A 62,309-nucleotide genomic window follows, 5' to 3' on the forward strand; every position below is an offset into this window, starting at 1 on the left:
GCTGGGACTGTCCTGGCACAGACAGGCCTGCATGGAGGGGAAACGGGTCGGTGTGGAGGACCTGCGGGCCTGTCTCCTGCAGCTCCACGCCCGAGGAATCTCCTCGCCCTCGCGCTCGGCCATCACCGCCAGCAGTGCTGGAGCTGTGCCAGTAGGGGCACTGTGCAACACGGACCCACACCTGGTCAGAGCAGTCACACTCCAGGTTAGGTGTGTGTGTGTGTGTGTGTGTGTGTGTGTGTGTGTGTGTGTGTGTGTGTGTTTAGAGAGGGTCTCTCTTTCAACCCAGCCCTACCTCCAAGTAAAGTTTCAGTTAAAGACACGTTGGGAACATGTTGAATTTAGTTTATTATATGTTGAAAAATTGTGTTTGTGCGTCTGATATACTGATAGTGCAGCAGATTAATGGCATATTTCAGGAGAATTGTTCAGATCTATATACAAGCATGAAATTTGGCACAGATACTCACCAAGGGTCACTTTTGGGGACAAAAGCGTTGGCCACCCAAAAATTCAACATGGCGGCCATTATTTCAAGATGGCCGCTATTTCTGTCAAATGCTCATTATGTCAATCGTTCAAACAGTGATTTAGGCATAACATTTTGTGAAAATACTCTCTTCAGAATGTTTTTTTGGAAAACGGTTCTTCTTCCTCAAAAATTCAAGATGGCAACCACTTTCCAAGATTGCCGCCATTTTTCTTGAATCCTTACATACATTTTTCAAATGGTGATGCTATCATCAAATTTGGTACAAATATTCTTCAAGGAACATTCTCATGAAAAAAGGTGTGTGCCACTCAAAAATTCAAGATGGCCACCATTTCTGTCAGAGCTCAACTTAATGTGTTAAGGAAGGTTTGGTTTAAAAGAGTGAACGTCATTGCAAAACCAGGGCACAATGGTGACTTCACTGCTGTGGAACTCAGGATGGGGTTCAGTATCAGCTGATCTAGTTTTACTTCACTGTAGTTCTTGACTAGTAGTAATAGTATAGCTACGTTTAGTGAGCCGAGCCAAGGATAAACAGGGCAATACATGACTTGTTCATGTATGCTTACCTGGAAGGTGTACAGATCACAAAGGACTAAAATGGCACTGGATGAAGAGCATTGAGCATTTTCCCATCCCTCCAGGATCTTGGTCTCCAGCAGCTGTGGGTTACATTTGGGCATGGTGTGATTCTACGGTGGATTCGTGTTCATGACCTGTACCATGTTATTAACATCAAAGGATAAGACCAAAGGCATTCTATTCTTTCACACCTTTATAGGTTCTAATACTGTATCAGCCTTTCGCAAAAAAGTCAGAAAGACTCCCGGAAGCCTCTCTCATCTTCAGCAAACTAAGTCAATACCCTCCTGTTCTGACTGATAGTGACCTGGAGATCCTTGAGAAGTTTGTGGTCCTGCTGTATGATTGATCAAGCACAGCTGTTAGTGTAGATGAGGCTAGACTTGACATGTTTGCCAGAAAGCAGAGGCCATATGAAGCCATTCCTCCAACAAGAGCAGCTCTGCTTCAAAACACAAAACGTGCTGCATATCAGGCAGGCTGCATATGGGGTCAAGCAACCCAGTGTCAGCCAGAAGTAGAGAGTCCTGCTGACTGGGGATGGAAAAAGCTTGGTGAACAATGGAGGGTCTTCTGGACAGCAAATGCACCAGTTGCACAAAGTTGTGAACAACTAGCCTAGTGTGGCTCAAAGTCAGAGTGCTGTGGGAGATGCAAATGTTTTAGATTGGGTTTCACTTGCACAGAACTTTGCAATTGCAAATGTCAATAAAAAAGTAAGTAGCCTTGCGATGGGCCGAGGGTCGTTTTCCTGATTCTGGACTGTGATGTATATGAACATCTTCCTGGATATGTTGCCCCAAATCCAACACTTGCTGACTGCAAAGCAGGGAGGAATTGGCTACCATTTTTAACAGTCTTTATTATGACTGGGCAGGGCACAACCTCTCAATCTCAGGTTGGACACTATAACCACAAGGTCTTTGAGCTGGTAAAAATGTGAATAGAACTTATTTTGTTTTTTTTTCAATCCTACCTTTAACTCAGTCCCAACAGAGTACACTATTAAAGCAACAACGACCTTGAAAAATGAATCTTGAATTTTTGCGATTGCCTTTTTCTAAAAGTGTGGCCGTTAGAGTATTTTTGCTAACATGCATTTGTGCATCAGTGTACATACTACCGAAATGTAGGCCATCTTGGAAAAGGTCTCCATCTTGAATTTTTACTGGCCATCCAATTTTTCAAAAAAGTTGCCTCGTGGCATATTTTCTGTTACACTATTTGGAACAGTGGCAATGGGCATAGTACAGGAAATGCAGCCATCTTCAAAAAATGGTTTCCATCCTGAATTTCTACTGGCCACTTCCTTTTTCCAACAGTGGCCCTTCCTCTCTGTGGACTGCACCTTGCCGTGTTGGAGAGGCTTGTGTACTCCAATGAACTTGAGATCTATGTTGGCGGGGATTTTATATCCCTGGCAAGTTTAACTAAGCCAGACAGGTCAAAGGAGAAGAGTTAGGCAAAGCACACATTATAACTATTTGACAGAAATGGTCGCCATCCTGAATTTTTGAGTGGCACATAAATTTTTCCAAAGGAGTGTTCCTTGAAGAGTATTTCTGCCTAATTTTATGCTTGCATCACCATTTTAACAATTTGAATAACAAGAAAATGCATTTCCTGCAGAAAATGCGGTGAGTGCTGTAGTACAAAGTGAAGAGATTAAGTGAAGAGATTTGAACAAAAGTTAAGTCTAAATGGAGTAAACAATGTTAACATGCACACCATTTAAGAAAATGTAAATGGTTGGAATCAAATAAAGTGACAGCTGAATGAAAGTGTGTGTGTGTGTGTGTGTGTGTGTGTCTCTTTAAGAGAATAGCGAGCCGGAGTGTGATTAAAAGTACCCCAATAGAGCAGGAAAACAGCCCACTCTGGCAACACTGCCTGCACGTCCTCCAAAAGTAGCCCAATCCAGCGCGAAAAAACGTCCAATCTGGCAACACTGCTGAACGTCTTCACGCTCCAGCGTCAACGTAAATCAATGAGACCAACTGAAAACGAAGCCGGTATGAAGCTAAAACTGTTATTTTGAATAAAGTTAAAATGATATCGAAGTTCCGTTTAGATGTTATTGAAGATACAAGTGTGTAGATTTGTTTACTGGTTTGAACGATGGTAAACGGGTGAAATTTAACCGAGTTACGATGTCTTAAGTAATTTAAGTGTCAGAATGGGCAGACGGCTTCAATGGGACCAACTGTAGAATATGATGGTTTGAAACTAAAACTGTGATTCTGAAGAAAGTTTAAATGATATCGAAATTCCGTTTATATATTATTGAAGATACAAGTGTGTAGATTTGTTAAATGGTTTGAACGAAGGTAAACCATTAAAAAAAGATAATATTTTAGAAGTAGAATATCTTAAAAAGTATAAAATATTTAAAAAATCTGAAAAGAAGCGCGCGATTCCAAGCTATTCTGAATATTTTAAAATTCGAATGGAGTCTCTAGGTGAAAAATTGAGGAAGGAGATAGGTCCCAAAGTTTGTAGAGAATGATAAAGAAAGAAAGAATAAAACTTATGAAGAACAATAGTTGAGCGCTGTATGCAGCAGTCACCTAATTAATAGACGACAGGAACGGTGGCCATCTGTAAAAATGGCGGCCATCTTGAATTTTTGAGGGACAAGCTTTTCTTTTCATTAACATCAGGTATCAAGTTTATTATAGCCATTTCAAAAATATAGAAAATACAGTTGATAGGAATGTGTTTTGGTATGCTCACATGTATCACACAGCAACAATGACAACACAACATAACAAGACAAAAAGCCAAAAACGGCACATAAATTACAAGGAGTACAACACTTAACATACATAAAAAACACACAATGCATGGTTTGCAGAGAATTGCAGCAGTAAAGTACAGTACAGTAGTGTAAAAACTGCAAAGTGAGGTAGACCATAAAGGCCGTAAAGTGCTTAGCGCTTGTTCAAGAACCTTTCAGTGTATAGCTTGTAGATAGGTACTATCCCTAAAGCGTGATGTTTTACTTGTGATGCTTCTGTACCTCTTTCCTGATGGTAAGAGTGTGAATAAGTGGTGTGCTGGATGAGAGGGGTCAGAGATGATCTTTCTAGCTTTCCTGGAAATTCTGGTGTCATAGTGCGAGTCTATGGTAGGCAGACTACAGACTACAATGATTTTAGAAGCCCTGCGTACTACCCTCTCAAGCTGTTGTTTGTCCTGGCTGGTAGCACTACCATACCAGACCAGGATGGAGAAGGTGAGCACGCTTTCGATGGCTGCATGATAAAAATGGGTCATGCCTGCCTGACTAACCCCAAATTTCCTCATCTGACGGAGGAAGTATAATCTCTGATGGGCTTTGGAAATAATAAGACTGATGTTCGGGTTTCATGATAGGGACTGGTGGATAGTGGTGCCTAAGAAACGGAAGGAGGAGACCCACTCCACAACTTGGCCATTAATGGAGATGGGAAGGTGCTGGCCTGCCTTTTTCCTATAGTCAACTATGACTTCTTTGGTTTTGGTTGTATTTAGGATTAGGTTATTGTCTTCACACCACTGCACCAGCTGTTCAACCTCACTCCGGTAGGTAGATTCCTCCCCATCAGATATGAGGCCTATGACAGTGGTGTCATCTGCAAACTTTAGCATTTTGACAGATGCAGAATTTGATGTACAATTGTTAGTGTAAAGAGAAAATAGTAGAGGTGACAAGACACACCCTTGTGGGGCGCCAGTGTTCAGAACCCTTGGTGATGACACATTATTCTGGATTTTAACACACTGTTTTCTACAGGACAGGAAGTTTAAGATCCACGGACAAAGTAGAGCATTAACTCCTGCGGCCAGGAGAAAGTTGTACAGTTTGACAGGAATGATGGTATTAAAAGCCGAGCTAAAATCAATGAACAGTACACGGGCTGGGTGGACTTAGTGTTCAGATGTTGCAGAATGAAATGTGTGCAAAGTGAAACTGCATCGTCCACTCACCTATTAGCCCTGTAGGCAAATTGGTGAGGGTCTAGCGTGATGTGCGTCAAGTACCTACGGACTAGGCGCTCAAGGACCTTCATAACAACAGAAGTAAGTGCAACAGGCCTATAATCATTAAGACAGGTTATGTTACTTTTCTTGGGCACTGGAATGATCATAGCTGATTTAAAACATGCAGGTACCGTTGCTGTGTTAAGAGACCAGTTGAAGATGTAAGTGAGTATGGAAGCAAGCTGGTCTGCGCAACTCTTTAGTGTAGCTGGTGTCACAGCATCAGGCCCTGCTGCTTTGTTGATGTTCTGATGCCGTAGCAGTCTACAGACATCATGCTCTGGGATGGAAAATGGAGAGTGCCCATCCCACAGCCGGTGCGGGAGAGCACTTGTCTGGGCACCATTGTTTTCAAAACGGCAGAAAAAGTCATTAAGTCGCTCTGGCAGGGACGAGTCACAGTCAAGAACGTGATGTTTTGTCTTGTAGTCAGTGATCGCCTGTAGGCCTTGCCAGAAACCCTTAATGTTGTGATCTTGGAGTTTGGTTTCAAGTTTGACTCTGTAGTTGGCTTTAGCTGTATTAACTGCTTTCCGGAGTTTGTATTTAAGAAGTATGTATTGCTCTTTGTCCCCACATTTGAAAGCGTCATTTTTCTCCTTACACAGGCGCTTAACTTCCTTGTTGAACCAAGGCTTGTTGTTGCTGTAGATCAGCATTACTCATTGCGCGGCTCGCAAGCCACATGCGGCTCGCCAAGCCGCTATTTGCGGCTCGCATGGCGGTAAAAATATACAGTGATATGATCATGCAGTGAATACAGATATTTAAAAAAACAATACAAACAATTATTTAAAAAATAAATCAACAGCGGCATTAAAAGGTGGAAATATAGCCTTGTCTAGAAAATATTTTTAAACTTGCTCGGCTCTACGCTGACAGCGGGGTTGCCAGATTGGCGGTTTTCCTGCATAACGAGAGAATGTGCTCTTTGGATGGACTTATTCTTATTAACTTATTCTTCAATAGCTTCCATGTTATGTGACCCAGTGTCTCCACATTATTCCAGAAAATAGCACACAGTCACACAAGTCTTAATTTTCCTATCAAAGTGCACCAGATTGATGCATTCCAGGTTAAAAGGTACCAAATTTTCTTCCGGGGGAGCATGCCCCCGGACCCCGCTAAGGATCGGGTTCCCTCCACAGTTTCACAAGATTCTGTGGGAAACACTGCTTCAGGGAGGACATATTATTAAGCAGGCATACTTATTTGTGACTGGATTTATAGCTTTTGATACTTTGCGGTAAAAATGGCTCTCCTGTTGACGTCGTCCTGTCGGCTCTCCTGAAAAAAATAGTGAATACCACTGCTGTAGATGGTTACAGTCCTGGTGGGGATGCACACAGACTCGCAGAAACAGATGTAGGACATTACGCAGTTAGTGAAAGTGTCTATATCGTCCTGATCCTCAGGTTTAAAAACATCCCAGTCAGCGATGTCAAAACAGTCTTGTAACATATCTATAGCCCCAGGAGAGCTCCTCTTGACCCACTTAGTCATTAGCTTAGATGTCTAAGTCTCTGTCTGTATTTAGGTACAAGAAATATGGTGTTGTGGTCAGACTCACCGATAGAGGATCTGACTAGAACCTGATACGCCTCCGGTATGGAGGAGTAGCACTGGTCTAATGTTTTGTCCAGCCTGGTGGGGACGTGAATCTGAGGCTTGTATCTGGGGAGAGTTTTCTGCATGGAGACGTGGTTGAAGTCACCAAGCACCAGGACGGTCGAGTCTGGGTTGGAGTTTTCCACGGTGTGACCGTGGTCGGCTAGTTGTTGAGTGGCTGAGGCTGCCGCTGCACTCGGTGGGATGTAGACCGCACACAGGATGATGGAGGAGATTTCCCTTGGCGAGTAGAAGGGATGCACTTCACTGCGAGATGCTCCAGATCAGGCGAGCAGCTGGACGATAGAGTTTTGGTGTCTGTACACCAATTCTGGTTGATGTAGACGCCAACATCGCCGCCGCGCTGCTTCAGCGAATCAATGGTGCGATCCGCCCGATGAAACGTAAAGCCGTTCTGTTGTAACGCCGAGTCCGGGATGTTTGTATGCAGCCAGGTTTCTGTCAGGCAAATGGCAGCACAGTCTCTAAAATCCCGTTGGGAGAGGATGAGGGAGGTGAGCTAGTCCTTCTTGTTTGCTAACGAGCGAACAGAATGAGGCTCGGCAGGGCTAGTCGGTGACCCCGCTTTCTTAGCCAAGCTAGTGCTCCACCTCTCTTGCCCCTCTTGCTCGGCTGGTGTGTTGGTCATCCTCGAGGGAAATAAGGTGGTAAATCCAGAACGAGAGACTGTGAGCCGGCAGGTTGTCCCGTATGTGAATGAGTTCTGCTCTGTCATACCGAATAAGCCCATTGCATGATTCCAGAAGTACACAAAACAGTATCTAAACAAAACAAACAAAGAGCAACACCGAGTTGCCATAGTACGGCGCCATCTTGCGTGACGTCACAAGTTGAGGTTACAGGCAGACACTAGGGTTCTGCTGTGTACATGTCCTTTGGAGAGTATTTTTATCAAATGTTAATTCTTGGATCACTGTTTATATAATAAGCATTGAATAGCAATGGCGGCCATCTTGAAAAATGGGCGGCATATTTAATTTTTTAGTTGCCAACGCCTTTTTCCAAAATAGTTTCCTTAGAGAGTATCTGTGCCAAATTTCATGCTTGTATACCAAAGTGAACGTTTTTTTTTACTAATCTGCTGCACGATGATGATGGTGAAATAGGATGAGGTTGATGCAAGAAGAACATGGACTCTTGTTTAGATTCTCTCTTCTCTCCGTTTCACCCACCCCTTCTCCCTCGGCGTCCAGGCCCCCTTCGTAGACGTTCTGGGGACAATGATGGATAGCAGCCGGCCTCTGACTGTGGAGGAGAGGGAGGAGTGGGGCGATCCCACCACAGACCCTCAGCACAGATTCGCCATCGCCTCCTACTGCCCCCTTCACAACATTGCCCCTCAGGTTCACACAATGATACTCGTGTGTGTGTGTGTGTGTGTGTGTGACATGGTTAATGTGTGTTGGGACAGTGTTACTCCTCCATGCTGCTGATGGCCTACAGTGAGGACGACTGTGTGTGTGTGTGTGTGTGTGTATAACATGGTTAATGTGTGTGTTGGGACAGTGTGTGTTTGTGTGTGTAACATGGTTAATGTGTGTGGGTAGTGTGTGTGTGAGTGGAACATGGTTAATGCGTGTGTTGGGACAATGTCTGTGTGTGTGTGTGTGTGTGTAACATGGTTAATGTGTGTGTGTAACATGGTGTGGGTGTGTGTAACATGGTTAGTGTGTGTGTGTGTTTGTGTAACATGGTTAATGTGTGTGTGTGTGTGTGCGTGTGTGTGTAACATGGTGTGTGTGTTTATGTAACATGGTTAATGTGTGTGTATGTGTGTGTAACATGTTGTGTGTGTGTGTGCGTGTATTTGTGTAACATGGTTAATGTGTGTGTTGGGACAGTGTTACCCCTCCATGCTGCTGACGGCCTACAGTGAGGACGGCCGCGTGTCCCTGGCGGGGGTCGTTCAGTACGCTGAGAGAGTGCAGCAAGCCGTCCACACACACTTCACTGCACTCCATGGGGCAGGCAAGTATGCAAAAATAAACACACTTGCACACCGACATCTACACCCATCTAGGCACAACCATGTTTGTAGAACAGGGCAAAGTGTGCATCTTGCCGTTCACAAGGTGAGCAAACAAAGCATTGCCGAACCTTTCAAATTTGTAATTGCAAGCAAGGCACCTTTTTTAAATGTAACAATGTTTTTTTTATTTTATTGTCTTTTGACAATTTCATTTCAGGTCTACTAAACAGACCAATAATAGATCAGTCTTCCCACAAGCCTGATAATTACAAATGCTTGTGTTTACGTGGTCCGCACGCACAAACCCTTGTTCTCCCGTGAGCATATCCAAATACAATTTGGTGTAATTTCACAGTAAGTCAAGAGTTTAATGTAAATGTGGAAGTCATCTCCCAAGTGTAGAGTTAGCTCTTGCGGTAGGCCGCTCTGTTGCTGGATTTCAAGATGTGTTATGTGTGTGTCAGCAAAACCCACAGACTTTTCCCCTGACCATTCTAGATGGTCTCTGTTTCCCTCTCACTTATAATCTCTTTCCAGCACATTGGCGCTCCCTCTTTCTACACCAGACTCTAATTCCCCGCCTTCCCGTTCCCAATTTAAATGCACATACACAATCTCTCGCTCGCCCTCCCTCCCTGGTAGACACACCGCCTGCCTAAATGTTTGTGCGTGTGTTGGTGCCTAATCTCTTAGCACTCTCTGGAGTCTTTGATAAAGTGCTGATGGCTTCTGTGTGAGACACACATACACATATACACACACACACACACACACACACACACACACACACACACACACACACACACACACACACACACACACACACACACACACACACACACACACACACACACACACCCGAGGGAGGGAGTGGGCTGATCCATTAGCATGGTAAAGAAAAAGTGTATCAGAGCAAGAGAGATTAGACGCCTCAGACTTGGAGCTGTCAAGGTCAAGACGGCAGTTGTGAAACAGGCTGTAGCAGAGAGGGAGGGAGGGGGAGCCGGTGAGAGGGAGGGGATGAGAACATGGTGGGCAATATCAGACGGGCGATTTGAGAGGAGAATGAAGATACGGTGGGAGTGAGTTCAGAATTGTGGTGGTTGGACGGAGAAAGGATATAGAGGGAGATAAGAGGAATTTCGGTAGGAAGTAAAAAGGATCGCAGCACTGAATCTATTCAAATCTCTCCCTCCCTGTTCCCCATCTCCTGCCTTCCAGAATGTGAACGAGCTCCGAGGGTGGTCCTAAACGTCCAGCCGGGAGCAGACCACTTTGGACCCAATCACTTTGACTTGGTGCTGGAGGAGGTAATTGACTCGCCCGCTTTAATGGCTTAAGGAGAAGAGTCATTGGGAAGCTTCAGTAATTGCTATTATTTGTGACCCCTGTCAGACTGGCAGGCGAAGTGGAGGCGCTCACACCAGAGAGGTAGTGGCTGAATCTAAGGCACTTGCACAGCTGAACCAAAGCTCTCTTTGGCACTACTGCCGTGTTTACATTCACGCACATAGGGACGTTAATGTAGCACACCTTGTGTTCACATATGGGCCTGTACATTGGGTGATGAAAATCATTGGATTGAACTCTACTTTACTTGTGAGCTCAGTGTTTCAGTACCTCCCAGCTGTCGGTTCCCATTGCTGTCAGCCAACCCGGCCATATTTAAAGTAGGCCTTAGAATAATCCTAGATGTACTGTATCTAGATGTTCATGTTACTCAGTGCTTCACATGATTAAGTCCTGATTTTGAAGTGGCTTCAGTAAGGTGCTTAAGAAGTGGAAAATGAAGTAGTCGAATACAGCCTTTCGTGGAAGCATACAAAAATCCTTCCTTTGAAGAAGCAGCATTACTGTTAAAAGGGGTCATTCTCGAAATAGCTTGTTGCTTGTCATGTTTTGTATGTTTTGTACCTTCTCTCCCCTTATAGAGTGCACTTCAGATGGCCTTCCTCTATACAGAGCTGGGCCTGGACTCACCAAGGAGGAGGAGATAGCCTGCATGGTCAGAGTGCTGTGGAAGAGACAGAGCTACTCAAAGATCCACAAGGCCACAAGGACTGTGCTTCCCTGATCCAGAGTAGCTTTTATTCACTAGAATGTAATGTGATGCCATTATCCAGTGGTAGCCTTTATTCTGTAGGTTGTACAATGACCTTTTTCTTTAAAGGTCCCATGACATGCCACCAGGTGTGGTGTGATTAGCTGTTACAAGCCGAAGAAGAAAATCTGTCTCTGTTGACATCACAGGTGGGCGTGTTCACCTAGATATGTGCTGGATCAGTCTACCAGCCTACCCATTGGACTATCTATTCGTTACACTAGGTACTCTAGGTAAACACGCCCACCTGTGATTTCATAAGAGACCGGTTTTTAAAACGGCATGTAACGGCTAATCACACCACACCTGCTGGCAGGTCATTGGACCTTTACCCTGAATTTTCAAACAGAAATGACTATTCTTTTTACATTCAAGTAATAAAAAAAACATTTTGAGTGCTTTTAATATGGGTCCAGTTAAGCATTACACGTGCCTCACATCTCTTCTATCCATTGACTATTGAACAATTATTCGCCGAAGGCGAAGTGAATAGTGGGGAATAGCTATCCCCCGCTATTCACGCAGCCTGAGGGGAAAAATTGTTTAAGTATATACTACACGTCACCACTCCAAAAATAATTAAGATACAACTTTTTTCCGGGATTTATTTGGGTTTTCTTAGCGGTTTATTTGTCTTATTAGCGTTGCAAAGCAGGACATTTTATTATAAAAACAATATCCCGAGTTTGAGATCTCAATCATGGGATATTGTCCATTATCCCGAGATAGCGAACCAATCAAATTGCGCCATCTTAGGAGGTTCACGTGTAGCATATACTAAGTCTAAGTAGCCCGCCGTTGCCATGGCATCTGGTGCTAGCATTTATAGAGCAGGTTGACGACCCCCAGGTAGCAGGCCTTCTCTGAGACGAAGCAGCGCGCGTCGGGCCGCGCATGGTAGCGCCGCCCACTGGAGTACTGCAGCACCAGGCCCTCCCCAGCCTCGCTCAGTAGGGAGGCCTTGGAAAGCCGCCCGTCACCGGCCCCGGGTGCCGTGCTCATGACCACCGTCAGCCAATCAGGGAGCTCGGCCACCGCCGACAGGTCTGTGACGGTGGCCTCTTTGCCAAAGTTGAGCAGGATGAGGAAGGCGCGGTCGAGGCCGTCAAGCTCCCGGAGGAAGGAGAAGACGTTGGTGTCAGCGTAGACGGGGCAGAACCAGCCGCGCTGCAGTGGGAGCTCCGACTGACGCAGGCGGCTCAGGAGGCGGTACTGAGCCAGGACCGAGCCGCTGTCTGCCTTCTGGGTCTGAGGAGTAGTTCAGGAACCCTCATTAACTATAGGGTTTATCTTCCTTCTGACAAATGGACTTATTTTCCTGCTAAATGTATATGTTCATTCATGCTATGGTAGTAGCTAATAGTAGCACACCCACAATTCATCGACTTCTGCCCTACATTGTTTGTGAAAATGTTTCAATAAAAAAGAAAATGTACAAGTGTGGCATGTCTGACACCAGGATGTAGGTCGATTTGCAGAAACTGGTTTATTGTAGAGTTTGTCGAACGTTGCAAGGAGAGCTGGGGTTCCCTACTGACATGATTGTCTTGTGATGGCCGGTTTAACCTGTGAGGCCTGATGAGTGACTGCACCGCAGGTGGGCAGCAACAACCAGCCCCACAGTCCAATCACCCAGACTCAAGATGAGGTTGCTTCAACCAGCCATCCACCACACGTGCCACAATATTTCATTGTATATCATGTATACAATGAAGCCTGTGTTTTGCTCTCACAGGCTTACCAAGTGTAAAATAAAGAATGATTTCTAGAAATGTGGCAGTGAGAAGTGTCAGTACCTCCACGTTGACGCTGCTGTAGTCAGGATGGACAGGCAGCCAGGTGGCGTTTGTGACATTGTTGAAGCCTGCGTTCATGTCCCCAGTCCACTGCATGGGGGACCGCTGGGGGTCTCGGCCAGCACTCTGTCACAGGAGACACTGGTCAGCCTGATCCATAGAACACTACAACTGACAACATGTAACGTTTAGACCGAATGATTATCATGTTTAGCTTTAATGATCGTAGTGTTAAGACTTAATGATCATCATGTATAGTCTTAATGATCATGTTTAGACTTAATGATCATCTCGTATAGTCTTTAGTATACCAAATTAAAATGTGTATCCGTATTTTATCCCAACAAACGTCCAACATTGGAAGGCTATTGATCTACATCATACAAGACAATACATAGATCAATACAGCCTATGATATACAGTCTACATTACAGCCTATTGATCTATAGTCTGGGTCAATTAACCATCTTCTCACAATCCTTAATAATGTCACTGTGTTCCCGAGTGTAGACTCCCTCTTATTACTGTTGACCTATCCACCAATAATGACACTATTGAGCGAATGTGTTGGTGTTTTTTCAGTGTGTGTGCTAAAGCCACTGACCGGGTTGTATTTGCCGGCCGGGTCCTGTATTTGGCTGTGTGGGATGTTAATGTTCTCCATGCCGATCTCCTCTCCGTAGTAGGTGGTGGGCGTGCCGGGCAGGGTGAGCATCAGCATGTTGATGACGCGCGTGTAACCCCGCCCAGCGCTGGAGGCGATGCGGCCGTTGTCGTGGTTCCCCACCTGGACACCGAGGAGGAGAGAGAGAGGGATTCATGGATTGTTACTGCAGATTATTCTGACATGATGCCTTAAGCCTTGCTGAAATTATATTTAGTTTTGGAATAATACTGTTTGGAGCCAATGCAAATTGAAGTACCGGTATTGGAAATGAAAAGTTCATGAGAAAGAATGGCCTGGTACTGCCAGAACTGCCACATGTGGCCATTAGGAGGGAGAAGGACCGCCCCTTCATTCTCTATGCATCACATATGATGTCCCACTGGTAGTGGATGAGGTGTCCCCCACACACACTCGCTATGGTGACACAAATTATCTCCCACTGGTAGTGGATGAGGTGTTCCCCACACACACTCACTATGGTAAATTCAGGTGTCTCGGAAAGCACTACATAAATGCATTTAGTGATTGGTTTTGTAATTTGTATTAAACAAACTAGCACTTGATGACCGATAGGATATACAAGTTCATCTTAATGCTCAATAAGGCTCATTTTAAAGCTGAGTCCTTTTTCATACCTTCCCAACAGTTGGCTGGGGTACACTAGGGTTAGGGCTGGGGTACACCAGGGTTAGGGCTGGGGTACACTAGGGTTAGGGTTAGGGCTGGGGTACACTAGGGTTAGGGCTGGGGTACACTAGGGTTAGGGCTGGGGTACACTAGGGCTAGGGCTGGGGCACACTAGGGTTAGGGCTGGGGTACACTAGGGTTAGGGTTAGGGCAGGGGTACACTTGGGTTAGGGCTGGGGTACACTAGGGTTAGGGCTGGGGTACACCAGGGTTAGGGCTGGGGTACACTAGGGTAAGGGCAACAAGGGTTAGGGCTGGGGTACACTAGGGTTAGGGCTGGGGTACACTAGGGTTAGGGTTAGGGCTGGGGTACACTTGGGTTAGGGCTGGGGTACACTAGGGTTAGGGCTGGGGTACACCAGGGTTAGGGCTGGGGTACACTAGGGTAAGGGCAACAAGGGTTAGGGCTGGGGTACACTAGGGTTAGGGCTAGGGTACACCAGGGTTAGGGCTGGGGTACACTAGGGTTAGGGCTGGGGTACACCAGGGTTAGGGCTGGGGTACACTAGGGTTAGGGTTAGGGCTGGGGTACACTAGGGTTAGGGCTGGGGTACACTAGGGTTAGGGCTGGGGTACACTAGGGCTAGGGCTGGGGCACACTAGGGTTAGGGCTGGGGTACACTAGGGTTAGGGTTAGGGCAGGGGTACACTTGGGTTAGGGCTGGGGTACACTAGGGTTAGGGCTGGGGTACACCAGGGTTAGGGCTGGGGTACACTAGGGTAAGGGCAACAAGGGTTAGGGCTGGGGTACACTAGGGTTAGGGCTGGGGTACACTAGGGTTAGGGTTAGGGCTGGGGTACACTTGGGTTAGGGCTGGGGTACACTAGGGTTAGGGCTGGGGTACACCAGGGTTAGGGCTGGGGTACACTAGGGTAAGGGCAACAAGGGTTAGGGCTGGGGTACACTAGGGTTAGGGCTAGGGTACACCAGGGTTAGGGCTGGGGTACACTAGGGTTAGGGCTGGGGTACACTAGGGTTAGGGCTGGGGTACACTAGGGTTAGGGCTGGGGTACACTAGGGTTAGGGCTGGGGTACACTAGGGTTAGGGTTAGGGCTGGGGTACACTTGGGTTAGGGCTGGGGTACACTAGGGTTAGGGCTGGGGTACACCAGGGTTAGGGCTGGGGTACACTAGGGTTAGGGCTGGGGCACACTAGGGTTCAGGCTGGGGTACACTAGGGTTAGGGCAACTAGGGTTAGGGCTGGGGCACACTAGGGTTAGAGCTGGGGTACACTAGGGTTAGGGCAACTAGGGTTAGGGCTGGGGTACACAAGGGTTAGGGCTGGGGCACACTAGGGTTAGGGCTGGGGTACACTAGGGTTAGGGCTGGGGTACACTAGGGTTAGGGTTAGGGCAACTAGGGTTAGGGCTGGGGTACACAAGGGTTAGGGCTGGGGTACACTAGGGTTAGGGCAACTAGGGTTAGGGCTGGGGTACACAAGGTTTAGGGCTGGGGTACACTAGGGTTAGGGCTGGGGTACACTAGGGTTAGGGTACACCAGGGTTAGTGCTGGGGTACACTAGGGTTAGGGTACACCAGGGTTAGGGCTGGGGTACAATAGGGTTAGGGTGAGAGTCTGGACCTACTCAATTGACCAACATTAATTCACTTGAAGGCGGGTGTCTGTTGAAGTTTAAAACTATTGGATCTGCCCAGTGCCACTCTGGATCTGCCATAACCAATCAGTAACGTTTGGCCAGGAATCAAGTTGCACGCAGGCTGTAAACAAACCAAACACCGTGCGTGAAGATGTCCGTCAACGAGAGCTGACTTTAAAGTCAATGTTCTCAGCCACTCCCTCAGTTCGCTGATTGGACACAGAAAATTTGGAAGGAGAAAACCAACTAACATACCGCATACCCAGACCTAGTACTTAGGCGGGCAGAGTCAGGCTAGTGGTACAGGTTGTGTGAAGGGAATTCACAGAACAAACTATTTAAAAGTGGAGCTGCTGGAGTAAGATGAGATTGTAGCATGTCTGACATTGTCTGGCACTTTATTTTGTATCTCTGGTACATGGGATTTTATCCTGTAAATAGACATTACTAGAACTAGTGAAAAATGTAATATAATTTTTTTATATTTTATTAATATTTTTAGACAAATAGTATGATGGCTTGATCTTATTATGGTCTTATATTATTATCATGTTTCCCATCTTCCCACTGGGAGAATAAGCTGTGTTGCCCACTTTCTTTCCCACTGTCCCACAGGCAAGGGTATTCTCTGCAGTAATGATTTTGGATGAAGGAGGCGCTGGCACTCGCTGCTCAGCCACTGCATGTGAATTCATCAATGTTGACCTCTTGCATATAAAGTTCACCAAAGGTCTTGATGATTTAGTGGTCCACCTAAAGTCAAAGGTTTGAACCACTGGTCTCGCCTACACTGCTGTGTGCCAATATGCAATTAGCCTAGAAGCCTTGCTGGGTCAAAATAATTTAGGCCCATATAATAATGAAATGATAGCAAATAAGCGCCCCTCCACATTGCTCTCTGATTATTGTGATTATTATTAGTGGTTGGGATGCAAGAAAAAACAATAACCTTGAATGGAAATCCCGGTCCAATCTCAGGAGTTCTTGTTTTTAAGCCTTTTTCTTCTACAATAAACACAAAGTGTGTTTAACATGTTGGAGCTATTCCGTTTACAAACAGAATGTGCAATTTTATAACCAAAACTCCTGTCGTCACATAGAAGACTACAGCGGTGTAATCAATGTATAAACGCTATTGTACAGCCTGATATTGGAGCGTTTAAATGCTGATCCCTTGTTAGGATGCCTCAGCAATATTTTACATTTGACTTCCCCATTCACACACTAATTCAACATTATTTTTGAATATCCTGTATTCAAATAAACCCTTATCGACATCATTTGGACCAGAGAATCTTGTCCCGGTTATGTTTTGTGCCTGTATCCCATCCCCTTCACTTCAAGGCTTACAGCGCATTCCCATTTTCCGATAACTTTGGAAAAATAAAGATACAGATATCAAATCCTATCTAGCTGTATTGCAATTTCAGTGAGAGATTGCCATTTCAAGAGGGGAATGTGTTTGTTTGTCTTTCTTTTGCCTATTATTGTAATGTCCTGGTCTGAGGCAAGCTTAGCCTTACCGGATCAAGTTCCTGATTGCGTCTGTCTATGACATCTTACCCAGACCATCCAACCTCTTCTGCTGGGGCAAGGTTGACGCACCATCATGTCCTTTGTGCCTCAGAAGAGGATCGCTAGAGCATATCCTCAGCTGTTGCCCAAAAGCCCTGGGAGAAGGACGCTACACTTGGCGCCACGACCAGGTGCTGAAGGCGATAGCAGAAACCATCTTCACCAGCATCACCCAGAACAAGCCTCTCCGACCAGCAAGACAGGCGATTGCTTTCATTTGAGCAGGGGAGAAGCCTCAGCCCAAGCCAAGGGTGGCAGCGGGACTCCTTGGAACCGCACCGGACTAGCAGATGAAGGCCGACCTGGGGAAGCAGCTCAGATTCCCAGAGCACATCGTGGAAACCACCCTGAGACCAGACATAGTTCTGTTCTCAGATTCAACAAAACAGGTGGTCCTACTGGAGCTGACAGTTCCCTTGGGGGAGCGCATGGAAGAGGCCAATGAGAGGTAGCGTGCCAAGTACGCCAACTTAGTGGAGGAGTGCCGCAGACGGGGGTGACGTGCCCGGTGAGTGCCAATAGAGGTGGGCTGTAGAGGCTTCGCAGCGCGATCTCTCTGCAAAGCATACAGCATGCTTGAATCACAGGTGCACGTCAGAGAAAGGCTCTAACCCAAGACCACCACAGAGGCAGCTGAGAAGGCCTCTAGATGGCTGTGGATCAAGAGGGGCAATCCGTGGGTACATGCTACTTAGACACAAGTTGGGACTTGAGCAATCCCGGCTGGGTCACCTGGGTGAGGGTGTATGATGCTGCGAGACCTGAAACACCCAATGACCCCAGGTTCCATCACTGATGATGTGTCTAAGTGCATCAATAGATGTATATTAAACTAAGACCGCTAAAGTTTTTTTGTAGTGGCATTCAAATATCACAGACTCCAAGGATATCATTTGAATGCAGAAATAAAAGACAGAATTGGCCCTCTAGTAAGCACATGACTTTTAAAGGATCTACTTAACTTATGGTTACATCTTTTGAATTGAATGGATTGATGGATGTTGAGGTTAACTAACCACCCAGTTGGGCCACCGTCCAGTAGGCATATTGCTCATCCAGAGCAGCACCAGATGCTGGACCCACAAGCCACTGGGGTTGCGGGGCAGGTCCAGGAGGTAGAAGTTAAAGGGGAAGTCGCTCTCTTTAACCAGCGGGCTGCCATAGTACATCATGGTCTTGTCCACCTCTTCGTTATCATACGACTCTGTCACCATGAACCTGATGAAACAACAAAACATTTCCTTTTTTAACAGACAACTTTAAAAGCATTTGGGGAATTGGGAATTTGAGAATGAATCTTATAAAAGCTCAAATCCAACCAGATCCACCCTGACTTCTTCATATGGGTATGGCAGATGAATGCCCCAGTACAATGACATGGTATCAACAGTGTGATGAGGCCTGTTGATACCATGTAGCTGTACTGTGTGGTGCAGATGAATGACACATTACAGTGGCATGGTATCAACAGTGTGATGGAGCATGTTTATACCATGTAACTGTACTGTGTGTGTCAGATAGTACAGTTCCATGGCATCAACAGTATTATGGAGCATATTGCGTGTAAAGCCGTCGCACCGATATCTGCCCGGCTCCCGGCTGTACGCGTCCATCTCCGCCCTCCACTCCTGCAGCAGCTGGTGGAGCCCCAGCTGGCTGGTGGTGTAGTCGTGGTGGAGCTCCCACTGTGATGGGAAGGCCGCCTACATGGGAAGAGCAGGTGGAGCTATGGGATTGGGTTGGGCTTTTCATGGTGGATTGATCAAATTTCAAACGTTAAAACCATTAAAAAAGGTCAGAAAGACTGTTTTTTAATGAACTAACCACAGTTGTTAATAGCAATACATTTCAATGTGTGTCTAACCATAACTATCAATCTCAATACATTTCAATGGTTGAGTAAGCATAACTATTAATCTCAATAGATTTCAATGTGTGACTAACCATAACTATTAATCTCAATACATTTCAATGTTGGATTAACCATAACTATTAAACTCAATACATTAGATGACTTTGATCCAGATAATTATTTGCTGGCTACCAACGTTTGCAACAGAACTGCATGTCAGTCAAATATGCGACAGTCAAGGTAATCCACTGAATTATGCTTCTGTTCTGCTAATTTCGCTGTAGACAAAGCACTGTCGTCATCACAGTGCAACAAAAGGTCTTTCTTATGGAGACCTGCATGGAAGAATAAGAATCCTGAGAACAACAAGTTCCTAAAGTAGCTCATGAATAAACTAAAGCCTTAAAGTCGCAATGAGGAACATTTCAGCTAAGTGCTATCTTAAAATCACCTCCACAAATCTGTGGTCAATGCTGATCGATAGTGATCTTAATGTTATCAATAAAATCTAGTGCTGTCAGTTGAACGCGTTATTAACGGCGTTAACGCAAACCAATTTTAACGGCGTTAATTTTTTTTATCGCGCAATTAACGCTCTTTTGGCTTGGCAAACGTTGTCTAGCAACAACTAGTCACGTTAGAAAAACTACAACACCATACCGGATCTAGCTATACTGGAAACAAAACAACAAGCACGCCGCACAAACTTGTTGGGGTAAGCAAGAATACGGAGCGGGTGAAAAACTCCTTAAAAGTGTGTGTGTGTTTGTGTGTCACTCTGTTCGAGCCTGCACGAGAGTTCAATGTTGTCATTAGCTGTTACGTCTTTCTGACCAATCGCAGTTCAAGGCCCACCTGGGCTGTACCACTTCGGGAGGGGCCGCTCAGTTACTCCCCTCTAGACAAAATTAACTTGGTTGCGAAGTTGACAGTTGTTGACATATTGCAAATAGTTCTCTCCAACTCTCTCCAATCAGGCAATTTCCCAAAAGCCTTATTAAACCCCTTTTAAAAAAGCGGAGCCAAGATGCCTCTACTATTAACAACTACAGACCAATATCAAATCTACCCTTTAGAAATAAAATCATTGAGAAAGTTGTCCTCCAGCAACTTAATCACTTCCTGGCATCAACTGGTTGCTATGAAACCTTCCAATCAGGATTTCGACCCCTACACAGCACCGAGACCGCCCTTATTAAAGTTGTGAACATAATCCTTCTTAACACAGACTCTGGCAAAACCTTAATACTAATGCTACTAGACCTCAGTGCTGCATTCGAAACTGTATATCATACAATACTTTTGGACAGGTTAGAACACTGGGTGGGGCTTTCAGGCACTTAAATTGGTTTAGGTCCTACCTACAAAATAGGAACTACTTTGTTTCCATTGGAGACTTTGTATCACAAGGTTCTATCTTAGGACCCTCTTCATTCAACATCTAAAGGCTCCCACTAGGGTAAATCATGCAAAATAACAATATTGGCCATCATTGCTATAGTGATGACACGCAAATCTATGTATCGCTCTAACCAAATGACTATCGGCCCATAGTTCTGCTGTGCCAGTGCATTGAGCAAGGCAAAGACTAGATGTGCCGAAATTTACTTCAACTAAATGAGGACAAAACCGAGATAATTGTATTTGGTGATAAAACGGAAAGGCTTAAATTAACCCAACACCTTCACTCGCTGTCCCTGAAAACCTCAATCAAAGCCAGAAATCTAGGGGTTATCATGGATTCAGATTTACATTTCGACAGTCACATCAAATCAGTTACAAAATCTGCATATTATCACCTTAAAAATTTATCACTTGTAAGCTTTATTTCTGCAATGGTCTCCTTACAGGTCTCCCAAAAAAACCTCTAAGGAAACCTCAGCTTCTTCAGAATGCTGCTGCTAGAGTTCTAACAAAGACCAACAATTTTGAACATATTACACCAATTCTTAAATCGTTACATTGGCTTCCTGTAGGTCAGAAAATTGACTTTAAAATCATGTTGGTAACCTTTAAACCCCTACATGGTTTAAGGCCAAAATATTTAACTGATATGATTCCACTACATAACCCTTCTAGACCACTAAGATCTTCTGAGACCAATCTGTTAACTAGAAAATGCATTTCCTGCAGAAAATGCGGTGAGTGCTGTGGTAAAAAGTGAGGTTGAAAATATTTTTTAATAAAGCCACATAGATTAAGACATAAAGAAACGTTAAATGGCTTAAATCAAGGGAAGGGATTTGAACAAAAGTTCAAAAGTCTAAATGGAGTAAACAATGTAAACATGCTGACCATTTAAGAAATGTAAATGGTTGGAAACCAATAAAGTGACAGCTGAATGAAAATCGCAAAGCATTGCTAAAAATGCAGATATGTAAAATGAATTGAACTGAAGAATCTGAAAGGTCAAATATATTGCCCTTCACTGCTTGTGTGTGTGTGTGTGTGTGTGTGTGTGTGTGTGTGTGTGTGTGTGTGTGTGTGTGTGTGTGTGTGTGTGTGTGTTTGTTTAACACAAACTCACACACACACAGCCCAATCTGGCAACACTGCCTGAACGTCCTCCAAAAGTACCCAAATCCAGCGGGAAAAAACGACCAATCTGGCAACGCTGCTGAACGTCATCACGCTCCAGCGTCAACGTAAGTCAATGAGACCAACTAAAAAAAGTTTCTAACCTGTCCAAAAAACGAAGCCGGTATGAAACTAAAACTGTGATTCTGAATTAAGTTTAAATTATATCGAAATTCCGTTTGGATATTATTGAAGATACAAGTGTGTAGATATGTTAAATGGTTTGAACGAAGGTAAACGGTTGAATTTTGACCGAGTTACGATGTCTTCAGTAATTTTAGTGTCAGAATGGGCAGACGGCTTCAATGGGACCAACTGTAGAATATGACGGTTTGAAACTAAAACAGTGATTTTGAAGAAGAAACAAGTGTGTAGATTGGTTAAATGGTTTGAACGAAGGTAAACGGTTGAAATTTGATTTAGTTACGTCTTAAACAGTTGAAGTTCCAGAGGAAATCACATTGTTGAATGGTTTCTGTAGCTGAAAGTATGGCGGAGGAGTTGAAGACCAAAAAGCGGTGGAAGAAAAATAATAATAAAGATTTCAATATCTAGAGTGTGAATGCTACAGCATTCACACTAATAATAAAGATTTCGATATCTACTAATAAAACTTATGAAGAACAGTAGTTGAGCGCTGCATGCAGCACTCACCTAACTAGCAGCGACTGTGTAAGGGTTAAAACTACTTTTAGCATTTTGTAGAATGTAGCTGTTCTCACTGTCGTCATAATGACCTTTTACCAGTTCCATATACAGCGTTAACAGTACCTAGAAAATACGTTTCCTGGAGAAACATTATAAACTTACAGACCATTTAAATAATGTTGAACATGTTTGAAAATAGGGTGGAAGTTAAACCAACAGCTAAATCAAAGTGATATTTTGAACCTAAAGTTTAGTAATATGATATATGGATAAGTATACTTAATATATATCCATAAGTATTGGTTAGTATGGTAACTTATTAGTATTAGTATGATAGTACCAGTAATAGTAGTGGAATAATAATATAAGTAATAATAAGTAGTAGAAGTAGTATTCGTATGATAAATAGTAGTATTCGTATGATAAGTCGTATGGTATAGTATTTGTAATATACATAGTATTACTATGATACAGTAGTATTAGTATGATACAGTATTTATACTTTATATTGTAGTATTAGTATGATAATAGCAGAAGGTAACACATCATTTGTGGTTTCACCCTAAAAGACGTAGAGTGATAATTATATTCTTTCACATCATTTCACCGAGATAAACTTACAGAATGATAAGGCTTATTCTATTGGAATCTGTGGTGTCTCAGCTTTATGTGATCATTTTTGTAGATAGCATGATGTTAAAATGTATAATTTTATAGGATGTATGAAGCACGTATCTTCAAACCATAGTCAAAAACTATAATTCTGACAACAATAAATTGGAAATTGTCCAGCTCAGTAGAAGAAGACATGGCTGTCCATCTTGTGTCAGTCCCTTCAAGTATGGGAGTTTCTTTGCAAGACAGGCGAGTCTCCATAGGGCGCCATTATAATAAAAACGTCAAGCAAAAACTTGTTTTTCAAATCACTGAATAATTTCAATGCCAGTGAGAAAGAACAACCAAAATGGTTTAAGCTTTAATTAGTGTTTCTAGACATATATACTGACGTTGTTAGGCTCGGTGATGTCTGAAATGTTTAGCTGTTGTTAATCTATCTTGGGCTTAGAGCGGGTGATGATACAAGGGCTCAGTGGAGTAAATGAGACAAAGCGGATATATACAAAGCAGTTATAGAACTAAAACTGTTAAATAGGGCTGAGCACAATTATTCTGATATGAGTTTGTTAAGTTGGTACTAATATCGAAATTCAGTGTTGGGATACTTGTTTTGTTTTGATGATGAAATTTTAATGTGAAAAATATGAATGTTTTTTTAACCTCTATCCCAGTGGTCAAATGTAACGCTTCAGTTGAGGTAACGGCAGCCATCCTCAGCATGGCCAAACATGGGATGACCAGATTATCATTCACTAGTTTTGGACATTCAAAATTATTGGAATATTTTGGGAGCACTTTGACAGCTGCTGTCCAGTTAGGATACACAAGCCATTAAGCCACCAGCCAGTGTGGCGTTTGAAAAGGGTTTTAATAATGAACTAATGTCCAAAATACACCAAGTAGCTCTACCTACTAATAGACAGGAAACCATGTGTGTTCAGAAACCTTTAGGCTGCCTTTATGCTCCTGTACCCAAGTGGCATTCGGACTGATAAGTGGACCCCAGAGCCACTGACAGGATGTTGTTGTTTTGCGTTATTAAAATAACACATTTCTTTTACCAATTGAACCACTTTACAAAATAATCAGTTGATAAAATATAGATTGTGCAGTAGTGGTCTCCGCCCACTACATTTCATGCACTGAAGGATATACACCATGCCTGGATTTTTTTTCTTAACATATTTATTTGGAATCCTAACAAATATTTAAAGCTTCAAATTATGTATTCGGGCCAGCCCTACTGTTGAAGTATAAATTATTGAAAATCTGTTGAGATAAGTATGAAGATTTAAATACGATGATTTGTTAAAAGAAGTTGTGTTCCTCTAACATTTCATAAACCAAATCAGTGTATGGTCAATAAATGTTGGGGCCGCGACTAACGTTTATATTCATAGTCGATTAATCCAACAATTATATTCATAGTCAATTCATATAACGATTTTTTTATTTGATAAATGACTTAAACAATGAATCGATTATCAAAATTCATTGTTTAAGTTGTTCAGACTCATTGTTTTAACGATTTGGTAACTAGGCCAAGCTGACTGCAGTCTCAAGAGTAAATAGTGCAGTATTTTGCAGGCACAGCTGTTGAGTGTGCACCAATGGTGGTCAGAATTTGTCAGGAAGTTGTTTGGCTTACTGGAGGTTTGCTGGAGTCGGTTAGGGGCTCGCTTCTCAGGTGTGAGGCCTCCAGGAGCCGCTTCACCGCAGCCATGCGGAACCCATCCACTCCCTTCTCCAGCCAGAACCTAAGAACGTCCTGATGACCACAAACACAACACACGGCCGAGCCCCAGGTTTTAAAAGAGGCAGCCCTGCAGGTTACACACCCATGCGCATACATACAATCTCACGTTAGCTCATGGTTAGGTTGCATGGGATAGCCGTTGTGTGTGTTCACTGTGTGTTGTGTGTGTGCAGCAGTGAACAGAAAGAGGATTATTGACTAAAGGAAATGGTTAACTAGGTGACCATCAGCTATTACGTCTGATGAGTGAACACACAGAACTTCTGCTCATAATAAGGCACATAAAAGATAAGTCACAAGTCAATATAAATGATTTACAAATAATAACAGCACATAGAGGAAGGCTGCCTGTCTCGGAAAATAACTTACAATCATCTCCCGGCGGACATGAGGGTTTCTGAAGTTGAGGTCGGGCTGCTCTTTGAGGAACTGGTGCAGGTAGCACTGGCCTCTTACCTCATCATACGTCCACGACGAGTTACCAAACACACTCACCTGCAAAAAGAGACCGATAGGGACAGGGTTAGGGTGGGACAGGAGAGAGAAGAGTTCACCTAGACTCTGCATAGCCACTCCCTCCCATCCGTACTTAGTTATAGTGCTTAGTTGTGTAGCATCTTATCCTAGCTATCTTTGTTGGATACAGGGAATGGGTTAACCTAGCGATTGTTAGTGCTTTGCACTTATTTCTATGAACATCCTTACTGTACAGGCAGCGATATTTTGTTGTTTCACCTTCTTCTGAAAAATGTATTTATTGTAAGTCGCTTTGGATAGAAGCTACTGCTAAACGCCCTAAATGTAAATTTAGAAGACTCAACAGATTAAAGCCGTCTGTAACGCAAGGTCAGATTTGCTGTGACTCTCCGATCCTAACTCTACAAAGACATAATACAGATGAATGCAAGAAGACAGGCATTAAATCATAATGGTGTCCATGTCTACCCAGTTATTGGGCCTTGGTGCGGTTGCGTTGCAGTCCGTCCAGATGTAGTAGTCTTTGTAGTGCTCGTCTCTGCTGCGGCTCAGGTTAAACCAGCGGTGGCGGTCACTGGTGTGGTTGGGAATAAAGTCCATGATCAGCTTCAATCCTAGAAGTTGGATGAAAAAAGTTAAATACAGGCCATCCTGAAAGGTCCATTACATTGTGATGCAGAAACATCAGAACAACATTTGTTGCCATTAGATGATTCATTTACATTTAGGGCAGTTAGAAGACACTTTTATCCAAAGCGATTTACGGTCCATACACACATTCACGCACTGACGGCGGAGTCAACCACGCAGAGCGACAGCCAGCTCGTCAGGGTGAGCCGTCTTGCTCAAGGACACCTCGACACTCTACGAGGAGCCGAGGTCCGAACTAGCAACCTTCCGGTTACAAGTCAACCTGCTCTACCTCCTGAGCTAAGCCCACTTTCACCTCACATTCCATTTTTATCTTCCATTGACCTGAATCAAGCTACAAGATGAACACAGGCCCAGTGCGCCGTCATGTTGGTCATTTGGTCAGCTTTGGTAAAGGCCGTCACAGGAAGAAAAGCTGCTCCTTCCACCACAACCTTTCTGACCACAGACCAACTCTTCTGGCTAAATTACCAGTACATTATAACAGTACATTACGGGTGAACCAGGATACCAATACACTACATTACTGTGGAACCAGATTACCAATACACTACATTACTGTGGAACCAGATTACCAATACACTACATTATTGTAGAACCACGATACCAATACACTAAATTGCTGTCGAACCAGGATACCAATACACTACATTACTGTAGGGCCGGGATACGTATGGTGTCATTTGACACTCACACACACACACACCTCGGTTATGCATTTGGGCCAGGAGCTCCTCAAAGTCCTGCATGGTCCCAAACACGGGGTCCACCTCGCGGAAGTCCTCCACGTCGTAGCCGAAGTCCCTCATGGGCGAGCGGTAGAAGGGGCTGATCCACACCGACTTAATGTTCAGGTACTCAAAGTGAGACAGCTGCTCTATGATACCTGTTAGCACACAGCGTAACACATATTCAAGGTAAGTGTGTGTGTGTAAAAGTGTACATGGTAAGCCGCTTTAGAGGAACAGAAAGAACTCAAGTTAATGCAACAAGTGGCTCCTGGCTTCCCAGTGTGGAGGAACCAATAGGCCCATCTGATGGACTTTTGGTAAAGTGGACTCCTTATTGATGGCTACGAGTTCTACACTTAAAGGGGATTTTCAGTCACATGCTAGCAAAATTCAATCTCGTTAAGCAACGAGATTGTGCCAAGAAATTATGTGTATTCTTCTCCCATCTCCTAACAGGATGACAGCTATGTTCCTCCCAATGTTCCTCTGCGGGACGTCCTGCCACACAGGTCCTCTCTACTGTGTGTTGCTGTGTGTTCAACTAAACTGTTCCCAGTGCCAGAAAGACATTGACTGAAAAACTATGGACCCATTACACACAGGGTTTTCATTCCTTCTAGTCATTCAGAACAGTGACGTCATACGAACATCATTCAGGCAAAAATATTATATTCAGAGAATGATGTTATAGTTTAATAACAGGCTATAATAATCAATGTTAATTCTTGATCTTAACCTTGATCACCATATTAAACGGTCACTTGTTAGTAACATTGCAAATGCTTGAAATACTCTCACACACTATCCCAAACTTTTGTTGAAAGGATTAATTGATCCAATGTGGTTATTTTGTATTAGTTACTTGTTATTCCGTACACTCTCCCCTTTACACAACCAGAGATGATCATCTGAGTGTGAGTGTGTGTGTGTGTGTGTGTGTGTGTGTGTGTGTGTGTGTGTGTATTTCATAGGAATGTGCGTGCGTTCGTGTGTTTTTTACGTTGGCGTGTGTGCCTTTGTTTTTAGTTTGTGTTTTGAAGTGTGTGTGTGTGTGTGTGTGTGTGTGTGTGTGTGTGCGCGCGCGCGCGTGCGTTTGTGTGTGTTTAAAATGATGAAAGTGTTCCAGCTGACAGTGAAAAAAAATTAATCAGCGGCGGGATTGGTTTGATTGATTGAAACCCATGAGCACAGTACAATATGACAATAAATCCACCTTTGAGGTCCCCGACGCCGTCGCCGTCCGAGTCCCTGAAGGAGCGGGGGTAGAGCTGGTAGAGCGGGGACGCCCGCCACCAGCCCAGGCACGGCGGGGACAGCGCGATGACCGTGACGGTAAGCGCAACCAGCGCCAGGACGCACAGGATCAGGAGCCAGAACAAGACCTGCCGGGGGACTCGGTACCGGGCCTGGCTGGAGTAAAGCAGCAGCACCTCTTTGGGCATCCCGGCGTACGGTTTGATCTGCGTGTACTCGGTACAAGCGTCCTGCTGCCCTCCACCTGTTGGATCCACGGACGTAGCGGTGGAGTCCCGGTTCTTCTCGGTGGAGTCCCGGGACTCCTCGGCGCCATGTTCCGTGAAGCCCGGGTTGCTGATGCACTCCTCGAGCTCCACGAAGTCGTTTCCATTGGTCATGTTGAAACAGAACACGTCAAATAGCGATTAATAGGCTAATTCGGCCCTCGTTGTTAGTTATCCAAGTGCACTTCGGTAGCGAGAACTCCGGTGTGTTTCAGCCTAAAAACGCCCATGACTCTGTGAGGGTCATAGTGCAGAATCTCAGACATGCACTACCGAACTGAAGCCGACATGTGCCTCACGCATGAACGCGCTGCGCGCGAGGTAATGTGGAATGTGAAACACATAGAGATATGGGGCACCTCCGTCGCTGGTTCACCACCAGAGACACCAGAGATATGGGGCAACTCTGTAACTGGTTCACTAGAGTCTAAAGACACCAGAGACATGGGGCACCTCCGTCACTGGTTCACCAGAGACATGGGGCAACTCCGTCACTGGTTTACTAGAGACACCAGAGACATGGGGCACCTCCGTCACTGGTTCACCAGAGACATGGGGCAACTCCGTCACTGGTTCACTAGAGACACCAGAGACATGGGGCAACTCTGTCACTGGTTCACTAGAGACACCAGAGACATGGGGCAACTCTGTCACTGGTTCACTAGAGACATGGGACAACTCCGTCACTGGTTCACCAGAGACATGGGGCAGCTCCGTCACTGGTTCTCCAGAGACATAGGGCAAATCCGTCACTGGTTCACTAGAGACACCAGGGACATGGAGCAACTCTGTCACTGGTTCACCAGAGACATGGGGCAACTCTGTCACTGGTTCACTAGAGACATGGGCCAACTCCGTCACTGGTTCACTAGAGACATGGGGCAACTCTGTCACTGGTTCACTAGAGACATGGGGCAACTCCGTCACTGGTTCAGTAGAGACACAAGCGACATGGGGCAACTCCGTCACTGGTTCACCAGAGACACCAGAAACATGTTGCAACTCTGTCACTGGTTCCCTTGAATTACCTTAGTCATTCCATGACCATTTAGCTACAGTTTCTATAATTAAATTGTACATGGTAATAGCAAAAAATACAAGTCAAAGTGTCTGCACATTTTGGTCTTGACAGTGGAGACAAATCCATAGTATAGCAAATGATTACCATTCATTAATTTGTTCTCTTTCTAGAATAAAGCAAGCAGTTGAACTAAAAACTTTCGTTTTTATTGGAGGTCATGTTCACTGTAGGAAACCTCACAATACGATGTGAAGAATTGCAGTGGAGGAATAAAAGGTTGATTGTTGTTGACCTTACATGCCAGAGTGCTCGATACACAGAACCATCTGGGAGGTCATCCTTGGAAACTTTGTGCATGGTGCAGGCATTCCATAAAGTACTCAGCAGGTGATAGTGAAAGGAGTAATGTGTATCATTTATTGGCATCTAGCGGAACAGAATTTGAAGAAATGTTATATTATATTCATTTGAGTATGTTTTATAACGTGAATGTGTAATGTTTATATGTATGTTGTTGTCTGGGGGGCGCATGTCTGCTGTCGCAGCACCGCCGACTTGAACGGCGGGATCCCCATCTGGGGTGGTGGTGTTGCTACAGTTGCATGATGCCACTCCCATGATAAATGGTGGTGGTGATGTGGCTGTGTGTATGTGTGTAATGTGCATATGTGTATGAATGCATGTGTATTTGGGCGCATTTACTTATATGTATATATGTGTGTAGGTATTTTGTACTGTATACTTCAGCTTTTGAAAATATGTTTTGTGGTTCCAAGTGGACAACTTTCATAATATATAATTATTTTCAGGTATTAATTGCAAGTTTTATTTAACCTAATGAAACAGGTAGTAGTTTCTAATAGTTGTTTGATTTAATTAACGGGGTTGGGATTAAACAAGTGTATACTTCTTTCAACTCCTTTTCAAATGTGTTAAGAAAAAAGGAAAAAAACATCCTTGTTTTTGTTTCTGTTTTTTTATATTATAATAAAGTTCCACTTTTTGAAGTCGATACATATATGCTGATATATATATATATATATATATATATATACAGTGGGGCAAAAAAGTATTTAGTCAGCCACCAATTGTGTAAGTTCTCCCACTTAAAAAGACGAGAGAGGCCTGTAATTTTCATCATAGGTAAACCTCAGCTATGAGAGACAAAATGAAAAAAAAAAATCCAGAAAATCACATTTATTTGCAAATTATGGTGGAAAATAAGTATTTGGTCACCTACAAACCAGCAAGATTTCTGGCTGTCACAGACCTGTAACTTCTTCTTTAAGAGGCTCCTCTGTCCTCCACTTGTTACCTGTATTAATGGCACCTGTTTGAACTCCTTATCAGTATAAAATACACCTGTCCACAACCTCAAACAGTCACACTCCAAACTCCACTATGACCAAGACCAAAGAGCTGTTAAAGGACAGCAGAAACACAATTGTAGAACTGCACCAGGCTGGGAAGTCTGAATCTGCAATAGGTAAGCAGCTGTGAAGAAATCAACTGTGGGAGCAATTATTAGGAAATGGAATACATACAAGACCACTGACAATCTCCCTCGATCTGGGGCTCCACGCAAGATCTCACCCTGTGGGGTCAAAATGATCACAAGAACGGTGAACAAAAATCCCAGAACCACACGGGGGGACCTAGTGAATGACCTCCAGAGAGCTGGGACCAAAGTAACAAAGGCTACCATCACTAACACACTACGCCGCCAGGGACTCAAATCCTGCAGTGCCAGGCGTGTCCCCCTGCTAAAGCCAGTGCATGTCCGGGCCCGTATGAAGTTTGCTAGAGAGCATTTGGATGATCCAGAACAGGATTGGGAGAATGTCATATGGTCAGATGAAACCAAAATAGAACTTTTTGGTAAAAACTCAACTCGTCGTGTTTGGAGGAGAAAGAATGCTGAGTTGCATCCAAAGAACACCATACCTACAGTGAAGCATGGGGGTGGAAACATCATGCTTTGGGGCTGTTTATCTGCCATGGGACCAGGACGTCCGATCCGTGTGACGGAAAGAATGAATGGGGCCATGTATCGTGAGATTTTGAGTGAAAACCTCCTTCCATCAGCAAGGGCACTGAAGATGAAACGTGGCTGGGTCTTTCAGCATGACAATGACCCCAAACACACCGCCCGGGCAACGAAGGAGTGGCTTCGTAAGAAGCATTTCAAGGTCCTGGAGTGGCCTAGCCAGTCTCCAGATCTCAACCCCATAGAAAATCTTTGGAGGGATTTGAAAGTCCGTGTGGCCCAAAAACATCACTGCTCTAGAGGAGATCTGCATGGAGGAATGGGCCAAAATACCAGCAGCAGTGTGTGAAAACCTTGTAAAGACTTACAGAAAACGTTTGACCTCTGTCATTGCCAACAAAGGGCATGTTACAAAGTATTGAGATGACCTTTTGTTATTGACCAAATACTTATTTTCCACCATAATTTGCAAATAAATTCTTTAAAAATCAGACAATGTGATTTTCTAGATTTTTTTTTTCATAGCTCTTCATTACATAGCTGAGGTATACCTATGATGAAAATTACAGGCCTCTCTCATCTTTTTAAGTGGGAGAACTTGCACAATTGGAGGCTGACTAAATACTTTTTTGCCCCACTGTATATATATATATACATATAACATAGTGATAATTATTGGTCTACGAATGTAGTTTAACGCTATCGATGCAAGAAAAGTAATCTGACTCATAAGTGCAGTCCCATTCGGTTCCATTTGTAGTTATTCTAATGGGAAAAAATCACAACAAACAATAGCGTTCAATGTAAAAGGACCTTTTCTTGTAAGCTCTGACCTATAATTTAACATTTAATGACTAAATAACTGAATCCAATGAAAAAATCGATCAAGGTTCCTCAACAATTGACACTAAGCAACTTAATGATGTTTTAGACGCTGGCATCATTTTGGAAGTACCTAATGGCACCTTGCAGAACAAAGGCCAGTACAGGACACTTTATACAACACAGGGTAGTACAGGACACCTTACACAATACAGACCAGTACAGGACACCTTACAGGCCAGTACAGGCCACCGTAGTGTTCTGAAAAAGGAGGAGTCGGGGGGGTGGGCGCCTGGGGGGATAAAGTTGGTGTCAATCTGCAGCCCTCAGCGCTAGTGGCCACCTCAATATTACACAATGGACCTTGAACATGAAACATTCCTCTTTGTCCCAAGTGACAATAAATGCCAATGGGTAACTACTGTCCTGTCTTACACCATAAAGAGAAGATAAGTTAGGTTCCTGCGTTGTAGGTTAACAATGGATGAAGCATAAGGAAGTATGAGGTTTCTTAAATGCAGAAACATGTGTCCAAAGTAAAGATCAGGTCTGAGTCCGTTTCCCCTGAAGGGCTACACTGAGAGTGTGTAAAAGGCCCAGGAATGTGGGAGCTTTAGAGACTGCTGAGGCACAGCGGACCACTCCAGGGCCAGGTCGATCCTCCACTTTGAATGCTTTCACCTTGCTCAGATATGTTTCTAGCTAGGTATTCACAGTTCAACTCCTATTGTTACCGTCAGGATTCTTATTTTTATTATTTTGAAGCACCGTTAACTCTGTGGTGAAATGCAAAAAAGTTTGCCTAGTCAGGAGAACTTACATTTATTCTAAATAACCACTTCCTCAATAAACACACCATTGAAACCACATGATTGTCAACCTTGAATTGAGCAGGATTTTATTGCATAAATAATGGCTTAATTATTGCTAATTCAAAATATGTGGATTAGCAACGATTACTCATCAACCCCAACACCTTTTCAGAAGGTAGCAGAAAGTGGAAACTTGCATTGCACATGCGTTGGCTGTGGATACCTCTCTTTTATTTAGTCTTTAACTAAATTGTTAATTGATATATTTTTGTGTTTTTTACTGTGAATAAAATTTACATTAATGCTCAAGACAGGCATGTTTACATACATCAGTTTTAACCATATACTGTGTTTTATAATTTGCTGTATTGATCATCAGAATCAACATTTATTGAAAGTATTAATTTGAAATAGTTTTAAAATGCACTACTTGTTTGGCCTGGACCTATTCCAACCCTTGTCCATCAGGATAAGGGATCAGGGAAAAGGCCAGAGGTCACTCTCAATTCAACTCTCCATTTAAAAATAATCTAACATACAGGGCTTAACAGAATTTGTTGACGTGTCTAAAAGCATCGAAATAAATATAATCTTGAATCTAGAAATATTGACATACTACATAAATCAGTCAAATCTATCGATACAAACCAAAAGCAACACAGGTGGAGTGGCATAGCATTTATTTGAGCCCTCAAAAAACAAGACAAAGGGTTTGTAAGTACCAGGTGCCTATGCCATTGTCTAAAGCAGAGAAAAAAAAGAAAAAGATGTCTTCCACATAAAAAAAGGAGAGGAAGGGAGAGACAGAGAGAGAGCGACAGAGACCAAAACAGAGACAGAGAGATGAGCATCAATGCTGTTGGTATTCAGTCCACACTGTGAAGTTATGGTGTTGATTATCATGAACATACAATACTCTTGTTCTAAAAAAAATGCAATAGTATCAACAATAGATTAACCCCATCTCAGATTAGCACAAAACAAATAAAGTACCTCCCATTATTTGAAAAAAAGAAGCACCGGATACTGACAGTAATACCAGCACAGTGGCAACTGTATTTAAAAACTGAAAGCCGCTATACATATACACATATATATATACATACATATGTATACACACACAAACACATCCCCACACACACACACATACAAACATATACACACACACACACACACACACATACATATATATATATATATATATATATATACACACACACACACACACACACACACCTACACACACACATATATATGTACAGATCTTCTAGATTAAATGATTGAGTAGTACTTTAGGCTAGATGTAGGGTAGCAGAGCGGTGTCTGGGGTCCCTGATGGCCTCAAGCTAGCTTCCATCACACTGAACAAAGAGTTCACCTTGAACTATTGAAATGTCCAATACTGTCCAACTTTATCAATAGACAGTTTCACTAAAGGTCATTCAAAGAAGCCATGGAATAACAACTGCACTCTCTGTGGTTGTTGTTTTTAATGCAGGGTGTTTGAATAGTGGTCAAACAACAGGTGTCTGGCCTGAGTGTGTGTACAGTGGGCTGCTGAAGAGGACAGAAACCAAGAAGAGAGGAAGGGCAGCCAAGCAGCAGATGGGACCACCTTCACCCCAGAGCTCTCAATCTTTAGACAGCTGCGTGTGATGAGATAGCACAGAGGAGGAACCCCACACACACACCATCAGGGATTAGGAAGAAACTATTATAAAACAAGATAAAGACATATATTATCTTTGTCATCAGCAGGTTGCTTATGCTTATTAGTCTAACAAAGGCAAACTTCACTGAGGCAAATAACAACTCAGAAGAAAGCGAGAAAGCAACTATTTAGTCAAATCAGAGCAGAAGGGAAGGGGGAGTGGCGGAGGTTAAACTGAGCAGGGACAGATGGTTGTGGCGTGTTTGGGGCCGCAGTGTGCTCTATCCAACCCCTGAACACTGCCGGTACCCAGCAGCAGTTAGGAGAGGGTGTCCTGCGGGACAGCAGGCCTTTACCGGAGAGGACCTAGGGGAGGCCGCGTATCCACCAGTCTGTCCATATGGGCCACTGTGAAAGGCCACAGGTTGGTGTCACAAGGTTTAAGGTCCCACTTGGTCCGGGATTATGTGGGTCCCAGCGGCTACTCCGGCCTCTCGGGCTCCCGGTCCGGTGGAGAGAAGGCCTTCATATGAACCAATGCTACAGAGTGCGGCCAGCGAGCTGCTCCCCACAGAGCTCCCTTCTCTCTGCCTTCTGAGTCATACTCTGCACTACTGGGGATCCTGTTGGCCCAGCTCATCCAAACCAGTGAATTCCACATCGCAGTAGCTTAACAAAGAGGACCACAAATAGTAGCCAGAAGAAAGCAGAGGCAACCTAAAAGCCTCCCTCTTTCTCTCCCAAAATGTATCTCTGTCCTGTTTGCATCACAAAAAATCTATTTTTGTCTTGCTCTTTGCAAATCCTTTGTGGTCAGATGATTCTTTGAGTGTCTGGAACTGCTGTTTGAGCTTAAATTGATCTCTGACTGGTGCGAAAAAAAAAGAAAAAAAGGTCAACCTTGAATTCAAACTTGTGTGCAATAGCTGTTTTTCTGTTTCTGTGAGCAGGCAGTAGGACAGCTACCAGGGGTACTCCAGGTCAGCTCCGCTCTGCAGGGGTGAGGACACGACATAGGTGGAGAAATAGCAGAGAACAGGTGAGGAGACGAAGACCAAAGAGAAAGGAAGTCCAGAAGAAGCCACAGAGAGAAAGAGAAAGAGAAGAGAGGGAGAGAAGCGACAGCTTTTTAATATCAACCATAGAACACTTGTTATGAATCCCACCTGGATTTCAAAAGTAGGTTTTCCTAGCAACATGGACATCACATACACAGTTTTGAAGTGGGAAGAAGGGACGGGTAAGCCATAGTGTTCTGTCATGGTGCTCTCAGGGGGGGGGTTAGGTCCTCTGCTTTTTATGGGTCGGAACAGGGAATTAATGAGACTTAATCAATAGTTGTTAAGAATCTTTGTGCCATTGTGAAGAGAGAAGGTGGCGGACAGAGGTTTCATGCGTTTGGAGGAAGTGTGGGTTAATTTGTTGGCGCTGCGTGTGCTTGTGTGTGTGTGTGTGTGTGTGTGTGTGTGTGTGTGTGTGTTCTCTCTCTCTCTCACAAACACATTACCATACACACAATGTACAGGGTAGATAAGAACAAGGGGCTGCAGGCGTGAGCACACGGTCACTAACATGCCTCTGTGTTAGTGTATGTATGTATGTATGTATGTATGTATGTATGTATGTATGTATGTATGTATGTATGTATGTATGTATGTATGTATGTGTCAGGTTGTCACTAACATGCCTGTGTGTGTGTGTGTGTGTGTGTGTGTGTGTGTGTGTGTGTGTGTGTGTGTGTGTGTGTGTGATAACTTACCAGATGAAACAGGAGGGCTGCGTTAACCAGAGGGTGAACACAGTTAGAACATTTTCCACAGGCTGAATGTGACCCCTCTAAATATCGGCCATATTGTAATGACATTTCTAAAGGCTAAACATCTGAACACAGTATTAATGAGGAATGGATTATTCTGAACAGTAAGAAGTTATAAAGTGATACGTGGACGTTCAAATGTGTTTGTTTGTGTATTATGCCATCAGTCTTTCTTTGATTATCATTGTTTGATTTAATTTAAATTACTATTATTTTTATTGAATTATCATAATATGTACTTCAAACAAATGCATATTCAGTAGTTCTTAAATAAACTTTTGACAGTATAAGGTATATAGGTATCCAGAATATCTAACACAATGGAGATATGCAAAAGAAACACACATGAACACACATGCACACATGCCCATGCTGATGACCAGCACATGAACACAGCCATACCAATACACACAACATGCAGGCTAGTGTGCTGCTTCCAGAGCTGGGCATGCAGTGTTCCTAGGAGCGGACGATGCAGGGTCAGCAGCTAGGCCTGGTCCTGATCAACAGGAGTACCAGACTGAAGCCTAAACATCAATGTGCCGTAGTAGACATTTCCCAGTAGTAGTATCATCATTTATCCAACTAGAAAGCACAACCATCTTCAAAATATTTCGGCTGACCAAGTTAACTACAAATGAAGTTGGTTTCAGTGGAACTTCGGCTGACCAAGTAAACTACAAATTAAGTTTTTTTCAGTGGAACTTCTTCAGACCGAGTAAACTACAATGAAGTATGTTTCAGTGTAACCTCTACTGACCAAGTTAACTCCATTGAAATATGTAGCAACATCTCTCACTACTGCAATAAGTGAATGGCCGACCCCCAGCAGAAGCTGTTAATCCTCTGCAAGTGAGTCGAAATGCAGCTGCACGTCTGCTCTTTAGCCATAACATGACACACCTTAGGCACTCTTCATTTCACCCCACTGGCTTCCTGCCATTAATTCCAGAATTATCAAGTCCTGACAACAAGCCACTCCTTGTGGAAGGAACCGCATTGGAACAGGTTCCCAACCCAACCCTGTCCGCAGAGGATCCAGAAACCTTCAAACCCCAGCTGAAAACTAGATAGATGAGCCCTTCCTCTTAACATGGCCATTAGGTTAGATGGAGCACTATTGTTGTTGATGTCATATTAGCCAGACGGTTTTATTAAATTGTTATATAATGCAAACATGAAACACTACTAATGGGAGCAGCAGCTGTATGGCAAATAAAAACAATTAGAGTTTGAAATCTCACTTTTAATATTAAAAGTTTAAGTTCTTGAAATACTTGAAGAGGAATTATGAAGCCTTGCAATTTGGCATGAGTCTGTCATGTGCTGCATATAGCATGCACAAGATATGGGGAGAGTACAAAGTGCAAAATAGGACAAAGTGTAAAAAAATAATAATAATTAAAGCGTTCAAGAGACGCCGAGATCGTTTATTGGCCTGTGGCATGTGCCACCGCGACCACTGACATACCATGGCATATGCCGTTCAGGAACGACATATGCCATTCAGGAACGGCATATACCGTTTAGGAACGGTAACTGCCGTTCAGGTGGAACGGCATATGCCGTTCAGGAACGGCACATGCCGTTTAGGAACGGTAACTGCCGTTCAGGTGGAACCGCATGTGCCGTCCAGGAACGGCATATGCCGTTCTGGAACTGTAAATGCCGTTCGGGTGGAACGGCATATGCCGTTCAGGAACGGTAAGTGCCGTTCCCAACAATGGTATATGACACCAGCACAGGTCTGGCTAATCAAGTCTTTTTACAATTTATTTGTTACTAGCGATCGTAGTGTTGATCAGCAGAGAAATAATTTGTCCGCAAAGACGGCGACGCTTAGCAACGGAAGACGCCGACATGATACCACTGGATCATGCCGGTATAGAAAGGTTTATGACACTGGATCAGTGTTAAACGATAGGAACCTGTAGGCCTACTTCAATTTTTGGGTTAAATACCAATAAGAACAAATGCAAAACTTAATATTTGCCCTATTGAATAGTTATGAGTTGAAGCAGTCATACAGTAGGCTATATAGGCCACGCTACTAGGACACCTTGATAAAACACGAGTGGAAAAATAAATGGATGACTGTCTAGCCATAGGCTACAGTTCCACCCCATGGTCGATATAGGGACCTGCCTCTGTAGTCATAGACTATAGCTCTAAATCTCTGTTATTGATTAGTCAGACCTGTTTAGGTGGCTAGGCTAACTACCGTCACCGGAGCAAGTCCGGCTGTTTTCAAAAGCATCTGTCATTTCAAAAGCAACAACAAACAGATCGCACATATACTAACAACAGAACGGACACGAGAAACGTATAAATCCCTTTATTTACGGCGTTATGTTGTGATATAGTGTCGATAAAGACCAAACATATATAGCTTTACATTTACGGCAATACTTGTCTTGAAATTATACGGAGGAGGCGGGGCGTGCTGGTGTCATATACCATTGTTGGGAACGGCACTTACCGTTCCAGAACGGCATATGCCGTTCCTGGACGGCATGTGCTGTTCGTGAACGGCATGTGCCGTTCCACCTGAACGGCAGTTACCGTTCCTGAACGGCAGTTACCGATCCTAAACGGCATATGCCGTTCCTGAATGGCATATGTCGTTCCTGAACGGCATATGCCATGGTATGTCAGTGGTCGCGGTGGCACATGCCACGGTCCAATAAACGATCTCGGCCCTACTGTAATTATAATCAGGAGAACATCGTGTTAATCTAATCGTCCATATCGGAGGCTCTCATCAAACATCCTATCAACGCCTCCTTTCTGTGGTCTTAGCCCTAAAACAAACTGATTTTATCAGTTAATACCTGAATCCTATGAGAAGCACTGTGTCTCCTTTCTCTTTCATTGAAGCCATCAACCGAACAATAAAACAAAGCTTGAATTGGTTTGAGCTCTTTGAGAAATGAGTACTACAGATGACTCCGAACAGGAATCGCTCATCAGCACATTAAGGAGGACGGAGTCAGGTGAGGGGTCAGCAAGAGGGCGAGTGGACACTCACCCCATCCTCTTCACTAGGTGGGTTCAGGTCCTGGTATACTGCTTCAATAAGGCTGCGTCTGTCAGGAGGAAAGAACAAACAGAGTCACTACAGGCTCAACAGTGGGCTGTTGATGAAGTGTGAGTGAACTCCCAGTTTCAGCTTCACTTCAAACAGAATGAGAATTAAAAACGTGCATTTGGACTTCTAGGAGTTCTAGGAAGACGGGGGGGGGGGGGGGGGGGGGCATGTTATCTCTGCGGGCACGGCCAATTTGTGATACTTTCTTACTGCCGTCGTTGTGTAGAAGCGTTCTAATGAGCGACATTGTATATTAAATGCGGCACTTAGCATAACGACATATAAAAATAGTCTAAGAGGCTTTACCTCTCTTGGACACACACACTATCGTTTAAGTGTCGGAGAAGCGTAACCCTCTCATGGACGTGGCTCAACCACTGCCCAGACAGAGCTCCACACACACCTTGTTGTGATGTCAACAGTGTACAAAAAGGCACTTCTACGTCTCCAAACGAACACCAGCGGCGTCTGGAGCACAATGTTCACAACACTAGATGGCAGAGACCAGCAAAAACATACGATGTTACTTCTGTTTACTCCAAAGTCTTTGATGTTGATGTCAAGAATGTTAACGCAGGGTTTGACGCTTACTTTTTCCCAAGGAATAAATGTGCTCCTAAGTTGAAAAATGCAGGAGCGTGGCGCAATGCAAATGTTTAACCTACTGCCTAGACGGAGCTCCTGTTTCTACAGTTCCGATGTTGTTGTAGGAGGCCACTGATGAAGAAGTTAAAGGGTTTTCTTAATATTTACGTGATAGTACGTTTATTAGGAAAAGGTTGAAGTATTTCGACGATGGGACCGAGCTTGGAGCAGAATTTCTGTATTTTTACTCAAATGGTCTAAACATACATACAGAACAACTAGGGGTTCAGTTGCAGAGCTGATTGCTTTTATAGCCATATAACAGTATATAACATGAATAATAATCACACAAGTCATATTTTATATGAATAGGCATTTATTAATTAAAAAAAAAGGCAAATAATGGTATTTCAAAATTGAATTTGGTCTCAGTCCCAGTGCTCAGCCATGTTATCTGATAGTCCCACAGACTAAAGTTATATGCTGCATCAGGTTGTGGTGAATCCTTCAGTATCAGTGCAGTATCTGCAGCGTCCTCTATTTGTCTACACTGGCATGTGTGTGAATAGGTCAGCGCCTCTTGGCTGGGACCCGGTTCGGTGAACTCCCACCACCTGAGGATAGTCTCTATAGAGCATTGAGAAGGATCCTGGATGGTCACCTTCTGCATTGCTGGGCTCCCATTGCCTGAAGATGGTCGTCCTCTCTTTGGTGTGCTGAGAGTTGTGTTCCCCAGGCTTAGAGAGGATGCCGGTTGGACCTGAAACAGTCTCCTGTACAGTACCTCTTTCCTAGATCGCAGATCTTTAGTGCTTTGCCAGAATCATGTCTTCTGAAACAACCTTCTGGAAGTACTCCAGTGGTCGGTGGAGGGAAAGGCCTCACCGCTGATATTGACACTTTGTCATCTTCATCTGCCTCTTCGTCACTCGCATCAGTGTCGTCTGATTCCATCTCAAAATCCCTCTCACCATTTTGGCAGTCAATCCCAACCTGCACACTGTATTGACCATTCTCTGCTGGTGGCATTCTGAAATGAAAAAGGTTAAAATATGAACAAAGAAACATACATACACACATACACACATACATACATACATGTATTATATTGTAGTAGATAAGGAATAGATAAAAACCCTCATTTAAATGCACACCTGTCCCCGTCACACTTGTCTCATTCACACCCGTCCCATTCACACCCGTCCCCTTCACACCTGTCCCCGAGCATAAGGCCCCGTCCACACGGAGCCGAAACAGGCGAAAACGATTCGGTTTTGTTTTATGCGGTTCAGGAATATCTCCGTAAAGATGGAGTCATTGCGAAACCGCAACGAGCTGTAGAAACGCTGTAGTAAATATTCAAGGCGCTGGTTCTCCACAGAAAAAAGTGGAGCGCATCAAGCCTACGCGCATACAGCCTGCGCGCTGTATACAAACATTCAGTCACAAGGAGATTCAACCTTTTAAATTGAGCAGAAATACTTTTTAATGTAGTTAGTAATTAAATTTATCAAGGGGCTTTATTTAAAGCTACAAAAAGAATACAAATAAAATAATAAATAAAAATTAAACGCAACTCTGACGTCCTCCAGCTGGTGGGGGCTAATGGCGTCATCGTTTGCGTTTCAGGCGTCCACGCGAATCATAACACGAAACCGCATAGGTCCGGATAGATTTGAAACCACCTCCGTGGGTGGTTTCAGAAATGTGCGGTTTCGGGCACCGGATTTGCCGGCTCCGCCTGGACGGTCGGCCAAAATGCACAAGACTTATACGGTTTCACCAAAAAATCGTCTCCGTGTGGACGGGGCCTAAGAGCAATCATACAGCATCCCCAAAACATTCAAAACATTCCAGCATCCATTTGGTCCCAGGATCAGTTAAATGCATTTCAATGATAAGATAGAGATATAGTTTAAATAATGCTACAGATAGTTTCAAACTTTAAATGTTATAATAATAATCATTAAAAACATGGTTTTAATAGTATTTTTTCCCCCCATATGTGATCATGTTAGAAGTCCCCTTACACTTCCCCATAAGATGTGTAAGGTGCACATGCTATTTGATTACCACCCTCCCCCAGGGATGTGATACTGCAACACAAGCTTAACAAGCTCTCAATCTAATTTGATGTGTATTCCACAATAACTAAATATCTAGATGTTCTAAACATTATAATAATCACCCCAACATTTGTTTTAGGCATTTTACTTACTTGAGCCTTGACCAATCCAGTCCAATGAATTGGGATAATACATCCATGTTTTGGAACCCTTGAATGATCAATTCATATAACAGATAACGATAATTATAGGTATCTGTATGAAGTTTACCACTGCGGATGATCAATACATATAACAGATAGCTATAATGATAGGTCTATGAATGTAGTTTACCACTACGGATGATCAATGCATATAACAGATAACGATAATTATAGGTCTCTGAACGTAGTTTACCACTATGCATGATCAATACATATAACAGATAGCTATAATGATAGGTCTATGAATGTAGTTTACCACTACGGATGATCAATGCATATAACAGATAACGATAATTATAGGTCTCTGAACGTAGTTTACCACTATGCATGATCAATACATATAACAGATAGCTATAATGATAGGTCTATGAATGTAGTTTACCACTACGGATGATCAATACATATAACAGATAGCATAATGATAGGTCTATGAATGTAGTTTACCACTATGGATGATCAATACATATAACAGATAGCGATAATGGTAGGTTTATGAATGTAGTTTACCACTATTGATGATCAATACATATAACAGATAGCCATTATGATAGGTCTATGAATGTAGTTTACCACTACGGACGATCAATACATATAACAGATATCATAATGATAGGTCTATGAATGTAGTTTACCACTATGGATGAACAATACATATAACAGATAGCTATAATGATAGGTCTATGAATGTAGTTTACCACTATTGATGATCAATACATATAACAGATCGCTATAATGATAGGTCTATGAATGTAATTTACCACGATTGATGCAGTGAGAGGACTGTATGTGAGAAACGTAGAAGGCAGTTACCTCCGCCATATCCGCATGTTGTGCTCCACTGTTAACATAATGGTGCCACATAAATCAGTCAAAGGCTTTTATCTTCTCTCTATCAGGATTGGTCATGATGGGATGTAAATACTCTAATCAGAGTCTCCACAGAGCCCGGCAACTTTCACAGATGCATTTTATGAATTATGCAGATTATATTAGCATATATTTTAGTACCATATTAGAAGCATATCTTTTCTATAAAATTCAATGTACATTGTTGCTATCATATTATTAAAAGTGAATTAGTTGTCGAGGCGGTGGGCCTCGACAACTAATTAAAAGTGAAGTGAAAATCTGAGCAAACCGCTGTTCAGACGGAGCTCCACACATTCCACATACACCGGAGCGTTATGCTGAAGAAACCATCAAAAATCAACCTCCAGAACCAGCTCCACAGAGCCGCAAACTAAAGACTTTCAAACCCATTCTCTTTTCTGTTCATCACTTCCCTTGATTATAGATGGCGTCTTTTGCCTCTTGAACAGTCCGGTCTCAGACTGTTGCAGGGGGCGTTGGGTCTGTGTCACGTTGTTTGTGTTTCAGCTCCATGTTTGTTTTTGTATTTGTCGAGTACATGTAGTGAACGCAAAGCAGGGTCGGAATGACGTCCAATGCTGCCGTTGGAATTGTGTTTTATTTAGGTCATTTAAAAAAAAAGACGTCAAGTAAGAAATCATATGGTTTGGGTGTGACACATGACCGCTCTCTCACATGTATAAATGCCTTATGACGTCTTGCATTTGCAAAGAATGCAAGGAAAAATGCAGAAGGTTTTCATGTATTGTATTGATACTGGTTATTTACCATTTGCAAACGACTGGACTCACAACTCTTTTCCATGCATCTCCAGAAAACCGCCCAACGTGTTCAATTGTTGCCAGAGAGCACCTTATACAGCTTACATTAAGAATGAAATAAAATCTATTCATTTATGTCAGCTACTCAACTACATCTTGGGAATAATGAACAACTAACAAAAATCCGGTGGTCATGAATGCAAACCGTTCATGGTATGGTGGCATTTCAAATAGATTGTCTGGGCCATAGTCAGGACGTGGTGACGAAAATCTGCGGTAACAACATGTTTACTAAGGCCATTCAACATTTAAATGATTCTTGCAGAATATGAAGCCAAAGGTATGGTAGGAGTGGGGCTTACTTGCTGGCTAGACCTCCCCCAGGTGGCAGGTTGGGGATGTTGGCAGCAGAGAGGTTCCTCATCACTGTTACCAGGTCAGGTATGGCCTCCTCCCCTGATCCAGACAACATCTCTAAGCCAACAACACACATTTCACAGATGTCAGTGTTTAGGACAAAAGGTTTGCCAAGTACAACAACAGAGAGTCAGGGATGAAGAGGGAGAGATAGTGAGGGGGAAGGGGAAACAACAGGGAGAGTTGAAAAGCACGGAGAGAAGATGAAAACTACACATCCCTCTACACGAGAGGGAGACCTGAAACCTAGTTGGGAATGTGGCATGAAGCCAGCTCAATGTTCCGCCAAAACATTCCTCAGCCTCTTTCCTTCTTTCCCACTCTTTTGGTCGTTCTCTCTTACTGCGCCAGACAACACCCAGGGCCAAACATGAACTTTCTCCCCTCTTTCTCCCCTCACCGTTGAATCAAGTCTCACCTAAGCAATCAAACATCCTCACAATCGCAAAGCAACACCTTAGCATTCAAACATCCTCACAACAGCCGACATCAAAGTTGGAGTTTTGCTGTAATAATAACGATAGTTTGGGGCAGGAAAAAGCAGATAGCCGATAAATCTGCCGATATCAGAAATGAAAAATATTATTCATCTTCCCAATATTATATACTATATATTAGAAACTGGATAACTATCAAACCGAACATCTTAGTCAGAGTAATATAAACTTCAATAAATACTGAACATCAAACTAAGCGCACAAAAGGTGTGGAGCACTGTCCGGGCGGTGTGGGCGGTGTGTGTGGACGTGTGGAGCTCTGTCTGGGCAGTGTGTGTGGGGACGTGTGGAGCTCTGTCTGGGCGGTTGGTGGATGTGTGGAGCTCTGTCTGGGCGGTGTGTGTGTGGACGTGTGGAGCTCTGTCTGGGCGGTGTGTGGATGTGTGGAGCTCTGTCTGGGCGGTGTGTGTGTGGACGTGTGGAGCTCTGTCTAGGCGATGTGTGTGTCGACGTGTGGAGCACGGGGACACGGCCCTGTGGGACCAGGTGAGCCCACCGGCTATCGGCCACTATCTGAGCTCCCAAGAAAACCATAGTTTGTAAAACGTCCGATCTCTGCTGATGCATCGGCCAAACTATTAATCGGTCGACCACTACATCATGTCACATGTACCTATACCAGGGAGAATACCCAGCACAAATACTAAAGATCTTCAGATCGACTTCATTTTTTTGGAGCAAATGCACTGTACAACACACTGGTATTAGCCCAATAACTGTTGGACTGTCACTAGATTTGTATTGTCTGGAAAGGAAATACAATTAAGAAATAATTGAAATGTACAATAAAGAGAGTTCCCAGTGCAATGAGCAGAAGTCTTGTTTCCTTACCCAGCTGAACTTCTCCTATCTAAGACTTATCTCAGCATCAAGACATAACCTACAAAGAAGGTGTTGTAATGTAGTGAGAGACAGGGAAAAAAAGGAAAAGAGAAAAGTTTACTTGGGAGGATTAGGTCAGATGAACTAATCCAGTGAACAGAGGGAATGTGTGAACAAGGGTAGCAACGGGAAGAGGGGGTTGGACCAAGTGTTATGACGAGGGAGTGAGAGGAGGCAGTGTGAAGGGAAAGAGAGAATGCAAGCTGGAAGAGAAAAGGGGGTCAGGACTGTTCAGCTGTGAACTGGAGCGAGCCTGGCTGAAGGTTAATCATGCACGGATACTTTAAAACATATGATCAATGCAAAACCAATGGGGCAAAGCTTGTCTTTAAAATTACTTATACTGTATATCAGGAGAACAACCATGCATTACAGCTCTATTATCGTGAAGCTGTTTCAAAGGGAAAAGATGGAAAGAGGAAAAGCGGCGTGAGAGATTGATACGAAACGAGAGACAGGGAGAGATTGATACATTAGCAGCAGCCAGTAGCAATCGGCGCTACAAGCCAATGTTTACTTACACTGCGGTACTTGAGTATAGGTTGCTTTCGATAACATGACGGTGTGCAGTTGTATTGCTAGTTTCATTTTGGATGCCAAATTTCTCAGGAGTGAAAGCCCACTTTGAGTATTCCAACAGGGAAACAACCTCAAAATGTAACTAGAAAATGCATTTCCTGCAGAAAATGAGGTGAGTGCTGTAGTACAAAGTGAGGTTGAAAATATTTTTTAATGAAGCCACATAGATTAAGACATAAAGAAACGTTAAATGGCTTAAATCAAGGGAAGAGATTTGAACAAAAGTTCAAAAGTCTAAACGGAGTAAACAATGTAAACATGCACACCATTTAAGAAAAAGTAAATGGTTGGAAACAAATAAAGTTATCGCTGAATGAAAAGCATTGCTAAAAATGCAGAAATGTAAAATGAATTGATAATCTGAAACACACACACACACAGTGTGTGTGTGTGTGTGTGTGTGTGTGTGTGTGTGTGTGTGTGTGTGTGTGTGTCTTTAAGAGAATAGCGAGCCGGTGCATGATTAAAAGTAGCTCAATAGAATGGGAAAAACCGCCCAATCTGGCAACACTGCTGAACGTCATCACACTCCAGCGTCAACGTAAATCAATGACACCAACTGAAAACGGAGCCGGTATGAAACTAAAACTGTGATTCTGAAGAAAGTTTAAATGATATTGAAATTCCGTTTAGTATTATTATTATTATTATTATTTTATTATTGAAGATACAAGTGTGTAGATTTGTTTAATGGTTTGAACGAAGATAAACAGTTGAAAATGTATTTAGTTACGTCTTCAACAGTCGAAGTACCAGAGTCAATGGAGTCAATGGGAGAACGGCTCTGCCATCCTCCCATTGACTCCCATGTTAAAAAAAAGATAATATTTTAAAACTAGAATATCTTAAAAAGTATAAAATATTTTAAAAATCTGAAAAGAAACGCGTGATTCCAAGCTATTCTGAATATTTTAAAATTTGAATGGAGTCTCTAGGTGAAAAATGAAGGAAGGAGATAGGTCCCAAAGTTTGTAGAGAATAAGAAAGAAAGAAAGAATAAAACTTATGAAGAACAATAGTTGAGCGCTGCATGCAGCACTCACCTAATAAAGAATACAGACCTGCTTATCATTATCTCCCTCATCTGGAAATCAGACTTTCGCCTCACTAAAGTAAAACTCCATTCTCACTTAATCCTCTAAATACATTGGATATTTTGTTTGGGAAGGCTAATCCTCCCGGACACTTCTAGTATAACCCCAAAGGATGTGTGCCGCTCCGTCTGAGCTATCATTGGTAACATTATATCGAGGGAGCAAGGAATTCTATTCTTAATTTCATCAGTTCATCATCGTTTTTGTGTACCCACCCGTCTATCCTTCCATCCATCCATCCTCACCTTCCACTCGAGACTCAAGGTGTTTGTTGAGGTCGGCGTCTTTCCTCACAGCCTCCTCTGAGATTTGTGGAGCGTTGGGGAAACATACCAGCACAACGCTCATGTTATCCCGACTCCCCTGAGGAAGGCCGGAGACCAGAGAGACAATAATTAGCAATTAGTGCTGAAAACAAAAGATCAAAAGTCCCAAGAGTGGACTTCTAAGCAGGGGCGTAGCACCAACTTCTGGGCCCTATGTACAAGAGGTCCTGATGCCCCAGATCCCCCCCCCCCCCCCCCCCCCCCCAAGTGCCATACCCTAACATATCACAAAGCTTACTAAATGACCAGGGGCGGAGTGGGACGAGGATTCCTGATGGGGGGAAAGGGGGGACATTTCGCGATTGCTCATTCGTGTGACCTAAATACAGCGGCAAGTGGCCACTGGGCGCAGTGTGGGGCTCCTACCACTAGGGGTAGTAGAAAAAACAGCAAAAAACAAAGAAAAAAAGAAATAAAAACTTCCCATGGGCCCCCCTCTGCCTTACAAGCCTGTAAGCCTGTCCTCCTTACATCCCCAGTCCATCGGCCCTGCTCTTAAGATCCCAAGGATCGCAATTCATGAATCCATTTCTTATAGAATACAGGGTTAAGAGTAGAAGTGGTACAAAAATGGGTAAAAGCCATTCGATTTCACAAATCCTTAACAGTGACTGCTACTGATACACATGGCTTACCTTATGCAAGCAGGTGTCAACCAACTCATTGCAAACCCTCTCCAGGTCGTGGGACACCTCCAGTCTGGACCGGACGAACTCGCACAGCTCCTCGTTGGACATGACGTCCCAGATGCCGTCACAGGCCAGGACCACGAACTGGTCCAGCTCGGGGGAGCGCACCATCTCAAACACCTCCGGCTCGGGGCTCACCAGCTGCTCCGTCTGGCCCTTCCCGTCTACGCACTTGTAGTCAAAGTCCCCCAGGGCCCTGGAGACGGCCAGCGAGCCGTTCACCCTCTGGATCATCACTGAGCCGCCCGCGTTCTGGATGCGCTCCTTCTCCTGCGGGTTGCAGGGCTTGTGGTCCAGCGTGGAGAAGCACACGCGGGCGTTGCGGTACAGCACCGCCCGTGAGTCCCCACAGTTGATGAAAAAGAGGTGGTCCGGGGACAGGAGGACCCCCACCGCCGTGGAGCCGCTGCGGTCTATGCCGTTGCAGCTGCGCATGTGCTCGTCGATGTGCAGGAAGCCGGTTCGGATCCCGGTCTTCACCGCCTCAACGGTGAGGCAGACCGGGGAGATCGGGTCTGTGGTGGAATCGTCCGAGTCATTATCGGCGCCCAGAAGCCCTGACCCGGCGGAGAAGATGTGCTCCAGAAGGTGCTTTGAGCAGTAGTGGGCCACCCGGGAGCCGGCGTGGCCGTCGTAGACAGCGAAGAAGGCCCAGTCCGCCATGCCCTGGGCGGGCAGCCCGGGCATGGCGGTGTGGGCGTCCTCCATCTCCACCCTCCAGCCCTGCATGGAGCTCAGGCCGTAGCGCAGCCCGTTGCCCTCGCCATGGGCATTGTGCTTCTCCGTCTTGGGCTTGTCCAGGAACGCCCCCATAGCTCCTCCCTGGAGAGATGACCGCTGGGGGGGGGGGGGGGGGGGGGGGGATATTTAGAATAATTTAGGAATTCATTCATGATGTCAGCTGCTCCATCACAATGGCCTACTTCTTAAATTCAGGCAGAAAATTGAGACTCAATGACAGGATCATCGAGGTGGTTTACAAGCACAAAGGCACAAATAGTATAAACTTCATTACATTTACATTTACATTTAGGGCATTTAGCATCCAAAGCGACTTACAATAAGTGCATTTGTTACAATAAGTACATTTGTCTTAAGAAGTGAAACAATATATCGCTGTCGGTACAGTAAAGATGTTCATAGAACCAAGTGCAAGTATTACAATCGCTAGGCTAACCCATTCCCCGTGTAAAGCAGCGATAGCAGCTACTGTAGATGCTACACAATTAAGTACCTTGAATAAGTGCAATGTGTAAGTGCCAGGACGTACAACATTCAATGGTGGCTGTGCATTGGTTTCTATGCAGAGTCGAGATGAACTCTGAACAGGTGAGTTTTGAGTCTTTCGCGGAAGCTGGTGAGCGACTCTGCGGTCCTGACATCGGTAGGGAGCTCGTTCCACCACTGAGGTCCCAAAACAGAGAAAAGTTGTGACTTCGCTGATCGACCTTTGCTTGCTCTTAGCGATGGCGGTACCAGACGTCCAGCTGAGGTAGTTGAGCGGAGGGATCGAGCTGGGGTGTGTGGCTTTACTAATGCTTGGAGGTAGGCAGGGGCAGTTCCATCGACTGCCTTGTATGCCAGTACCATCATCTTGAATCTGATGCGAGCTATTACAGGGAGCCAGTGGAGGTCTCGGAAGAGGGGGGTTACATGTGAGAACTTTGGTAGGTTGAACACGAGGCGCGCTGCCGCATTCTGGATGCGCTGCAAGGGTTTAATCGCAGAGGCAGGGAGTCCAGCCAGGAGCGAGTTGCAGTAGTCGAGGCGGGAGATGACCAGTGATTGGACTAGAAGCTGAGCTGCTTCCCTTGTGAGGAAGGGCCGGATCCTGCGGATGTTGTAAAGTGCAAATCTGCAGGATCGGGCCACCGCAGTGATGTTTGCGGTGCAGCATAACTGATTGTCCAACACTACGCCAAGGTTTTTGGCAGTTGGAGAAGGAGATACAGTGATGTTCTCAACAGTGACCAGTAAGTCCATGTGTGGGCAATCTTTCCCTGGTATTAGGAGGAGCTCAGTCTTGTTGAGGTTAAGCCTCAGGTGATGGGCAGTTGTCCAGGTGCTGACTTCTGCCCGACATTCAGATATGCGTGTTGCAATCAGGGCTTTGTCAGATGAGGGAAAGGAGAGAAATAGCTGAGTGTCGTCAGCATAGCAGTGATAGGAAAAGCCGTGGGATGTAATTACAGAGCCCAGAGATCTGGTGTAGAGGGAGAACAGAAGAGGCCCCAGTACCGAGCCTTGAGGGACACCTGTATCATAAATGTATTTAGACTCATTATGAGCCCAGATGGACGTTAATAACATGTAAATCTATAGATTTTGCTCAGATCTGGAAAATAAAAGCATGAAATAAAAAAATCCTTAGCACTGATCATTAACCTTTTGCTTTGCTGTGATTCAATGATTATTTTACCAAGATTGTTATGACTCATCATATATATATGTATGTGATTACCCTAAATCAAGTTAAATGCACTTCCATAACCAGTAGGGCCGCTTTGATTCATCAACGTTGATAACTGATGCTGAAAATACGTAGAGGTCAATAGGTTTTTTTCCGCACATGTTTAAATTGTAATCAATTAAAATGTATTGCTGTTTGCCATAGAAATCCATTTTCCTTGGGCCACAAGGTGATGCATTCTAATACATTTCTATGGCAGATGGCGCTGGAGGGCAAAGTGAAGAGGAATCAAGGATGGTGATGTGAAGGTGGATGAAGGGTAGAAAGAAGACACCAAGCTGTGTGTCTGGTTGAAAAAAAAGTGGAAAATCTTTCAGCTTTTTGGGTTACATCAAAGTCTCATCCAATAATAAGGGGTTCGCTCTGTCCATGGAAACAGACCCGCAATTGACACTTGCGGGTCTGTTTTCCCTTTATGACACACCCCTAAACCCGGTCTTTAACCAATATGAAATGTCTACAGAGACATACAAAGATAAAAACTAATAAAGGTTGCTAAAAGTGTTTGCCAACCTGATTTCAAGTGTATTCTCAAATGGTAGCAGAAATAATAAAGTAACTAAAAGCACAGCATTGTGTGATGTGCAGACAGTGAAGATGAATAATATTAATATTTCTTATGTAGAACCAATGCATGGAAATCCTACGTCCTTTACTGCTGAAGGGACTGAGGAGATTCACACATGAACTACATGCTTCCAGAACCATTAGAAAAAGGCAAGCTGAGAGCCGCAAGGCTAAGAAACTCACCATAGTTAGTGTGAGCGCACCTTTTAGAAGTTATAGTATCTCCACTTTGGGCACTGAGCGCAGAGCATCTGGTCTATGGCAGAGAAGACACCATGTGATCTGTCCCTTAATAGGTGCAGTCTTTTCATGTTTATGAAACACATTACACATGCGTTATAATAAGGGAAAGCTTTGCCATCGTGGCTGATGCATAGGCTCATTATTAAAGTTGCTTGCAGGCTACCTTCGATTGTTCAGTGAATGAGTGTTGATTAGGACTCGATGAGGCTACAATCTGGCCTTATTCTACCTTGATGGACAATGTGTGGGCTTGTTGGTGATGTATACCTCCTCTAAATATTTTATTTCTGCCATTATGTTGAGTATAAGTCTCTGTGTATGTATGTCATATAGCGTTTGAATAACTGTGATAAACATAATTCAAGGTTGGAGTTAAAACAACAAAGGGAATGATACTATGCCTTACATTAAGTATTACGTATTCAATATTGATGTATTTGCTTTTCCCCTTCTTTTATATCTTGCTGTCAGTCAAAGGCAAAGATATCTTATGCATTTTGGAATAAAATTTTATCGTTTTGATTATTCGATTAAAGCTTTGGGGGAAAAAAGCATGTTAGAAGCATTTGATTCATTGTTGTTGAAAGCAATCAATAAACAAAAGCTTAGAAAATAAGGTATATGTGGCAGTTGCCAGGCCGTTCTAATCATTTCAGCATTATTATTATTATTAATAATTATTATTATACCTGGGCACACTCTGCCCCTTAGGGCGGTAGTCAACCAAAAAATGCTGGTCGACTGATATACAAGTTTCTGCATGTTATCTCTAGATTAACTTAATTGGCAACATTGCACTCTACTCTACCTGTTAGCCTAAATATCTATTTAGGGTTGACAGCATATCAGGATATACCTAAATACTTTTTTGTTGTCCTTTTTAACAATAGCCAAACTGACTACGTCTTTGGCATTGTGTAAATTAGTTTGGAGTAAGAGTTTGTTATGTTAGCTAGCAGTCTCTCCACTAAGTTTGGTGATTTAAACTTGTGAAAAAGGGGGTATTTTGACTCCTGTCTTATATATCTTGTAGTCTGTTAAACCATACAATTATTAAAACCAACACTTGAAGATTATTTTTTATTCATACACAATATAGCCAATCACTCAAAAAAAAACATATTGGTCCCCAAATGTCCCTCCAGCCACTGAAAATAATGGATTAAGAAGTGATTTTCTCCTGATGAAAGACACCAGCGATTGTCAGACCAAGGAGAATTTATTCAAACAAATGCATATTGAGCGACCAATCGATGAAGCGACAGACGTTGACAGCCCAACTGGCCGTGCCCTCATTAGGCCTGACCCCAGTCTTCCACATGGCTGACCTATTGCTAAAGTTAGCCACTTAGCCATGTGTTTCTGGGAGTGGCTTTGGACGGAGGGCTGAAGGCAGGGCTCTACATTGAGCGCATTCCAGTCGCATTTGGCCAATAAAATAGAAATGTGCAAACCGGAATGCTTATAAACAGCAGTGTGTGAATAAAGTTTGGCACCTACTGTAATATTTCTCCCCCACCCTGATCAATAAGTACAAGTGCCACATCCAACAAGCCTCATCACAGTAGTTTTCTTCTATGACGTTCTGCTATCGGTACTGGAGAAATGAGGGCGTTCGATTTCCATAGTGGCGAATAAAGACAAATCGTTGGCAGAAATGCAAACATAATCTTGCCTGTGTCTCTCTCTTGGCCTTTGTTTGTGCAATGTGGCGTCCAGTGAGACTCATCATAGCAGAGAGAATTAAACATTTACATTGGTTATTTCATTCAAGTCACAAATGTGATAAGCTCCATGGCAGTAAGGGAGGCCATGCAACCAATTTAACAAAACATATCGCAAGCAAGCATGAGATAAATCTGCAAAATTGGCAGTTTGACCATTTGCCTCGATTCCAATCTTCCTCCACTGTGGGTATGCCATGCCCGAGTCAAAGATACAGAGTTCCCAAGTCTAAAAGCAAAGTGCTACGAATGGCTATTCAAGTTAAACTAATTGTTCGGCTAGCAACGCTTAGCTACTTTCCACTGCATTTTGGTGGGGAGAGAAAATATGTATTCTTCCCCTGCCCAGCTTTCAACTACTGTCCGTGTCCAGGCATCCTTCAGCCAAAGAGACAGGGTCTCCTCTAGTGACCCCACAGGTCAGGACACATCAAGGCAGCTCTGTGGATGTCTGCAGAAGAACTGCTTGGAAAATGTTGTAGGTTCTACATCTAGTCAGCCTTAATCTGCAAAGAATATTTTGTATTTTATTGTATACAATTTTCAGAAAATATGAATGAGCAATACCGATTCTGTTCATAGATTCCTTTTTTTCCCTCTCAAAAATAATAAAAAATAACCAATAAAACTATTGATAAAATACCGAACCGATAATAAGTAACGTTAATAGCAGTATCGATATCATACTACCAAAACCCATCCCTAGAGAAACATTCCATACACACTTCAAACACTAACCCAGATCAGCCTATCTGTGGATAGTTGGGTGCAGGTATGCCTCTGTATTCGTGTGTGTGTGTAGTGTGTGTATGTGTGGATGTGTGGGTGTGTGTGTGTGTATGCCTTAAATTCATATTTCCCTGCGCTACCTAATTATTTTATTGAGGAGAATATATACTGCTCAGTGTAGAGCCCTGCCTCAAGAGAAGGGTGGGAGAATATTTTGAAATACTACTGACATAATATAATCAGAATCTGCCAATATCTTATCAACACAATGTTACTAGTTGATTGATGACAGACTAGTAGAGGCTGCTAGTAGTATGTGGTATGTTTGAATGTCTGTTCTGTTGAAATACGTCCAAGAAAAACCTGAAGGTACACTACACATGCAATTTAGTGTCAACCACACGTTTTGTGCTCTGAAATGATGAGATGAGTATGGCCAATACTTATTTAAGGCCCATAGCTGCAGCATGATGTGTACATGTGGTATCGCTGTGGCTGTGCACCGGGCCCTGTGGTTTTGAAGCCATCCGTGGTCATGTTGGTGACTTTTCTTTCTCTCCCTCGACCGACTGGATCAGCAGTCTCTCGGTGTTCCAGCACCTCCTCATTTACAACTCAAGCATTGTATAAAGTGATATATGAAGTTTAAACAATATAAATATAAATACTTGTATTTAAATACAATATAAATACAGTAGCGTTTTAAAGGAAAAAACGACACACAACTAACATACACTGGAGCAGAATCAACTCAGCAATCCTTATCGCGCAAAAATAAACGACACATAGGCAGGCATCCCATGCGGTGCAAGTAGTCGGTGTGATGTCATCCCAAATCTCCATGGTAACTCAGATCTGAGAGGCAGCTGAGTGAATATAGAGCAGCAGAAGCTGTATAATTTAGTTGCTAAAACGTGCAACTAGGGGACTGCAGTGCAGTGCCATCCTATATGTGTGTGTGTGTGTGTGTGTGTGTGTGTGTGTGTGTGTGTGTGTGTGTGTGTGTGTGTGTGTGTGTGTTTATGTTTTACAAGTTAAAATCAAGGTCTGCTCCAACTTGATATATATTTTATTTTTTATAAACTTCACAAAGACATATTGTGTGCTTAGAAAGCATGGCTGATTGTCAGTTTAAGTAAGACGTTCAGGTTTGACATCCCAACAGCTTGCCCATGCCACCAAGTTTGAAGAAAGAGATTCTAGCTTTAACAAGCTAACTCAATTTACCAATCAACTGCTAGTAGGAGCCATGCAGGGGCAGAATAGTTTGTCAAACCCAAACCACAAATATCCCAGCAACAAAAACTCATGGTAGGGCATGATTAAGGAGCATTTGTAGGTTTTCCAAAACTTTCAAGGTACAGAAAAATGTACCTTATGGTCCTCGAGGTACAGATTTTCAGCATGTCAAATTAGGTTTGAATACCAAGTGACATTGTATTGGGTTATGAATGTACACTTTTTAAATGTTGCGAAAAGGTTCTCACTGAAGTAATCTGGTGCCTATGGAGGCTAAGCCATGCAACTCAGCACTCCATGTGCTTTGTTGGACCTCAAATAGGCTTAACACAGCTCCAATGATCCTCTCACACATCCAGCCATACAGTGGGTTGTGAACCTGCAGGAGACACTGGGGATTCTATTTAATCTACTGAGCGTAGTTAGCTAAACATGCCCAGAGCCATGAACTTATGAACCACCATGTTTCCCCATGGGAGTTATCCACTGTCAATAGCCTACTCCATGTAGCCTCTCCCCCAAATAAGATAGCAACTCAATTCAACTTTGTATGTTACTAATCCAGACTTTCACCACTATGAATAGAGACAATGGCCCAATCCCAACCCCGTCTTCAGCTGTGGTGATTTCTGTTGCGCGGGCTATAGGCATCCGTTTGCGGTTGTCAGCAGCAAATCATCAAATCGCCTCCCAACTAGGGCAATAGTGGTGTTATCACAATGACATTTGCCATTTATCTGATGGAGATAGGAAAGAATGAACGCTCACGAATCGTTCATAACATTTACGCTTTGCGCAATCAAATCAATCCAACATGTCATAAAATAAAAAAGAACCGCAGCAGGCCACTTGGTGACAGAATAGTGGTGCTCTGTAGGCCACCAACCCGGGCTCCTACCATGCCTGCCAGCACTGATACTAGAGGAGCGGTAACAAGGGCAGCCACTTAGCTGCTGGACTTCATACGCCATCAAATGGGGGAAATGCTAGATGGGATTAGCATACTAGTGGTTTTCTGTCATGCTTGTCATTAAGAAATAGTCATTATTTCTAGAGGAGGTAGACCAGTAACCAAGTTTGCAGAGGAGTGTCGAGTTGTCCCTGAGCAAGAGACCTCACCCTAACTGCTCAAGGCAAGATAATACAATGGGCTTCGTGTTTTTTATTAAGAACGAAAATACACATCTGGTTTTCTTTTGTTGCTTCTGCAGCATTCGCCACCAACACCGAATATCGCAAGGCCTTCTAGGAGATCTTTATAAAACTTGGTTTTGAGTTGATCTCTGAAAAACCTCAGTTTGGAGGGCCATTTGGCCCTATTCCTGAAAATAACATTGCTATCGTATGCCCATGTTTCTCCACATGTCCAGGTGAAACCCGGTGATTTTGTTTCACATCCCTTCCCCTGGATATCTCAACCCCCAGTTCAAGCTTCAATGTCATTTGACATCATTTCAATATGGCCAACCACATCGTATGAGGTGAAAACATTTGGTTTGTTGTTAACTTGGTATGCTTTCAGCTATCAGCATACAAATACAGAGTTAGGGTTAGACTCACCTCAACGGAGGTAAGACTAAAATAGTACCATGTACCAGGTACTAGCTACCATATTTTGGTGATCGAAACGCAAGAAAAGGCGGGCTAAGTCGAGGCGAGTTGAGCTTGTACTGCCGGTGGAAAAGGGGCATTTGTACTCTAGCGCGAGTCTAGCGCGAGCATCCATGTTTTCCGACTTGATAGCTCTAATGCACGGTTGGAGATGACAAGTTTCCCACTTCCGAATTCCCACCTTTGGTCCCATACAAACGCATGATTTGAATTGATATCCACATTTATAAACACTTAACTCGGTTTAGTAGACAAAATTGTTGAAGAAGGTTAATTGTGATCTGCATCAGCCTAGTATCACAGGCATTTGGATGAATGGAGAACTGGGTATATCAGGCCTTTGTGCAGGCAGAAATTATTTTAAAACTATTTTTCAAAAAGAAAATTGACAATTAAAAAAAGAAAAATTGGACTTCATTTATTTTTGGGGGGGGGGGGGCAAAATAAGTAAAATATCAACATGGGAGCATGCGCTGAAAAAAGTAAGTGCGTAGAATTGCCTAAAGTCTGTGGCAACCAAAAGCAGCAGCACAACACATTCATTCCAACATCTTAAACTGAGGCACGCAGGGGGGATATGTTTGTTATTTATTTACCTTTTATTAATATTGAGAATTTTGCTATTCTTCCAATAAAATCAAAACGAATATATATATATATATATATATATATATATATATATATATATATATATATATATATATATATATATATATATTGTCATTTATAGAAAATAAAACGATAAAATCTATAATCAGGTTTGGTTTGAAAAAATCTGAGATTTTATTTTTAGGTCAAATCCCAGCCCAGCCCAGCCCTACAGTGAGGGAGTGACCCACATTATCACAGGTGGATATAGATGAGGGAGTGACAAAAATTATCACAGGTGGTTATAGATTAGCCTGGGTATACCCATGTTGCCTTGCGCGCAATTTCATTTTGCGCTGCTAGGCAGCCTGGATTCCATGGATCCAATTTTCGCCCGAGATAGGGAACCAATCACAGAACGGGGAGGGACGGCAAGACGATGACGACGTCTATGCGACACACCGAAGCATGTAGTTTACGGGTCCAAAATGGCAGCAGACCGGTTACCTTTCGATGCAGCCTTAGATAGTGTTCTAAGTAGTTTAGAACGCAAGTTTATTTTGAAAAAATAGCAACTTTCGGCGTTAAACTCTTTCATTACCAAGAAGGATGTCTTTGCCCTGCTACCAACAGGCTTTGATTGGCTATGAGCTACGTACAGACTCATATGATAGAAATTCGTAGCGCCCAATATACGGCTCCGGGCAATCATAAACCACGCCTCAAATACAAGAAAATTAATGTGTGGTTCCCAGCCCTCATCTCAATGTAGATTGAGATGAGGGCTGGCGTTAGCCAGGGTAGTTATAGATAAGGGAGTGAGGGAGTGACAAATATTATCACAGGTGGTTATAGATGAGTGAGAGAGGGAGTGAGGGAGAGACAAACATTATCACAGGTGGTTATAGATGAGGGAGAGACAAACATTATCACAGGTGGTTATAGATGAGGGAGTGACAAACATTATCACAGGTGGTTATAGATGAGTGAGAGAGGGAGTGAGGGAGAGACAAACATTATCACAGGTGGTTATAGATGAGGGAGTGACAAACATTATCACAGGTGGTTATAGATGAGGGAGTGAGGGAGTGACAAACATTATCACAGGTGGTTATAGATGAGGGAGTGACAAACATCACAGGTGGTTATAGATGAGTGAGGGAGTGACAAACATTAACACAGGTAGTTATAGATGAGGGAGTGAGGGAGTGACAAACATTATCACAGGTGGTTATAATAATAGATGAGGGAGTGAGGAAGGTGGCAAACACTATTACGGGTGGTTATGAATGAAGATGGCTCAGTGGTTGGTTATGCACTGTACTTCTTGTTATATCAAACTAGACAGGAGTACAAATTATAATCTGTCTAATCAAATCCAGTTTTTATAAGGCATTTCTGAACTAGACCTATGAGGGAACGGACAGTTTTACAACTGAGCTGTTTATAATCAAACCCCTGAGGGCTTTCCAGGACGTAAGTACGGTTTAACTCTGATCTGCTTAAAACAGGGTGTTCCTTGCTTTTAAGTAAACTCTTGTTTGGTTCATAGTATGTCTGAACGTGATCTAAGCCAAATATAGGTAACCAACTGACAAACAATGCGTTGTGGGTTGAATGTACACTTTTGAAACAAACTGGAATAAATAAACATTTTGAGCCAGGTAGGCGGGAACTTATGTTGGATTAAAATGAGTCGCTGTCCGACGTTGTGCATTGAGGAGGCACTCATCGAAATATGATCTGACTACAATATAAAGAGATCATAAAGTAGTCACCCACAAAAAACAATGATGTTTGTAAATGATGCTCAACTGAAAGGTGAGTTTGAGTTTCCCAAGTATTTGTTCATGTGTTATGTATGTTCATGTGTTGTTCATGTGTTAAAAAACTTGTTCATGTGTCATGTGTCTAAAAGGTGACCAACTTGATCGACCATGAGGCCTTTGTTCACAATGTTTGGCTCGCCTAGCAAAGTCCAGTGTAAATGCTAACCGAAACAAATGATAATATGGGTCGCCAACAAAAGTATCTTCTACCACTCAATTGGACTAAGTCTACCAACTATTAGGTTTTACAGCCCTGTAGTGTGTGAGTATGACAGAGTTGATATGGTACATGTGGGTTATTCTATTAATTCACACACCACGATTCCCACTTGGTGCTTGACACACTTATCTGGGTTATTCTAAGAAAGTGAGGGGTGTCAATGTCTGTGTGTGTATCTGTGAACCAACCCAACAAAGTCCCCCCCCCCCCCCCCCCCCCCCACACACACACACACACACACACACACAAAAGGTTGCATAATTGAATGTATCTAGATTTAGGCAGGTTATAACCTGTGTTCAATTAATGAATAGTTAATAAGGCTCCAAATAAATAAATAACCTGGCTCCAAATAAATACCTTATTACATTCATTTTAAATAGTTAGTTAAGCCTGCTGCATGGAAGACACTTTTAGCAATGTATAAACATTTGCTTTACTCAGGTTAAAGCACTCTCACAAGACATTAAAGTGAAGAGGGACGCATGCATGCACGGCGTGGATTATACACAATTATACAGTACAGTCCAGTACAATGCAGTACGCGCCCGTACAGTCCAGTGGAGTATGGTATAGTTCAGTGTAGACATAGTACATGGCTGTACAGAACATTACAATACAGAACAGCGAAGTACAGTGCAGTGCAGGGCTGTACAGTACAGTACACTACAGTAGCCTACATGGCTTTACAGTACACTACACTACACGTCTGCAGGTCATTAAGTGTGAAAACCACGACTCATGTGAAACCACCACGACAACACATTGGATAGCGCTGTTCATGTTGGCAATCGAACCAACCCAGATTCTGACAGTGATTTGTAAACATAAGGTCACTTAAACCAGCTGGTTTAATAACACTGGATTCAGTCCCAATGTACTCAACATGTAAACGAGATTTCCTTTATGTTAGAAACGCCAACATCACTTACTTTATACGGAGGACAGGGTGGTCTGGGCTCTTTCTACAGCCCCAGTAGTCGGTATGGTGACCCACCGAAAGGTGTTTTTAAAGGTTTAGGTGGCTTATTCCTGCCACTTTGGTTTCTCGTCCACTAGCATTGATGTAGCCAGACCTTCACTCGGTCAGTACTCCGGTCTGTGTGCCTCGGCGTCGGGTTACGCTTCTGGGAAACATGTTTTGCAAGGAAACAATGAGAGCACCAAAGGGTAAAAGTGAGACAACCAGCTCGTTGAGACGAAACACCCGTCACAGGGACACCAGGTGTGGATGGAGCGGCGAGCTAAATGTGGCTATGGCTAACCGTAAGAGACAGATGACGTTCATTCACATCCAGTTAGAGGGAGGGTCATATTTCTGCTTCTCTCTTCTCATTGGCCAGTGTTGTCTTTAAAGTTATGATGAGATAGGCCGAACGCCAAATCAGTCCGACCCTCTACCTCCATTCATTAAAGTCAGGTAATAAGAGTGGGGTTCACTCACGATCTGGAGGATTAACAATTGGAAAATAAGATTATGGAATAACAATGCTACACTTCGAGTAGGGTTTTCAAAGTGCTTTAATGAGACAATATAGATAAGACAATCAGGGTAGCCTACTTAAAATAACACATTGAAACATTGTCTATGAAAACATGTGCAAACATGTGCAATGCATTGTTAAGTGCAAAACGAAATAAACGGCAGTAAATGTGTGAAATAATTTATGGAAAGGATAAAAGAGGATAACATAAATCAGGTTACTAAAAATATTTAGTCTGACGGGCATTACCCTGTGGTCCCATAGCTACACAAACAGTTGAACAATCATCACAAACAACATGGCCAAAGGAGAACCAGAGAATAATATACCCCTGCCTCAATGGCAGCCTCACAGACCTTAGCTGGGCATCGGCCACCAGCAAGAAGTCACCCAGAACTCCCCCAAGCCCCCTGTGGCTTAGGGGAGGGTCGGGTAAGATGAGCCAGTGAGTAAGGTGACCAACCCCCTGTTTATAGGCAACTGTACACATTTGTCATTTTACCATCAATTGGTAAAATGGTACATACCAACATGGTGAAGTTGCAAGGAGTTTTTTTCACAATAAACTGTTTTTTGCTGGTCAAAGTAAGTTTTTAACATATCAGGTATAATGAATACTAAATCAAAGAAAATGTATCCATGTGTAAAAATATGTCATACATGTTGGTGATTTGCCAAGGTATAAAACCATGGGAAAAAGTAAAGTTAAGTCACTAAAGTATAAAGTGGTATTTCAATGTAGTATTACACAACTGATTCGGTTTTTCATATTTTAAACATTGTGGAAAATGTATCATGGCAAGAAAGAGAGAGAAATGAGATGGCTAGAGCAGCCTCTGATTAAAAGGGTGGAAATCCATCAGAGGAGTGGCAAAATACATAAATATTGACTGGTTTTATATTGTTTAAAGTAACCGTAAGCAAATATATAAGACTATTTGGAAAAGGAAAATGCATTCAATTTAAAAAAGTAAATTGGTAAATTTACCACCAGATGGCTCAACTTACCCTTACGCTGGGGCAAGTTGAGTCACAACCCCCCTTTTTCTTTTGAGAAGTTATATTTTCAAAGACCTATGTCATAGCTGCATTGGTATCATTTTGATTGACGGGGGGCATTCTGAAATAAGGTATATATTTTTATTTTACCTCTGTCTTTTTTTTTCTTGCCTAGAGGACCACATGAGTAAATAATAAAGAATCGGCTCATCTTACCCCACTCTCCCCTACCCTGTTAAGCCAAGATCATCCGTCACTAACATTACTGTCCCTACAAATTCCATAAAATATAAAGAGGATCTTAAAACATTATATTACATTTGAGCTTCATTATGGATAATGCAATATCCTTTAATGTAGATGGGAATACACTTTTAACACACACACATTGATACAGGATACATATTACAATCAGTAAATGAGTAGGATACTGCAGTTGAAGCTGCCAGTAAAAGCTTAAGCTTTTCAAATGTCTGCCTCTGTATCGA

General features: G+C 43.3%; 3 protein-coding genes across 3 annotated transcripts in view; 1 reads left to right on the top strand and 2 right to left on the bottom strand.

Moving 5' to 3' along the window:
• Positions 1 to 10,861, top strand: part of prepl (prolyl endopeptidase like) — a 19,376-nt gene extending 8,515 nt beyond the window's left edge. Inside the window, exons 11-15 of the mRNA XM_079730467.1 lie at positions 1 to 205; positions 7,921 to 8,070; positions 8,569 to 8,695; positions 9,918 to 10,006; positions 10,628 to 10,861. The exon at positions 1 to 205 is cut by the window's left edge and continues 12 nt beyond it. Coding sequence (XP_079586593.1) covers positions 1 to 205; positions 7,921 to 8,070; positions 8,569 to 8,695; positions 9,918 to 10,006; positions 10,628 to 10,693 — 637 coding nt within the window. The 3' untranslated portion in view covers positions 10,694 to 10,861. The remainder of the gene's footprint in view (positions 206 to 7,920; positions 8,071 to 8,568; positions 8,696 to 9,917; positions 10,007 to 10,627) is intronic.
• Positions 10,862 to 11,052: 191 nt separating this feature from the next.
• slc3a1 (solute carrier family 3 member 1) lies at positions 11,053 to 28,173 on the bottom strand. Its single transcript, XM_079731082.1, has 10 exons — positions 27,646 to 28,173; positions 26,408 to 26,587; positions 25,519 to 25,664; positions 24,943 to 25,068; positions 24,466 to 24,585; positions 18,701 to 18,825; positions 18,139 to 18,340; positions 13,198 to 13,380; positions 12,594 to 12,719; positions 11,053 to 12,045 (listed from the first exon to the last, which is right to left on the bottom strand). Exons 1-10 carry the CDS (start codon positions 28,064 to 28,066, stop codon positions 11,614 to 11,616), a joined length of 2,061 nt encoding a protein of 686 aa, XP_079587208.1. The 5' UTR covers positions 28,067 to 28,173; the 3' UTR covers positions 11,053 to 11,613.
• Positions 28,174 to 33,259: 5,086 nt separating this feature from the next.
• ppm1ba (protein phosphatase, Mg2+/Mn2+ dependent, 1Ba) lies at positions 33,260 to 60,564 on the bottom strand. Its single transcript, XM_079729265.1, has 6 exons — positions 60,271 to 60,564; positions 48,065 to 48,955; positions 47,349 to 47,466; positions 43,997 to 44,108; positions 39,090 to 39,147; positions 33,260 to 35,237 (listed from the first exon to the last, which is right to left on the bottom strand). Exons 2-6 carry the CDS (start codon positions 48,929 to 48,931, stop codon positions 35,208 to 35,210), a joined length of 1,185 nt encoding a protein of 394 aa, XP_079585391.1. The 5' UTR covers positions 48,932 to 48,955; positions 60,271 to 60,564; the 3' UTR covers positions 33,260 to 35,207.
• Positions 60,565 to 62,309: the final 1,745 nt, after the last annotated feature.

Source organism: Pollachius pollachius (genome assembly GCF_949987615.1).
Source record: "Pollachius pollachius genome assembly, chromosome: 2".
Lineage (NCBI taxonomy): Eukaryota > Metazoa > Chordata > Actinopteri > Gadiformes > Gadidae > Pollachius > Pollachius pollachius.

Coding starts and splice junctions, on each gene's coding strand:
- slc3a1 (XM_079731082.1), bottom strand. CDS start 28,066: ATGACCAATGGAAACGACTTCGTGGAGCTCGAGGAGTGCATCAGCAAC. Junction 26,588..27,645: donor CGGCGTCGGGGACCTCAAAG/GTGGATTTATTG, acceptor GTGTGCTAACAG/GTATCATAGAGCAGCTGTCT. Junction 12,720..13,197: donor CGGCCGGCAAATACAACCCG/GTCAGTGGCTTT, acceptor CTCCTGTGACAG/AGTGCTGGCCGAGACCCCCA.
- ppm1ba (XM_079729265.1), bottom strand. CDS start 48,931: ATGGGGGCGTTCCTGGACAAGCCCAAGACGGAGAAGCACAATGCCCAT. Junction 39,148..43,996: donor GGGGGAGGTCTAGCCAGCAA/GTAAGCCCCACT, acceptor TCCTCCTGACAG/ACGCAGCCTTATTGAAGCAG. Junction 35,238..39,089: donor CACCTAGTGAAGAGGATGGG/GTGAGTGTCCAC, acceptor TCACCCCTGCAG/AGCGGAGCTGACCTGGAGTA.